The 72,089-nt window shown below is 31.3% G+C and overlaps 3 protein-coding genes across 3 annotated transcripts in view; 1 reads left to right on the forward strand and 2 right to left on the reverse strand.

Moving 5' to 3' along the window:
- LOC139519787 (uncharacterized) overlaps nucleotides 1-14,649 on the forward strand; it is a 23,949-nt gene extending 9,300 nt beyond the window's left edge. The window contains exons 5-7 of the mRNA XM_071312051.1: nucleotides 2,396-2,628; nucleotides 11,852-11,968; nucleotides 13,715-14,649. Coding sequence (XP_071168152.1) covers nucleotides 2,396-2,628; nucleotides 11,852-11,968; nucleotides 13,715-14,048 — 684 coding nt within the window. The 3' untranslated portion in view covers nucleotides 14,049-14,649. The remainder of the gene's footprint in view (nucleotides 1-2,395; nucleotides 2,629-11,851; nucleotides 11,969-13,714) is intronic.
- A 13,418-nt stretch (nucleotides 14,650-28,067) lies between these two features.
- Nucleotides 28,068-33,944, reverse strand: LOC139519764 (metalloproteinase inhibitor 3-like). Its single transcript, XM_071312016.1, has 5 exons — nucleotides 33,765-33,944; nucleotides 32,352-32,472; nucleotides 30,192-30,319; nucleotides 29,595-29,706; nucleotides 28,068-28,191 (listed from the first exon to the last, which is right to left on the reverse strand). The coding sequence occupies exons 2-5, from the start codon at nucleotides 32,461-32,463 to the stop codon at nucleotides 28,082-28,084; spliced, it is 462 nt and encodes a 153-aa protein (XP_071168117.1). The 5' UTR covers nucleotides 32,464-32,472; nucleotides 33,765-33,944; the 3' UTR covers nucleotides 28,068-28,081.
- Nucleotides 33,945-45,283: 11,339 nt separating this feature from the next.
- LOC139519765 (metalloproteinase inhibitor 3-like) lies at nucleotides 45,284-51,626 on the reverse strand. Its single transcript, XM_071312017.1, has 6 exons — nucleotides 51,524-51,626; nucleotides 50,567-50,687; nucleotides 49,676-49,803; nucleotides 48,910-49,021; nucleotides 46,851-46,973; nucleotides 45,284-45,486 (listed from the first exon to the last, which is right to left on the reverse strand). Exons 2-5 carry the CDS (start codon nucleotides 50,676-50,678, stop codon nucleotides 46,864-46,866), a joined length of 462 nt encoding a protein of 153 aa, XP_071168118.1. The 5' UTR covers nucleotides 50,679-50,687; nucleotides 51,524-51,626; the 3' UTR covers nucleotides 45,284-45,486; nucleotides 46,851-46,863.
- Between the last annotated feature and the right edge of the window lie 20,463 nt (nucleotides 51,627-72,089).

Raw genomic sequence — 72,089 nt, forward strand, 5'->3', positions numbered from 1 at the left:
GATTGTTTGCGTAGTTTGATTTGAAATAAGGTTGTACTTGTCAACCTTCTATTGCCGAAAGTATAAAATACTTTTAAAGGTTGTTTTAATAAAATATTCATATAATTATATTATTTCTTAAAAAAAAAAAAAAAAGATTTCCAGAAAACCTCTTTTATGTTATCGTATCGGTAGAAGGATGACTAAGTAGATCGATGGTTGACGGGACTTCCCCGTAGGTCGAAGGTTGACTTTTGCAAAACAAACAATAGCAATGTGCTAGAAGGTTTAATTTTTTCTTAAACAATTAAAACCTGCGTACCAGACTCGTGGTTGACTGTGGTTCAGACATTTTACCACTATCAGTTTTCGAAATATTATGGCTAAGTTAAGTTTGTGTCTCTCTTGAAGACGATGAGAATAATTCTGAAACTCTACTACTAAATAGAGTTTAATGGTGACTACCCTGAAGCTCGTTCTGCCAACCTTCTATTTATAATTTTCCGGTCAATTGATCAACCAATCAAAACGTTTGTTATGTTCACAGGCAATCTCGTGTAATAGACCGCCAATAAACAAATAAATATGGCCCCTCTAGCAAATAAACTATGGCACTGCTGAGATTTAGATGATTACGACTAAAACACAAGTTATTACATTAAGAAAATAAGTAAGCTAATAAGGTAAACACATTACCAAATCATTTATTATAAAAAACCTGCCGTAAATATTCTGTACCAGGTGAAATTCCATCGTAAAAATAACGATGCTTAAACGTAAACAAAACACCTGACTCGTTAATTACTACTATAGATTATGGACACCACGAGTACCATTAATTCAATAATACGATCACTCAATCGTAACAATATAAATGAATGATTCTTGTTATAAAGAACTGTAGTTCTGTATAACACTCGCGTCATGAAATTTTAAATAATCAAGTGAATGGTGAATTCACGTACCGACTTGTTTTTTTTAATAATTACTTTTACTGCTTAATCCTCTTTTGGTAATATCCATTAGACGTGGCTCGGTACTTATACATTCTAACATTGTGTTATGTTCTTTGTCTTAATGCCATATTGTTTTTTCTGTCAAATTTGTTTGTTTTATAGTGATTAAGATTATAAGACAATATTTTGATATTTGTGATTGCTGTACCCCTATTATTATCATTTTTACTTATAATGTCTGTTAGTTTTGTACATACATTGTTTTCAATATAATTATACATAAATAATAATATTTGCCAATTTGTCATGCAATTAATATTATCTAGAAAAATATCATGAATAGAGCTAAACATTTAAATGCAAAATATGTCAGTAAGACACAATTTACAAACAAGATAACATGATCAAAATTGTCAGCCGACTCCTTTACACATTTATGCCCTATAATGACGATTGTCACACATTGGTTTAGTTGATGTTTGTTATCATTTAAACCGTAATAAACTGAAAGATGTACATGTCAATAATGAATAGGATATGAACTTCAAATAGTTACAAGAATTGTCGGAATGACCAGTGGACTCCGTATTAGTTTTGGTGGTTTTTAACGTTGCCTTTTACGATCCGATTTGCGATTAGCCTATACATCATCTTGAAACTACAAAAGAAACACTTTAGATGAATAAGATTAACTGGTAGGTCAAAAATTAATATTTTACTAAGCAGACTCATTGAGGCAATTTCTGTCCTTAAAGAAACTTGTCGGCTCACCTGGTCCGCATGCCCATTTGAGCTTTTGTCATTGCCTGAAGAATATTGGCGTCTTCTTTCGTCCCCTTTGAAACTACTGGGCTCAATCAAACCAAAACGTGTCCATACTGCCTACTGACAACATGTCCAAAATGGCTAAAAAGAGAACAAAGGGGTAAAATTCATTTTTGTCTGTTAATTTAAAACTGGCCTTAGAAAGCCTGACATTACAAGAATGTTCAGAATGATCAGATATATGCAATATATATTATAATATAATAATACCATTGGACAGAAACTCATTACAAAATTGATTAGCAGGACAAGATTTGCAATTCAATCAATATGACCGAATTCGGTTGGCGATTCCTATTTGTTTTTAAGCTACAGGCTGTGATTATAGTCAGAAAAAAGGCCTAGAAAAAACATGATGTTTTGTTTTGGTTTTCTTTCTTCTATCAATAACATTTGATTTGAGCTCCAAAATTGTAACCAGGAACAAAATAAGATTATATTTTTTTATTAGATAACAATTTACTTTTTTTAACAGAAAATTTCCTAGCCGTGTAAATGTCAATTTGTTAATACATGTTGTACACGTCTTTTTGAAACAATAATGCAAATTAATGACAAAAAAGTTTAGCAAATTTTGTTAGATTAAATTTTATAGAACAAATGATTAAATAATGACATTGCTTGCTATTTTGTAGGAACTGCCTTCCCTAGTTTCATTGTTTATGAGGAGACACTTTGATGAAGTTAGAACAATGTGGGCACGGATTATTGGACATACTTCCAGAAGGCATTTTAATGGCTCGGATGCATATCTGATAAATCATCCTTTCAGCAGTTTTATCATTTTCTGTTACAGAATTTATTGTAACAATATGCAATGTCCATTAATAGAGGGAAGATTTAATATGCCTGGAGTGCTTTTTCCGCGGTAATTGTTATGCATTTTAATTTTATAAGTTTGTGTAAAGATTTGTATTAATCTAGCATAAGTGTTTCTCGTTTCTCGTTTTTATATAGATTAGACCGTTGGTTTCCCGTTTAAATGATTTTACACCTAACAATTTGTGGGGTCCTTTATAGCTTGCTGTTCGGAATGAGCAAAGGCTTTATGTTACAGGCCATACCGGTACCGCGACCTATAATGGTTTACTTTAATAAATTGTTACTTGGATGGAAAGTTGTCTCATTGGCACTCATACCACACCTTCCTAAATCTATTTATCTCCCTCATATAAATAAATTAAACAAACAATGACTACCACACCTTTATGTGTCATAACACCAAATCATAGTACATCACACACAGTTGAATACGAAGAAGGGTATAACACATAATTACACCTTATATCTAAATGCCGGATATTGATTGGTTGGTAGCCAGTGTATTTATCACATATTCTAACATGTTTTTACTGCAGGTGAATACGCCTAAAATTCCTCTCTATGCCGTTGTATGAACCATTGTGGGTATTCCTTTTTTTATCCTCCCGAGCGTCCGCCTAATTTATTCGGAACAATTCTCACCTTATCTTGAGTATTAAATAAACTCATCATAGATACCAGGACTAAATTTTATATATACGCCAAACGCGCGTTTCGTCTACAAAAGACTCATCAGTGACGCTCGAATCCAAAAAGTTTAAAAAGCCAAATAAAATACTAAGTTGAAGAGCATCGAGATCCAAAATAGGCAACATGATTTGTTGATAGCGGTAATTCGAAGACTGTTAACAAGAATGTCAGGCAAAGCAACTGCGTGGTACTAATCTCGTGTTCGTATATTAAAGAATACAATGTGTATATAAAGTGGTAAGACGTCTTTTCAAATGACGTTTCCGTCATAGATACCATGACGTTGCATAAAGATATCGCTATAGTGTACACGTACATGTATAATACCCTCGAAACTATGACAGTTTCTACTTATCCGCAAAAGTATGCATACCCATGATGGTATAATACTTAACCCCTAACAGAAGGGAATGTGCCTTGTATTCATATGATGAAGACATAACCTTTCAATCAGTTTAATTGAGGTCTGGAGCTGGCATGTCAGTTACTGCTAGTAGTCTGTTGTTATTTATGTATTATTGTCATTTTGTTTATTTTCTTTTGTGTCATATTATGACATGACATATTATGTCCGGACTCGGACTTCTCTAAAACTGAGTTTAACTGTGCGTATCTTTTTGCGTTTTTTTTTTCTACATTGGCTAGAGGTATAGGGGGAGGGTTGAGATCTTAAAAACATGTTTAACCCCGCCGCAATTTTGCGCCTGTCTCAAGTCAGGAGCCTCTAGCCTTTGTTAGTCTGGTATCATTTTTAATTTTGGTTTCTTGTGTTTTAATCGGGGTTTAGTATGACGTCCATTATAACTGAACTAGTATGCATATTTGTTTAGGGGCCAGCTGAAGGACGTCTCCAGGAGCTGGAGTTTCTCGCTACATTGAGGACCCATTGGTGGCCTTCGGCTGTTGTCTGCTCTATGGTCGGGTTGTTGTCGCTTTGACACATTCCCCATTTCCATTTTCAATTTTACATGTTTGTGGATTACAGCTTAATATAAGCCTTACAAGTAAAAAATGCCATTCCAATCCATTATGTTTATTTGTTTTGTTCAAGCAACGTTGTCATTATAATGAAATTTGATGCAACTGTCATACAATTTAGAGGTTCTAGCTAGGTATAGAAGCAGGTTTAAATCACCATTTTCTACATAAGAAAATGCCTGTACCAAGTAAGGATTATGACAGTTTTTATCCATTCGTTTGATGTGTTTGAGCTTTTGATTTTTTTATTTGATTATGAATTTTCCGTTTTCAATTTTCATCGAAGTTCAGAATTTTCGTAATTTATCTTTCCATTCACATCTACAGAGAGTTTCCATTAAAATCTAAACGGTGTAATTGCAAACAGGGTTAGATGTACAACATATATATATTGTAAGTAATGATTGCATAGAAAACTGATTTCTCCAAACACAGGAAAATTCCGTTAATTGCAAATTGTTGATAGACGATAACATTTATAACCTTTATAAATATAGATGAATAAATCCTTTTGCATGAAATTCAAGTTTCGACAAATAATTATTAACTTCAATTTACCAATATTAAATCAATCAATCAATCAATCAATCAATCAATCCATACATACATACGCAGTACATAAATAGTAAAATGTAATGATCTAATAATTTAAATTGAATTATTGCATTAAAAATACACTTAGTTGTTTATTGTGTTTCAAACGTACGTCAGTCCATTATTTACGTTTTGCCATTTACATAATTACAACCATATATTTAAACATACGAAAGAATATGCTTTGAAGCGCCTCGTGGACTTTGGTCATATATAAGCACGTGCTCCCGCTAAATTTTCATTCAACGAGTATTTTTCAAGATTGCACAAGGATAGGACCAGAGCGTTAATAAGATAAGTTGATTTAGTTTATTCATTATACTTTAAATGCGTTTCATTTTATGCATTTAAATTCACTTTAAAATTTGATTACATTTAAAGAGCAAACTTTTAACCTGTAACGATAAAGTAAAACAGGTAACTTTAAATTTAACACGTGTTTGCACGGAGTCGTAATTTTGTTAACCCTTTTCACTATTAAATACATGAATTGTTTTATGTCAATTCAATATTACAGTTATATGTATGCTTATTTATTACCGTTTAATTTCATTGACTTCTGGTTTTGCATTTAATTCAGTTCTTAAACATGATATTTTTAACGGTAAATTTTTTGTTTTCTATTTTACGATTGTAGCATTACATATTCTCATTTAATTAGCTATGAAATGCATGTATAGGATTGCTTACGTTTATACGCTTAGTCATTTTAATTCGCGGACTTTACCTACCTGTATTGATTTAAATTGACACTAACATTATACCGGTTATTCAAGTTACGGAAGGCCCGAGTATTACAAATGTAACGGCATTTATTTAATTATAAAATCAACTGCTGTTCAGTTTGCTCGATGTTATTGTACATACATGTATATAGCGGTCTTTAAATTTGATATTATAAATTGACACTTATATTATACCTGTTATAAAATTATGGAACACCCAATTATTACAAATATATTGCATTTACAACTGCTGCCCAAATTACTACAGGTTATTATACACTTCTAGCTGTCTTAGGATGCGTACTTGAATACACATTTATAATTGTATATATATTTCAAGTACGGAACAGTTGTTAAATTAACGATTTTATCTATATGCAGCCGAAGCATCAATGTAATCTGTTTTATGAATTAGAAGATCTTTATATATTTACAAACTTTATACTAATATTGATTTCATTTATAAAATACCTAAAAGGAATGAATATCGTCGGAGATTATGGCCCAGGGTCAACGACGTTAGGGTTCAACAACCTGCTCCTCATGAGAACCTGCACCCGAAGATGAACCCGTCCCTGAGGAAGTTGTTCAAGTGGTCAACAGAGGTAGACGTGGAAATAGAAGGCGTGCTGCTCCATAGAATCAGCAAGCAGATCAACCTGTGAGCCATTAATCAGCATCCACATCAGAAACAGCTGAAAACTACGGCTTTCAGGCTGGACCGGGTAATACTTTAATAATACTGGTCCCTTGTTAATGTCATGTGCTAATGAAGTTGATATAATTGTTTCTCAACAAAAAAAAAATATGGAACTTTGTATATGCTGATTTTGTAATCTACTCAAACAAATAGTCAATATTATAGCAATGTGGACCAGAAACAAAGTGTTACTGTTGAAAATGGAATGCTTTTCCTTTCCAATAAACCTTCAAAGGTCAATACTATAAATAACATTGAATAATGGACTGAAGCTTTTGCAATTTTTTCTAAAATACTTCTTCAAAAGCATGCTAGCTTAGCACACTACTTGTTTACGTGCATGTCAATCATAAGATATACTATATCAGATGCTCCTTTTGACAGAGTTTACCAGTATGTTAGACAATTGCCATTTTTATCTATTTTTATCTTGAACTTTATTCAGATAGTGCTGGTGGATTAAGTAAAGGGTGTGCAGATTATCTTAATGGTAAATGGATTTTTCTCGAGTGGCCTAAAGATTGAAATAGTTTGGAAATATTTAATGATATAACATACTTTGAAATCATTTTAATAGCACTTGCAATATTTTTGTGGTTTGATCAATTTTACAAGAAAACATACTTTTTCACATTGATAATCTGGCAGTAGTGAATATTTTAAACAAAAAGTCAAGCAAATCTGAACGAGTTATGTCCATTTTGAGACTAATTGTTTACTGTTCACTTATTGGTAATTTTCAGTTTAAAGCTGTTCACATTTTGTCAAAGGACAATGCAATTTCTGATGCATTATCTCGTGCAAATTTTCAGAAATGTCGACGTCTAGTACCACTAGCCAACGATCGTCCACATCCAATTCCAGTGGAGTTCTGGAACCTTTTGAAGACGAAGTGAATAAACTTTTACAGCACTCTCTTTCTTCAAATACAACGAATGTGTATGAAAATGCTATCTGTTCATTTAATAAATTTCGGACCAGTTTTCAAATAGAGAAAAGTTGGCCACCACCTGTTGATCACATAATTAACTACGCTGCATATCTTTCAAAAAATTGTTATTCCTACACCACTGCAAAAATATATCTATCAGGAATTAATAATAAGTTGAAAATTAATATTGGAATGATTATAGAAAATCATTCATTTTGGAAAAAATGTTAAAAGGTATGCAGCATTTGGGTAAAAGAATTGATTCAAGAAAACCTAGTACTGTTGATGTATTGAAACGGATTATATTAATTCTTCATCATGTTTGTAAGTCAATTTATGAGACAACACTGTTTAGGGCAGCATTTGCTTCAGCCTTTTTGGATTTACGAGAATTGGAGAAATCAAATATACTGACAAAAATGCTGATAATCATGTTTTAAAAATATCTGATATTAAATTTAATGATATTGATTCTGAAGTTTTTGTTACAATAATGTCTTCAAAGACGGATCAAATTGGTTGTTCACAACTTTAATATTGTCTTCAAATGTAATGACAACGAACTGTGTGTTGTCAAAACGATAAAAGATTACTTACAGTTACGTCCAGATTTTCAAGGCCAACTTTTTTGTCATCTTAATCATAATAAATTGACTCGTTTTCAGTTTTTAGCTGTTTTAAGGTCTTCTTTAAATTTTATTAGTTTGAATCCTGTCCGGTATGTCAGTATATAATGATGTACTAATAGTAGAGAATTTGATACATTGTTGCGGTTTACCAGATGCTGTTTTTCTTCACTGTGGTGGCAATGATATTGGACTTGTTAACTGTGAAAACTTCTATTTGATATTAAATTTATGCTAGATATAGTTGTACGTATGGTGAATGGAGGTAACTAATTTTTTCAAGCATTTTACCAAGGTTGAAATGGAGATATTCAAATGATTTCAAAGCAATGGATGCAACCAGGAAACGTATACATGGGGGAGTTAAATCACATTTAAATAAAACTGGGGGTTACACTTTAACTCATTCTGATTTTGAACACAAACATCAATCTTTATTTAATCATGATGGCGTCCATTTGTCGTTTATTGGCAATGATATATTTTTGAATTCATTTCAAACTGCCTTGGAACAATTTTACTATATACCAAATAATTCTGTTTATCCGATGCATGAATGATGTTGTTTGTTTATTTTGTTGTATGTTGAAATGAATAACAACTAGTTGATTATATTTTCATTGAATTTATGCTGCTTTAATTGTCATGGCAGATTAGCATTTGATTGAGAGTTCACTAAAATGCCAATTTTGGCAGTGATTTATTCAAATATCGTTCATTAAGCTGTTATGGATGTGCCCAGCAGCTAAAAATTGTTATGCATTTACTGTTGGTTTTCCTTCAATGACCAATTGTCATCAAGTTTTAACTTGTTTGCCAGTTTGTTGATGTTGGTTGTTTGTTGGTTTATTTTGTTGAATAAATGCCATGACAAATAATCAGCCAAATTTCAAATTTAATTGTTTGTTTGTTGTTTATATTGTTCTTGCGAAAGAATGGAACATAAAACATCTGCAGTTGTATATTCATTGCGCACATTGAATATGCAATAATAAAATTTAATGATCTAATAATTAAATTGATTTATTGCATTAAAAATACACTTAGTTGTTTATTGTGTTTCAAACGTACGTCAGTCCATTATTTACGTTTTGCCATTTACATAATTACAACCATAAATTTAAACATACGAAAGAATATGCCTTGAAGCGCCTCGACTTTGGTCATATATAAACACGTGCTCTGTAAATTTTCATTCCACGAGTATTTTTCAAGATTGCACAACCCACCCTCCCTCCCTTTGATAAACAAAATTGCTGCTGTTTTTAGTTTATTTTTCAGATTACATGGTGAACAGATCCAAATGTATTGAATGTTCCAATTAGATTGTCATGTATCATCAAAAGTGTCAGACGTTTTGATATTCATCGGCAGATCAATGAAACCTGAATATTCAAGGAATTTGCAGGAATAATAATAAAGAGTGTCTATCGTCATGGCATTCCGTTCAATATGGAAAGTGCGTTGGATGTCATCATCAACATGATTCAACTGGCAGTGATTTATTCAAATATCGTTCATTAAGCTTTTATGGATCTGCCCAGCAGCTAGAAATTGTTATGCATTTACTGGTTTCCTTCAGTGACCAATTGTCATCAAGTTTTAACTTGTTGGCCAGTTTATTGATGTTGGTTGTTTGTTGGTATATTTAGTTGAATATTGTTGAATAAATGCCATGACAAATAATCAGCCAAATTTCAAATTTAATTGTTTGTTTCTTGTTTATATTGTTCTTGCGAAAGAAAGGAACATAACACATCTGCAGTTGTATATTCATTGCGCACATTGAATATGCAATAAACTATCATTAATTAGAAACAAAATCAGAAACATAAATAGACAAATAATTTATCAAATCTTAACTAGTTATCTAGCTAGAAAGTTTGAACAGGGCGCAGAGCCTGACCTTATTTTTATTGACGTCATGCCTTTTTTCTGTCGTTTCTCGGGCATACCAAAAATCTTGGTATTTCTGCCTTTGAAATACCGGCAAATTCGTAATTCTTTCGTGAACAGAAAGTTCAGCTAGCTTTGCCTGTTTTTTTCAACCTATAATGATAAAGTCCCAAACTATGGGAACATATGTTCATTTAAACATACTTAACATATACACACTGTGTAAATTGTAAATAAAAGTGAAATTGTTATGTGGTGGCCAAACCGGTGCTTGAGGTGAACAATAAATTTTAGAAAAAATATGGAAGCCTGCTAGATGACTCAATTTGTTTAAAATTAGCGTGGACGAATAGTTTTACATGTAATGCAGAACGAGGTATTGTTGTTTTGTCTCATAAATATGTTTCGATGGCATATTTGTCCAATTTCTGTATTAATTTTGTACCTCAGATATTTGATCACTAATGAAATTAATTGAAACTTGTAAATCAATACTTTGTCTAAAAAATCAACATTAGCTTGTACTGCATTACATGTAACATTATTACATTTTTAATTTAGTTATAGCATATATTCTTTTGATTTAAATGTATCAATAAGCAGAAAGGGCGTATCCCATGTTGTCATATTATCATAGCGAACGAATTCAAATACGGTCAAACAATTTGAAGGTTATTTATCATTTTTGGTCAGATTTGGTCTGAAACCGTCCTAACAGATCTTATTTGCTCGCTACAAAATTCTCTCTTGCTTATTTGACATGCATCGACGGGCTGAATTATCTGTTGGGACTATTTTTGACGTTATTTTTGTCTCGTGGTTAGCAGGACACAATCAATCTAGATTTTGTATCAAAAGTGCAAATGCTATTAAGGTTTTCAATTAAATGAAAGATAAAATGTATTTATTTACTGTTTTTGTTTACTATCAAAAAACATAATTTGTAGACAAACTTTGCCAAATAAAGAGAGATAACTCATCTTTGTAAGCCGTTATAAAGGAATGTGTTATAAATTTTACTTATTTTGTTGTGTTGCTTGAAAATGAGACCCGCTATTTTATTTTTTAATTTTTATTGCCAATTGAAAAAGCAGATCTGCTTACACTTTATCTTAATCATCAAATTGTTTTTTTCTTTTTTTTCACAAAATTGTTTTTCCATATATAATCAAAACAAACTATTACCACACTGCACAATCTGTTCCTTCATAAAAAGCCCTGTCACCAATACTTTTTATTACATTTATTTTGTAAATTGTCCTAGAATGATGGCGCTAAACCATTGTAACGACCTTGGCATTGATTTGTTCGTTGACGACAATGTCATTATTTGTGTACGAACATAAGTTTGTTGATTAGTTATGTACGATCTGTGATAGCTTTAGATATAGATATATCTGAGATAAAAACTAGCTTTATAACAATGGTACAAATAATCATGATAAAATAAAAAAAAACGACTTTTAGATTTTGCAATGATGTCAGGACCATGCGTGTTAACGAACAGAAAGTCCATGCATCACCAATATATATACCGCCATCAAAATTAATTCGGACAAGGGCAAAATATCAATAGAAAAATGACCATTTTTTCTGAGAAAACTTGTAGATGTTGAATTTGCAATGAAGATAATTACTGACTATCTTGAAACGGGATGATGTGTTGATTTTATTTCTTTATTGAAGGTATCAGATAATTTCTTTTAGCGTTAAATTATTATCAGTTTTAGTTTGTTACCCCGATTTTGTTTTTTGTCCATGTATTTATGAGCTTAACCAGCGGTATACTACTGTTGCCTTTATTGCTCCTCTTGAACGTATGTTTTAGATTGGCAAAATCGGATGATACAATGATGAAAATGTAAGGAAAAGATGTCAGAATGTTAATAATTACAAATGGAACAAATTGAACAAAAATTAGCGACTTACCTTATATTAGCAAACCAATGGAGGAAACTTATGACTTAAAAAATATACAGTAAATATAAAAACGCCCGTTAAAGAATCTTTCTGACTTACAAAGCATACAATTTATGACTCAGACAGGAAACATACACATATAAATGATAAGACAATATGGTGGTACTTGGTAAAGTAAAACTGAAAATGTTTTCATTGTTTATTTTCAGTCTTCCAATAGGTGAATATTTGAATATAACGACCTGTCAAAATTTAATCAACAATTTTGACTTCCACCTGGAATATACTTGCACTCAGACTATTTTAGGATCAAGAGAGTATAATATGTGAGTAACGTTATCGTTTTTAATCATTCATTGATTAATTTCATTCTTTTTTTTTTGCGTATTTAGTAATTATTATAATATAAAGTAAAGTAATTTGATATATATTTCATTTCTAAGTTGTTTTATTTATTTCTTTAATTGTACGGAGTATTTTTGAAATAAAGCATATTGTATTGTATTGTATTGTATATTGATTAAACATGTATATTGTATTTATAAAAAAAAGTTACTTCAAGCTTATACAATTATCAATAATGCAAATTGGTTTCAATAAAATTCAGCATACCTCCATGCACTGTTGTTATAGTAAACAGTTGAGACTTTCATAATGATTTTTGAGAGCCATCTTTCAGATAGATATTACATATATAAACAAACAACATAGGTGGTCGAGCGGTCTAGCGCGTCGAATATAGTGCAGGCGATTTGGTGTCACGATATCTCAGTAGCATGAGTTCGAAACCCGGCGAGGGAAGAACACAAAATTTGCGAAAGCAAACTTTTTCAGATCTAACATTGTTGGGCTGATGTTAAGACGAGATGTATATATATAATGTTAAGAAAATTATTAAAAGAAAACAAAGGTTTCAAGTAATACTGACGTGGAAAGGTAACACCAGGCCATCGACATCTTCATTTTTATGAAGCCAAGGTGGTCGTGTGGTCTAGCGCGCCGGTTACAGTGCAAACGATTTGTTTGTCACAATATCTCAGTAGCATGGGTTCGAATCTCGGCGAGGGAAGAACAAAAAATTTGCAAAAGCAAATTTACAGATCTAACATTTTTGGGTTGATGTTTAGACGAGTTGTATACACAGAATGTACACAGCCATGTATTACCATCACTGCTGGAGATCCGATGGATAAATCTGTTGTAGAGTTGTCACTGGTTCAGACGTACTTATAAATATAATTATTTATGTGACTGTATCTTACATTAATTTGTAGGATCCTTTACTATAGATAATTTAGCTGATCTGGAAAAAACCCATCTTCATGCCTTATATATCATGGTCGTGTGGTCTAGCACACCGGTTACAGTGCAGGTGATTTGGTGTCACGATCTCTCAGTAGCATGAGTTCGAATCCCGGCGAGGGAAGAACAAACAATTTGCGAAAGTGAATGTACAGGTCTAACATTGTTGGGTTGATGTTTAGACGAGTTATATATATATATATATATATATATATACATTAGATTAATCGTTGACTATTTATTCAGTCATTTTATGTACATATATATATATAAATATTAGGCAGAACAGCAGACTAATCCAGCATCTCATAACTTACCTGAAACACAAGTACATGTAGTGTTCTTGTGTTTAATATTCATATCTCATCAAATTCTTGTTTTTTTTAACCCCTTGATAGTTTAAACATAAAGATTTGATTGGGTCACATGCAGTTGCCAATATTTAACCGTCATTCAGAATTAACAGTGGGGTAGTAATGGAAATTTGGCTTTTATTTACTATTTTATTACAACGATACTTGTTGAACTTCTCTGGCACAATTTCGCAGAAAACTGTCATACATGGTAAATTTGTTTTTTCTCCATTATCGAAAATTGATCATTATATTATATTATTTCGATTAAACCATTTTTGCAGATTTATGGGACTTTCACTAATACTTTGTCCAATGTACCAAAATGACACCGTGTGGTTCCATTCAATCATTATGTACTAATCGATGGGAGCCAATTTTATACGGACTAACGGTCTTGATTATTTTTCGTTCTAGGCTTTGTGGAGGTCAACTTACAATAACCAGAGCAGCAAGTAATGCCTTACAGCAGCCACCTATGATCATAATCAATATAGGAGAGTCAGGACTAAGAGGACGCAATATAGGAGATCTAAATGGAACAATTGAAGTTTGTGATTATCATTATTTCATTGGTGGTCTGACATTTGCTGCCGAAAATCACTTTACGGGTAGAATTTTACTATCCAACCAAGGGAGGACATTGTTTTATTGTAATGCTCAGGGAATTCGAGTTTTAGGTGAAAATGAGGAAGATCTAGATTACTTGAATTCTTTCTTGTCACTTGTTTTTCTATTTCGGATAATGTGATTGACATCTATCAAAGCATGACAGCATTATTTCAATCAAAAACTACACTTTCATGTTGCTTTCAATAAAAGAAATAAAAATACAATGATTAAATTATATAAAAATTAAAGATATATATGTATGAAATACAATAAGATCAAACAAAGATAATACGATTTAAAGGTAAAAAGATATAAAAACAAATCCAAATTCCTGTACACACTTTATGACATGATAAATAATTCAAAGTATTGATGCAGTATGTCTAGATCTTGCCTTAAATTTTAGACGGGTTTGAAATAAAATGTAGCCTTCTCTGAAAATGTAACCATTAAAAAGCTATGTTGTTTGTATGTTTATGATGCTGGTAGTAGATATTAGACAAACAGGTACAAAATATAATTTTCTAAGTTCAAAATGTACTGTAAGGGAGTAAATATCTTATAAATTAATACTCTTTTGTTCAACATTAAAAAATATCAATTTGCTCATATGTACCAAATTGTGAGATATTTGCATACAGCTTGTTTTTCAACCCTCAACTTTCAGTTCTTAGAATTGAGAGTTTTTATTTGTAACAAGGTACTTATATATACCTTTTTATGCAGTTATTTTGAAAGGTCAGTAACTATAAAGATTTTTTTTATATCCATTGTTTATGTTTTGAAATATTCTTTAAAGTATTGTTTATGGTAGCTCAGAGGTAAATTTTGAAATACCATGTTGACTTGCGATGTTATATTACATTTCTATAGTAACCATATCTTATCTGTTTTCAGTTAAAGATTTTCTTTATTAAATATTATTTCAAGTTAATTGTAAGATTTCTATTTTGTTTATAACTGATCGTTTAGTAATTTAATACTCGAGAAATAAATATAACGTTCAAATGTTCATAATATATTGGTTATGAAAAATGTTTTAGGATTATAAATACCTATCTTCCCGGCGAAAAAGGCAATTTTGTTTGCTTTTAGCTTTGAGACTTCAATTTCTACAAGGTGTCATTTGAGGCTGATTGTAGAAAGGTAGATAGGTACTAACCTATATTTATTGTTAAAAGTCATAACTGTCCAGAATGTTTTATGAGTAAGACTAAATGTCACAAGGTTATTGATACATTTCATAATGTTTGAACTATCTTATTACTTACAGACTCTAGATTAATATATTGGTTGGCTAATAGATACAGTTTAGATAAACGTTAGTTAATATCTATTATGTACAACACAGTCCTTTGTCTTTTATTATTTTTATTACTTGTGATGAGAAAAGCAAAAGGGCAGATTTTGTAACAGAAATCAACACGTATGATTTTGACATCAAAAGGGCTGATGATAATATCAAAATAGCTGATTTAAATATGGTTGTTTCTAAAAATCAAAAATGGCTGATTCTCAAATCAAATAGCTTATTTTACAATTAAAATGGCTAATTATACAATTAAATGGCTGCTTCTACAATTAAAATGGCTGTTTCTACAAATAAAATGGCTGCTTCTACAATTAAAATAGCTGATTATGAAATACAAACAGCTGATTCTCATATCGAAATGACTGATTTTTCAAATAAAAAAGGATGATTCTCAAATCACAAAGAGGCTTTGAAATAACATATTGAGTAACAATTGCATTCACACGATCAAACCCTTAGGTGGCTGGCTGCATAGGATTTTTTTAATTAGTCACATACTTAGGTTTTTTTTTTTACCTCAGGAATAGATTAATTTCGCAGTATTTGGCAAAACAGTTAGGAATTTTTGGAATGCTCTACAACTGCGTACTTTATTTGTCCCTTTTTACTGTTTTAGATTCGTGTTTTACTAATATGTTTTTGGTAGCAGAAACACGAGTCTTGCGCAAATACAAAATTTCAATCCTGGTATCTATGATAAGTTTAATGATACTTATTACATTTCCAGACTAAATTACGAGTTTTCACAAAATATAAGATAACATTCAATACATCCTATTGGTGATTTTAAGAAATTAATCAAAGAAATATATACTCAGATATTCTATTTATAAAATAACGTGTATGAGATAAGATAAGATAAATTTCATTAACCAATTTACCAACTTGTATGTGTACAACTATATTTGTCAAGAAAAAATACATGTAAATATGCATGGTGCTTGAATCGAGTACCGCATCTGTTTTCAAAATATCAATAATGCCATTGTTTAAAGTAATAATTATAATTGGGACTTTCTTTTTTGTACATAATTTTAGTTCAACTAAAGTATAGAATGGTCTTTCAATTCTTAAAACAATGCTTTTTTTAATGTTAAGTTACCACTGAAAAATGAATGCAATCTTTACTCTTTCGTGCGTTCAAGCACTTTGATCAATTTATTAGCATTGACTTTCATTCCATGTTCTTTTTTTAAATGTGACACCAATATAGACTCTAATGGAACGTATTGATGAATGCATATCATTTTGGTCATATTGACCTAATTTATTTTTGGAAACATATATTACTAATTACTAATGACCTATGAGTTTTGAACCCCTCATTTTCACCTTTAGATGTGGAAAAGCATATCAGAAATACCTAGTAGTAGATAATGTTATCTGATTGGGTTAATATTCTAACAGAAGTCATCTAAGAAACAAGTGTTTAATTCATCATACTGCTAACCAATATAAAGATTGGCCCTTGCTGCTAAAATATTGCTAAATTACTAGGAAATCCCGCTGTCATGGTTCATCACTGTAGGTATCTATCTTCTTGTTTGGAGTTTATGATTTAATAGTTTTTTTCTGTAAATTTGTGAAAAAGTTTCCTTGTCCCAGTCATATTTTATGTTTGTATAAATGTTTTAGTTGGCAATTTTATTTTGATATTTATTGATTTTTAATCACGATTTTTGTATGTGCCATATATATACGAGCTTATGTTATTGTAATGCATGTAAATGCAATATACCGTTTTAAACAGTGTTGTTATTTGTTGCAGACAAAATTAAAACAGATTATGTTTTATGCATGTGTACGAACCCATGTTTAATAAACTGTATTTCTCGATTTACTTGCTTTGCCATTAAGATAACAGCAATCGATAAAGTTTACTCATTAGTCTTTGTTTATTCAAGCTTTATTTAAAAACCAAATCATTTCCTAGTCCAATATTTACACTGCAAGTCAAATACTCTTATTATGTAGGGACCATGACAATTGTGTTTGAAATGTATATATGATTCTGAGGAAATCAACAGTTTGAATTGTACATGTACAAATGATGATTTGATGACAAAACAAAAGTAAATGTTAGTATATGGTATAAAAAAATATATATTGATTTAATGAGATGGTTCATGCGACTTTTACAATCATTTTTTTTTACCAATAAGCATTTCATAAAAACTAGTCCCAAGATCAAAAAAGTTTGTTATATATCCAAATATGGTTAAGTTTTATCAAATATATTTTTTAAGCATTATACGTTTCAATAAATTGTTTTACCTTTGAAAAAACTCAAAGAGCAAAATATATGAAATGTCTTCATCTCATATTGTTTAAAGATATTACGAATTATAGCATATATATTTGTTTAGTTTATGGAAATGAAGAAACAATGATGTTTTAAAGGACCTTTTTTAAGATATGTAGCACAGAGTTAGAATATAAATCAACAGATAGACAATACACTACAACGAGTATACACAACATGTTTTACGTGCTTATTCTAGCGTTTTGTTAATATATGCTAACTGGGAGAACTGTAGAACTGTTTGTTTATCAAGATGAGATTAAAACATAATTGTTATTTTAATTTTCAAATGAATACTCTTGATATTAACTTTGTTTTTCACAACGAAACAATTTTTGTATCTTTATTATAAAACAATTTTGCAGTGAAGATTTTTCAGGTTTCTGTAAAATAAATTGAACTGTATGTAAATTAAGTATGCATAAGAAATTCACGGCGTTTCCGGATAGGAATGAAACCTTTGTGTTCCAAACATACTGATTTGATAACTAGTTAATGTTAATATCTTATCCCTAACTAGTCATATGGTATTGAAATGAAAACATATATAGCGTATATTTTATTTTATATATTACACTTGTTGATTCTAGTCACAAAAACTAATGTGTGCCATAATCATTTTTATTATTATTGATCAATATTCAGCAGGACACATTCTATCCTAGTTTGAAAGGAAAATGAACACATTTTGATTTGTGAAATAAAATTAGTGCATCTAATAATTAATCAGTCGTATATAAGAATTCTACAAAAGTTGGTGTAAGCAATGTTCGTATTAGTAAAGCATACATTAAGACTTGTAGAATATGTCTCTTACTTTTTAAAAAGAAGGTATTAATTGAATTATTGGATATATTACTCTATACTTTGAGAATGAATTTGATTATAAAATTGATCAAAAGAAAAAAATTCATTAATTGTTTTATATTAAGGAAGAGTAAAACATTTTTTATACTTAGTCAGGGTGCAATTCATGACATTGAGGTGTAATATGAATGTGCAATTGTGTTGCAATCATTTTGATATGTATTGAGTTGTGAGAGTGTTAAATTATGTGAAAGGCATGTGATCTTATACCGACTGTGATCTCAGAGCTGTGTGAAATGTTTGAATTCCATTATTATTCTGTTTTGTTTTTGTTATAAATATACATTTGTACTTTTTTATATCTTTGTTACTAGATTGCTTTTATTGGTTTAAAAGGTCCATTGCAGTTTTCAGTTCTCAACTTCAACTAAAAATGTCACAGTTATGCTATCAGCATTTTAAGAAAATAAATGATGCAGAAACCAAAATATATTTGGTTTTGCATCCTCTAGCAAATAACGTAGTAAAACTATTACAAATAGAAAATCTAAAGAAGTTATTTTGACTTTTAGTCTTGATTCATTTCATTTCAATTGTTAACATTGAATTAACATGTTTGCATTCATAATCTTGATTCCAGACATTCCAATAAATAAGTTGTTGTTTATATAGCTTTTACAGTTAATACTTGTCTTCCATGATTAAAATGAATGTTGTTCAGAACATTCGATGATAAGGTGCTGATTATTTTAATTGTTTTTGACATATATGTTTTGTGAATGGTTTTGTATCAATAACAATCATTTTTGTCTCGTTCCTTGTCTGTTACACGAAATGCAATTATTATTTAGTATCCAGGAATAATTTGGATATTAATTATTACCTTTTTTATTGTAAAATACGTTCAGCTGTTATGGAGTTGAAAACTGCATTGACGATTAAAGATAAGTAAATAAAAATATGGAAAACATCCTAAATTTTGTTACTTCTTTTTAATTTACAGTAATATTAAAGCAGAATGGAATATTAACAGTCATTACCACCTGTTCTTAGCTTTTTGTAGCTGTCATTATGGCCTTATTAGCAATATAACGCACACAAATCATGCCTTATATATATGAATTGTGTGTCAACTTTTAATGTTAGTGTACGGATCACATCAAATAAGGCGATAAAGTGGAGTATGCGGTTAAACTATATAAGTATCTTTATTCATCAAAACTACTTATAATTTTGGCTTTATATACTGTTAGTATCGTAACAAACGGTTCTCTACAATAAAATATATATACACATTAACATAAATCGTAAGGAAAAATATAAATCAAAACACCAAAACATAATATTTAACAAACAATAGGAATCACTTTCATTCACGCTTCATGAATAACTTGTTAAATTAAAAAGTTAATTGAAATGAATATTAATTTATAAGTTCTTTTACATTTCTAAATATTTCTTCTTTACATAAATTTTGTTCTTAGAAATGTACAAATTAAACTATCTTTTTTCGATTATAATCTCTCTATACAAAATACTAATGTGTTTCCGAATAATAAATAACTTGCAATGAATAAAAACTCTAGACAATGCAACGTACTTAAAAGGCGAAATAAAACGGAAATATTACAATCTATATGAGTGCAACGCTACATATGCACAAATACTCAAAAATAGTATCTACAAGTATATTAAATAAATAAATAAACTCAGTAATAATAAATGGTAGAAACCCAACAAGATGGAATACATTTCAAATCTAACAATTAGCAATATTTAAGATTAAGTCGAATACCAGAAACGATCAATTATTATACCCCGCTTATAAAAGTTGTGGTATATAACAATCATCATGTCAACCCGTATGTCTCTTATCCTTTCGGCAATGTCTGTGGTAGATAACGTTTATACCAATGCACTTAGTTATCCAAACTTTGTATGCAGATGCATCATGGCTGTGGGTTTCATTACAAGAGTCATGTCACTTTGACCTTGACATAGACCACTTTTTCAAGTTAATCACAAACTCTTGTCGGGTTTCTGATTTTTATTCATATTCCCGAAGGAAACTATTATTTTTTGGTCATATTCAGCGCGTAGTCGAGTGATCTAGCGGGCTGCTGACAAACATTGTCCGTGCATTAACTTGAAAATGCTTTGACGAAACTTTTCAAATTCAAATCTATATATTACCATGGCTAAATGAAGTTCAAGTTCGATTTCAATATTTTAGGTTTATCTTTGAGTTGTAGACCATTCAGTATTGTAAAGTGATACTTGTATTAATATTGTTATCCGTTTAAATACTTGAAAACGCTTTGATAAAAACTTTTACAAATGTATGTTGTTTCCTGTGACTAAATGAAATTACGTTTTAATTTTTTAAGATTTTAGCTTTTATCATTGTTGAGTTGTACACCTTTTATAAGGGTTTTTTTTTTTTTTTTTTTTTATTAATCAAGTTTTATTGCACCTTTGCTGTTAACATACATACGTGGTGTAGTGGTTAGTGCATCGGACTACTAACACAAAGGTTCCTGGTTCGATTCCCGTTCCGAGATGAAAATTTCAGTCCGCTCTCCCTTGACACCATTTGAGAGTATGGTCTTAAGAAAATGATGATAGTCCGTCGGAAGGGGACGATAAATGGCTGTCCCGTGTTAAGAGAGAGCCATATATCTTGCACGTAAAAGACACCCTTGTAGATTTCGAAAAATAGCAGGGAAATGCCGCCACAAGGCTGCACTCGCACCTGCAAAGTGGAAAGGGATGAATATAAGTTTCAAAAATCGTTTCCCAATCCACAATAAATAAATAGGTTTAAACTAAACTTAAACTAAACAATTTACTAAATCTACAGCTTCAATTAATATGAAAAGAAGATGTGGCATGATTGCCAATGAGACAACTCTCAACAAGAGACCAACATGACACAGAAATTAACAACTTTAGGTCACCGTTCGGCCTTCAACAATAAGCAAAGCCCAAACCGCATAGTAAGCTATAAAAGGCCCCGTAAGGACAATGTAAAACCATTCAAACGAGAAAACTAACGGCTTTATTCATATAACAAAAATGAACGAAAACAAGTATGTAACACATAAACAAACGACAACCACTGAATTACAGGCTCCTGACTAGGGACAGGCACATACATACATAATGCGGCGAGGTTGAACATGTTAGCGAGATCCCTAACCTGGGACAGTGGTTTAACAGTACTACATAAGAACGAACTATGAGTTGAAAAAGGCTTAACTCATCAGATGGACAAAAATACAAGTGGACGTGGTCGGGTACTTGTACATCCCAACAAAACTAAATCAAAAGACTCTAGGAACAGATCTGAGAGAACTCGCAGTTAACTGACAGCTAGTTCAAAGCCACTAACAACTAAAAAAAATCATGCATCTAAGACTTAATTATCAATCCGCACACATCCAACATCCAATGGATTTAGTGTAAAGACGCCATAAGCAGTCAGAGAAAACATGACCTTGTGCAATGCAAAGATACAGGTATCGACAGATTGTTGATCCATGAATGTGTATATGTATATAACATACTAGTGATAATAAGTTTACTTTTAATTTACTTATAATAAAATCAATATAAGTATCCCTTAAATTAGTTATTGAATATCTAGGGAAACATATTCAATAAAGTATATCTATAAAGTTAGTTATATTTATTAAATAGAATAGAACAGTTCTACAGCGTACAATTTCATACCGGAATACGGTACGTTTCTTAACCTAAACTGTATTTGATTTTTTATAAAAGCTTCACTGAACCGTGAAATTGATGATGATCTAACACTAAGGATTTTAATTTCCCAGGCTTATATTACCTTAGTCGTATTTGGCAAAACTTTTTGAAATTCTCGATCCTCAATGCTCTTCAACTTTGTACTTGTTTGGCTTTATACATATTTTGATATGAGCGTCACTGATGAGTCTTATGTAGACGAAACGTGCGTACTGAATTGTAACCCTGGTACCTTTGATAACTACTTTGATACTTTGATTTTTCAGCCAGCAATAGCATTTCGAAATTTTTGTTAGTTTACCTCGTTTAATTTTTATAAAAGTCTTAAATGATGAGGTAAGAAAGGTTTTTTACACATTATATGTACCACATAATTTTTTAACAGTAAATGTTATTTTTTGGTGATCCAACCAAAGATCGAATAATAATCGAAAGTTACGTGATCAAATCATACACGCATGCAGTATCGAAGCATGGTGTTGTGTAAACTAATAACAATACTAAGTCCGTGTAATTATAATAGACATGATAAATTGTATGAACATGACAAAAGTTAGTTGATAAATGGTACTTGTTAATATGGTTTATTTGAAAATATGAAAAACCTGGAAAATTGCCATACGATATTCAGAAACTGAAGCCATAAATCCGTTCTCTCTGAGTCGAACATTTGTGTATTCAATGATTTATACTTTCTAGGAGCAATATCATAATTTTATATGTGGACCATGATATGCCCGACCTTTTGAAGAAAATGAGATCCCCCTAAATTTATTTAGAGTTCGTTTTGATCGGTTTCGATTTGTTTTACGTTTTGTCGTTTTTCGTTTTTTTGCAAAGGTACCTAACCTTCTACGTTATTTGTTGAAGTTGTCCAATTTGCACTTTTACCACGTTTTCGTATATCTTTGTTAGATTTTCGTCGATTTATGATTTCTGAATATTTATTCAAAAATAGCATAAAAGTACAAACACAAATAAAGGGATTATCAGTAAAGTTAGTTATGTTATGGTAATGTTTTTTTTCCTTGTCTTTCGTTTTTGCTAAAGTGCTTTGTCTATGCGCCTTTTGTGTATCTTTGTTGGCTTATTGACATATAGAGATTAAGGTTATAAGACAACGTTGGCTGCTGTTTGCCTATTTTGTACATTTGTACCTATTATGTCTCTTTGTTTTGTTCACACATAAATGTCAATATTATCAAATTTTATGCGACTATCATACATGTCAGAAGTTAAGCCATCTAAAAAAAGGGTAAAACCCACCTTTTTCTACATAAGAAATTGCCTGTTCCACTGGTTTTTGAATAAATGTGTTCAGTTCCGATGCACAGACCCTATAAGTAAATCAATATGAACGCCAAAATATGCAATCTTTAATGACCTGACAACAGTATCGTAACTATATCCCTTCTTAATAAGTCTATTCAAAGGTGTTGTTAGTTTTTGAGGTGAATACTGACACCTTTGTGCTTTATAAAGAATATTTCCATAAAAAATTGGATGTGAAATACCTGAACGTATAAGAAGTCTGTATGTTGAGCTATATTTACGAATGATGTCCTTATACCGATGATAAAATTTAGTAAATGTTTTGACTAGTTTGTGATATCGAAAACCCTGGTGTAATAATTTTTCAGTAATACATAAATTTCTCTCGTTAAAATCTAAAACATTGTTACATACACGAGCGAATCGTACAAGTTGAGATATATGAACACCGTAAGATGGTGACAAGGGAACTTCACCATCTAAAAATGGATAATTAACGATAGGAAATGAAAAATCATCTCTTTTATCATAAATTTTAGTATTCAGCTTTCCGTTAGTGATATAGATATCTAGATCGAGGAAAGGGCAGTGGTCATTGTTAGTATTAGCTTTATTCAAAGTAGGTTCAACAGGATACATTTCTTTAATATACATACTGAAGTCGTCATTATTGAGAGCCAAAATATCATCCAAATATCTAAAAGTATTATTAAATTTGTTTATCAGATGTTGTTTCGATGGGTCTTTGCTTATTTTTGTCATAAATTGTAACTCATAGCAATACAAAAACAGGTCCGCAATAAGTGGTGCACAATTAGTCCCCATTGGAATTCCGATAATCTGACGATATACGGAATCCCCAAAGCGAACAAAAATGTTATCTAGTAAAAATTCAAGGGCATATATAGTATCAAAGTATAATCTATTTCTATAATTATTTTTAGACGATATGCAGATAATTGTAATCCTTCCTTTCGAACAACCTGCAAAAAGGTGTGTTCTTTCTACATGACGCCATCAGTCATGGTCGCCTTTTTAATGACGTGATTAAAAGGAATTTCAGAGGAAAAGAAGAAAATTTGACGTCATAATCCAATTTTGACCAATAAAGAACTGAGATTTAACGATCCACACGTTGATTAAATAAAAACAATCAACAAGTCTGGAAAATGATAAATCGAGTAACACTTAAAGAAAAGGAATATATATATAGTTTAAAAATAAAAAAAACACAAAACAATCACATTATAAATCGAACATTGTTTCTGTTAGCTCTTTCGCCGCATCTATGGTTCATCAGACAGAATTGTTATGTTTAATAGTAACGACTCGTGACCGCGATTTAGTGGGAATCTTCTAGTAGTGTTAATGTTGATATCGTAAATAAAATAAAATACTTTGCCAAATTTACTTCTGCAAAAGACCTAACAAGCAAACCATCCGTTCTCCGTTAGAGACAATATAAACAAGAGAAACAAACCATATCGTCTGTGTCTGAAAACAATTAGATGAATAGAATGACTTGGTTACACATGCAGTTGTATAGATTACATGTTTTAGCAAATTTGCAAATTTGGCAAGTTTGAATATAAACTGAAGTCATCAAAACAAAACGTTTCACAATACTTGATAGTGTTAGCATTTTTATAAACATTACAGGACCAATGCATTTTCTTTCACTTGAGAAAAAGTACTATTAAGAGATACTAAGTAGTAGAATTCAGCACCATTTGACGCCCCAAAAACTACATTTTTCTATTGGCAATTTATGATTCATACATTCAAAATTTCTAAATGCCTGAGATGATAGATCAAAATATATCTTTCAAAATTATGAACGGTTTTGAAAATTGTATAGTTAAAACACGTACCAGAATCATGAACAGTAGTAACCCAAGTTTGCTTAAACTGATCACAGAGACATTGTTTGACTAAATTTGATACAATTACATTTGGTGGTACACATTCAAAAAGCCAGCACTCAGAAAGACCATAATTGGTGAGAAATATTCTAATGATAACGGGTAAACTAGGGATAAATCTGTCCCGGATAAATGGATCCGACAAATGATGTCAGTAGTAGACACAATAAAGCCATTTTAACTTTTGCTTAAAGTTTATTGAAAAAAAAATCAGCATATTCTACCACTATTGATCCACATATTTTGACAGACAAAAAACCCTAAAATTACCATTTGTTATGATGTAAATTAGAAGAAAATTGCAAATAATAACGAAAAAAACATAAATACCACAGCAACAAAATCAATAAATAATTCAAAATAAATTTTATTAAAGTACTTACTGTGATTAGTTCGGCTAAAAACGAACAGCTTACTCTGCTTTTGGACATTTTGCTTATATAGAGTTACAAGTTTTCTCGTTCATTGCCAATAGATATTTCCTTTTTGTGAGTTAGATTGTCGACGTTAATTATTATATGCCAACGAAGACAAAATTATAAAACATTTTCATATGTTTGATTTTGTTTGAATGCAAGCTGTTCCATATGTGTATAGATACTATATTAATCGCCTCAATTTTATATTTTCACTCTATATTTATCATCTTAATTTTAAATTGGACATTACACATTCCGTGTCGGGAGGCATTGTAACCGTTATAATGTCAACAATAATGTTTATCAGAAATAGGTACTATGCATAACCTTTTGGCTCTTTATGCCACTACTGTTGGTTCTCTAAAGGAGTAGGTCCGGTAAGGACCGACTTTGGCCTCAATTTTCAAGTTCATCTAACGAAAGATTTTAGACACTTTTTAAACACTTAAATGTTTATTTTAATTGATTCGATAAGTTTTTGTGATAGATTTTAACTGATTTAGTCATTAAAAACGCTCCGATTCAAGCTTAAATCTAAAAAATCTATCAAATATGCCAAAAAACCTCACTTTTTAGATGGTTTTGGTCAAAAATGAAAGTGGCCGCATCCGTGTTCATCCTCAACCTTTATATATATTATGTATTATCAACAAATACAACTTACATTTCAATATTATGAATGAACACGAATGCGGCCACTTCCATTTAAGACGGAAACCGTCTAAAATATAACTAAAATGCTAACATTTTGAAGATTTCAGTAATTTAGCCTGACTTGATGGTGCTACTACCCGATATATGTGTATTGTATTGTCAAAAACAGCCCATATCCATGTAGCAGAGACATTCTTCTTTCCAATAAATAGCTTAAATATTACATTTTCACAATTTTGTAAAACTGCTATATTTTGGGGCCAAAAAGGGGTCTTACTAAACCTACTCCTTTTCCGGAGATATCACAAACCTGTTATCTAGCCCTTTTCTAATGACGCAATAAATAACTTAAATGATTAATTTATATGGAACAGTATGAATTTCAGAAAGATACATTTAAGTTAGCCACAAGAAATAAAATATTGACCAACAGTTATCTTCTTTTACGTAATTATGTATTGTATTTGCTAAACGCATAAATCCACCAAGTTCCGAAAAGGTCACTAAAATGACAAATATCATCGCCGCCACCACATTCTTCATGCATTTGTTGCAAGTCATGGGGGCCTGGTGTTATAATTTGGCCTTAAGTTTTGTCAATTGAATTGTATCATAAATGTTATGTCGGGGCCTTTTATAGTCGACTATACGGTATAGGGTTTGAATGCAATATTGCCTATAATTGCTTACATTACACGTTATTTGAACTTTGGTGAATTATTGTCTCATTGGCAATCAACATGCATCTCCTTGTTCTTATATTAAAATGAAAAATATGCACCACTTGAGTGATTAGAGAACTAAAATTCAAATCGCAAACAAAAATGAAAGCAACTCAAAAAATCAATTGAGTTGTAAGACATAAAATTTATTTCTGATTTAGTTCTAACAAAATTTATTTATATTTAAAATATAAATTAACAATTATATATAACTTCGGGTATGTAGACAAATTGAACTTTTCGTCTCTCATTCACATATCTGATTTCCTGATTCTTTACAGCTTTTGTATGTCAGTTGACAACCAGTATTGTATCCAAAAAATGTACATAGATGACAGGTCAGTTCTTCTTAACTGGGATGTATTTTCTGTAAATATCATGAGCAATATTATATTTTAGATTAGTTTATTCAAAGAATATATCTAATCTTATAGTACAACAAATACTATACACATATACACATGATATATAAACATTGAGAATACTGGAAGATAAAAAAAATCCCATAAATCGCCCGATGATGTAAGTGATAACATATTTTAACCTTTTTTTTGGAAACAGAGAATATTCTCACTGAAAAAAATAACTTCATTTCTGCGTCCTGTTTTGCTACTTGGAATATAAATTACGGTCATTGAAATAAGTTCTACACGTTTGTCAAGAACGGATATATTTTGAATTTAATTGGACTGTTATAAGTATCAGAGATCAGTTTTACAGTCAGTTATAATGTCAGTTATATCAAGTTTATTTGTTTAAGGAAGATTTTGGATTTAATCAAGTTTAGACTCTGTCAATTCATAATTTGTATGTTTTCATATAGTTAAAATTGTTCATTTTGAATTTGAAATCAATATTAAAAATACACATGTATACTTTTTTTCAATTCGAAAACCTCTTAGAAGTAACTGTTTTTAAAATTGTCAATTGTTATATCTTACAACAATATTTGTCGAATTTGTGTATTTCTTACGACTTACTAAACACTAATTTATTAGCAAGAATATTCTCCTCTCAATCCTTCTAACTGTAAGGGTGTAAGCCCATTTCGTTCCTTGTGGCTACATAAACCAAACGCTAACTGACCATCCCCATTAACTCCGCCTGAAACATAAAAAACAATTGTACCTACAAAAACAGTTTTAAAAAACATATTTGAACCATAAAAGTTGTTCTGAAAAAAATAGGTTTGGAAAAAATTTATCTGCATAATATTTAATATTAAACTGGATAGCGTATAAAATAAGTGAAGTTGTGGTTGTGGTTTCGCCCGGTGTAAATATTTTAACGATTTAAAAAAATGCATATTCATATAAAGAACGCCAGATTACACTAAACTAGTCAACAAGACATGTCTGATACTTTAATACGACATCAGCCCACTTATAAAATTTAGTTTACAAATGGCTTATAAGTTACACCAGATTCAAAATAATTTAGATATAATATAATTGTAAATTGAACAGTTTGAGAGCAATGTTGACAAACCAAAAGTTCTAAAGAAGTAATGCCCGAATGCCCGGAGCCATCTGTGCTCAAGGGTAGTGTTTCAAATGAAATTAATGTCTTATTTGAGGAAAAGTAAATGTATTGAAATTAACAGCATGAATGATTTGGAATGTCCGGACAGAAATGATAACTACTGGGGTTGTGACACCTTGATGGGCAAATATTCCACAAGCTGTAACATTCACCTAGTCGTTGTTACTCCTGACCAAATTTTCAGACCTATAGTAATATTCAAGACAAGTGTTTTGTTTACATAAGACGCCTCTGTATTGCTCGAACCAAACCAGTAAGAAAGCCAAATCGATGGCGAGGTTGAGTATAGTTTAGCACCTAATGTGTCAGATACAGAAAAGTACACCATTTATTTTGTGTGTCTAATGCACTTCTCTCGATATCTTAATCAGGAAAGCTTAAACTCAAAAATTTAAAAGCAAATGATTTACAAGACATAAATAGGCAGAGAGCTACATTTTGTACATTGTACACGACATAAACAGGCAAAGAGCTACATTGTACAAGACATATACAGGCAAAGAGCTACATTGTACACGACATAAACAGACAAAGAGCTACATTGTACAAGACATAAACATGCAAAGAGCTACATTGTACACGACAAAAAGGGATATAAAGAATTGTTAAATTCATCTAATGCAAACTTTGCCCGAGGGAGTTGACACCCTAGTGTCTTTAATAATAAATTATTGTTTGCTAAGTTGTGTCCACTAAAGACATGAACGGATTTGAAGCGATTTAATTTTCTTACAGGTTGATGTTAATACAAAAATATAAACGTTTGCTATATAATCTACAAACCAGATAAAATTAAAATAAATAATTGTAAATAACATGCAGAGTCAAATTGTCCCTTTTCATTCGAATTTACATTGTATATACGCAAATTGCTTCTGGATAGTAGTTAGTACGTAGATGTATAACCATTATAACTTTGCAAATTATATAATTGATATCAAAACCAGCACATATAAATATACAACCTATAATTAATTGTTCTGTATCTAATTCTAAACTTCCACCACACAATGACCCACTAGCACGAGTAACAGCTTGGATAACATCTCCTGGTTTTACTGGAACGTTTTCGGGTGCCTTTTGCAAAAAAAAAAAAAAAAAAAAAAAAAAAAAAAAATGATGTAAAAATAGTTTACAACAAATCTATATATTTTTTCATTTCGTTTAAGCACAGGTGTTTTATTATTCATTTCTTCAAAAAAAAAAAAAAAATCGGAAATGCTAAATTTTGGAAGATTAAGAAATAAGTTTGTAGTACAATTGCATTTGTGTTTCTTTGCTTAAAGCACATGGTACAATTCTTAATTCATTTCGAATGTAAATAATGAATTCATAATTTAACTAACACACGACAAACAAACAATAAATGATATACATGTATATATAACTGTGTAACCATAAACCGAATGATATCAGTCGTAGTTTTCTGTCGATTGTCATCTAATCTCCGATTGCTACATTAACACCCGAATGACAGCAAGAGGCCTAAAAAGGGTGCCGAATTGTTCGAATTATGTATCATCATGAAGGCACTTTCTGAAATGACCTGTTTGTGAACTCACCTTAAACACTTCTATAACGTTAACGTCATATATTCTCTTGACATCCCAATACCTGAAGTCGCTGCTGTACAAATCGCCTTCATCAATAGGGGGATTGAGTTCCTCCTTCACAGCTTTCCCCTTTATAACTAAATTAAGAAGGAAAAAATAAGCAACAAAAAGATTAGCTTGGCAAAAATCAAACGAGAAGAACATCCGATAAAAAATATTTTCTTTTGTTATCATCATTGTCTCATTTAATTTACATACATTAACTACATACAAGCACCTGTTGATTTTTAATGTAATATTTTGAAAATATCAAATATGAACTTGATTTTATATAGAGCAAAATATAATATTTAATGAGAAAATAAGGCACCCAAATATAATTAAATTATAATTACAAATAATGGTTTGTACGGAAGCCGGTTAGTGTCAGGGTAGAGTTTTATTTTTAAGTCGTTATAACGACTTAGCTAACTTGTTTAAACGACTAAGCTAAGTTGTTATAACAACTTACCTAAGTTGTTATAACGACTTATCTAAGTTGTTATAACGACTTAGAATATTTATCGTGTTATAACAACTTAGCTAAGTTTTTATAACGACTTAGCTAAGTTGTTATAACGACTTAGCATATTTATCTTGTTATAACAACTTAGCTAACTTGTTTTAAGGACTTAGCTTATTTGTTTAAACAACTTAGCTAAGTTGTTATAACGACTTAGCATGTTTATCTTGTTTTAACGACTTAGCTAACTTTTTTTAACGACTTAGCTTACTTGTTTTAACAATTTAGCTAAGTTGTTATACTGACTAAGCACATTTATCTTGTTATAACAACTTAGCTAACTTGTTTTAACGACTTAGCTAACTTGTTTAAACAACTCAGCTAACTTGTTATAACGACTTGGCTAACTTAACTCGTTATAACAACTTAGCTTACTCGTTATAACGACTTAGCTTAGTCGTTTAAACAACTTACCTATCTCATTTCAACAACTTAGCTACTTACAGTTTATTAAGTGTGTTTCAAGTCAGCGATCAGTTTTGTTTGGTGTCACATTGAAATAAGGATATATATTGCAAATGACAGTGAGTTTGTACTGGACCTTTGTGCCATTTGGATAAATATAAGACTGCATAAAATTATATTTATCCAAATATTTCTGCTATCTCGTTTCTATTTATTTAAGGTAAGGAAAATGTAAATAGAAAAACGACTGAGTTGAGCATACAGTTGAGTACTGACACGCCAAAACGTACTCTCCATATTCTTTGTGCAACTATGATAAACCTTACCTTAATTTATCTATCGAGAGTCAAATCAAATTATCTAAATATGAAGGTCACGGCTCAGCAGTCAACTAAGGCTTGAAGACATACACTTATATGTTATTTAACAGATATGTCATGTACCTTTATTTTGTCATAAATTCATGGGAATTATTTTTAATTCTAAAGATAAATACTTTATCCATAATAGTTGTCATTTTCGAATTTACCATAACAACATGGTAGATAAACTCATCATAGATACCAGGATTAAAATCTATCTTACGCCAGACGCGCGTTTCGTCTACAAAAGACTCATCAGTGACGCTCGAATAAAAAAATGTTTAAAAGGCCAAATAAAGTACGAAGTTGAAGAGCATTTGCCGACCAAAAATTCCTAAAATTTTTGCCAAATACAGCTAAGGTAATCTATTCCTTAGGTAGAAAAGCCTTAATTAGTTTTTCAAAAATTCTAATTTTTGTTAAAAGTTCATTGATAATTATGAAAATATAAATGATAACTCAGGTCAACACAGAAGTGCTGACTACTGGGCTGGTGATACCCTCGGGGAAATAAATCTCCACCAGCAGTGGCATCGACCCAGTGGTTGCAAATAAACTCATCATAGCTACCAGGATTGAAATTTTATATTACGCCAGACGCGCGTTTCGTCTACTAAAGACTCATCAGTGACGCTCGAACAAAAAATGTTTAAAAGGCCAAATAAAGTACGAAGTTGAAGAGCATTGAGAACCGTATTTATTTGTATTGCAAATCTTTTATATTATATTACGGATACCCAGTCATTTCTAGTATGCTAAAATCACAATCAACCGTTTTATCAGTTCACACTTTCTATACAGTGTTACTGTTTATACCGTGAATCAAATGAAATTCTTTACCAAAACTGCTTCTACAAAAGGCCACTTGTAGAGGCCCTTTGGGAGCACATGAACATCCAAAACATCCGTTCTCCGTTAGAAACAACATCAACAAAAGAGTAATAAACCACATCGTCAGTGTCTGAAAAAATTATAAAATATCTTCTTATTTCAGGTCAGGAATCTATAATGGCAATATTCCATTAGAACTTTAAAAAAAACATCAGTCCCTGTTTAAGCACCTGAGATCATTCTCAGTTCTTGATGGGATTCTTGTTGCTCAGTCTTAGTTTTTTATGTTGTGTTTTGTGTACTGTCGTTTGTTTGTCTGTTTGTTTTACTTTTTTAGCCATGACGTTTCAGTTTATTTTCGACTTATAAGTTTGAATGTCCCTTAGGTTTATTTCGCCCCTCTTTTAAGGTATAGCTATAAACAATTTGAATACTGAATACACTAATGTTCCTACTTTGATCTATATGTGTATATACAGCGTGGTTAAACTTGTTAGTTTTGTTTTAATATTAACCCTCACAATGTAATGACGATCAATGTGGATACAAATGTTCGTGGATTAAAAGAACATTGTATTATCGTGGATATTTGACTTTGTGGTTTTGTCAAAGTCTGCATACAATCTAAGCCTTTTGAAAATGTGCATTTCGTTGATCATAAACGGGACCAGTACATTCCATATGGAATTTACTGGCCCGGTTTATATCGTATTAGGTAACCTGCACATGGGACCAATGCATTTATCTATTAGCCCCAACTAGAGCACTGTGTAACTAATAGTATCATAGAGAAAAACGCTTATCTAGATAATGGTATAAGAGAAAACAATAGTACAAATACAAGCATAGCAATAACGTACATTATCATATTGGTTGCAATGAATTAGCGTGATTTTCCAGTGAAAGAAAAAACAATTATTTCACATGTGAAAAAAATCTGATAATTTCATTCTACTAACGACATTACAATGTGTGTTGTAAGAACAATGAGAAATAAAAAAAAAAAAATAGAATTATATAAAACACTTACTTTTATTTAATTGACTAAAAGCGAACAGCTTACACTGCTTTTGTATGTTTATATAGAGTTACCCAAGTTGACCCGACGATTGCCAGTAGACATTTCCTTTGTGTTAAACTATGGACATGCGTCATTTGTAAAATATCATATGCAAACGGCGGCAAGCTGTTCCTTATGTTGATAGATATTATATTAATCATTTTCATTTTATATAAACTAAACATTCCGTGTCGGGAGGCATGATGATAACTGTTATAATGTCAACCATTTTATATATTAGAAATTTAGACAAAGACCACTACTTAACAATTAAGATTTGAAGAGAATAGAATGGTACGTTATTATAATATCGACAAACTTCAACCGAACCCCGAATATATTATTACAAACATTTTACTCACCTCTGTTTATGGAAAATCCTGTTTTGGTATGAAATAATTGTTGACGAAGACACGTCAAATATAATGTGTTGTTCAACAGCTGGGTAAACGTTTGTACATGTATGTATAATATTTCAGTTCGATAAAATTACAGGATATAACCAATTTCCAGTTAATTTTCTTAATTCTAGTTTTGTTCGCCTGCCAAATAATATTAAAATGATAAAATTCTCGCTATAAATGCGCAATTGAAATGTAGCAAATGAAGAGAATCATCTATATACTTACCATCAAATCATAAAATTATTTTGATTCAAAAATAAAAATCAAAGCTTCGAAAGATTAAAATTAAAAGGTGAATAGGATTACATTGAAATTTCATAAAATTTTGTCAGCCGATTCCTTTGTTTTAGCGGATGCAACATTAAAATGGTCAGTTTAAAGTCAGAGAAGCCGGGTTCCCCCCCCCCCCCCCCACCCCCAGACCGGATATGCAATGGATGCTCTTGCAATAACATAGTATGACAGAAGTATATCCATAACATTTTGGACATATGCATTATTTATGTTGGTAATAATACCGCTTCATTTACCTTTAACTTGTTTGTCATCGGCTATCGATTACGATTATTTCACGCTCACTCAGTCTGTCAGAGGCCTGCCAATGGGATTTAAATAGAATAAAAGATTAAAGTTCATATATGTGCATGCTGTCCATACTGTTATGAAAACGAGTCTAACTTTAGTAATAACATTAAATACGATTTTCTGAGTTGAAGCAGATTTAGTTATAAAACCACACACACACACACACACACACACACACACACACATACACACACACACACACACAAACACCATCAAAATTGAAATCAATAAGATCCACGTTATTAAAGATATTGCTATCTTGGCATCTATGCTATAGATATAGGCAACAGAAGTATACCGCTGTTCGAAATTCATAAATCGATTGAGAAAAAACAAATCCGTGTTACAATATAAAACTGAGGGAAAACATCAAACATAAGAGGAGAACTACGACACAACAGAAACACAGTACTAATTAAAATGTAACACATACAGAAACGAACCATAATATAACTTGGTACAGGACATAATAGGAAAATAAAATTGGTTGGTTGAACCTGGTTTTGCGGCAAGCTAAACCGCGGGCTTTTATGGCAATGTTAAAATATATGTCATATATTGTATTGTTTGCAAAAGCAGCTACAAATGCACAATCTTGTCCTGAATGTAAATGCATGTAATTTGTTGTAAAACAAAGGCGAAGGAAGTTATTGTATACATGTATCTAATTTATATTTTCTATATCTAGTGAACAAGGAATTCAAGACAAGCAAACCAATGTGCGTACAGAAAAACAAACAGCATTCAGGCAAGACACATATAACACAATTATCTAGGGAAACTTGGCTAAATGTTTTGATACGGACTTTGATACGTAATTTATGATTAAAGTAAGAACACGTGTAGGGGCATACAACTCATTTGAAATGAACGATAGAAAAAAAACACCATTTAACAAAGATACCCAGGTTTATCATTTAGTACATCAGTAGGCTAAGCATGTTTCGCGTCTAAATACGGTTCATCAATGTAGGTCGAATCGAAACAGATCGTATATAATAATTATGAATACATAAATTATTTATATTTACTGTGTATAACATTTTTTTATGTATTCTATAGATAGATATAGGAAGATGTGGTTTGAGTGCCAATGAGACAACTCTCCATCCAAAGAACAATTTATAAAAGTAAACCATTATAGGTCAATGTACGGCCTTCAACAAGGAGCCTTGGCTCACACCGAACAAAAAGCTATAGAGGGCCCCAAAATTATTAGTGTAAACCCATCCAAACGGGAAAACCAACGGTCTAATCTATATAAAAAACGAGAAACGAGAAACACGTATAAATTACATAAACAAACTACTGTAAATCAGATTCCTGACTTAGGACAGGTGCATTTGTGTAAAAAAAAAATTAATCCGTTAGGGTTTCACGTTTTACGATTAAGTTATATATACAATTTAAAATTTAAAAAAAAGTTCAAATTGGATTGTCTGCCGTTTGCCAGGTAACATTTCGAAAATCGCTTGAAAGTATATATCTTATGCTTCAGTAGAATAATAGTAATGTCAGGTGTCAATGTCATTCTGCGTGTTGCAGGTTATTCAATGATTAAAAGTAAAATAACAAAAATACTGAACTCAAAATTCAAAACGAAAAATCTATAATCAAATGGCAAAAAAAAAGCTCAAACTCATCAAACAAATGGATACAACTGTCCTATTCCTGACTTGAGACAGAAACTTTCTTATGTATAAAATGGTGGATTAAAACTGGTTTTAAAGCTAGCTGAACCTCTCACTTGTATGACAGTTGTATTAAGTTCCATTATATTGACATCGTGAACAAAAGAAACCCAGCCACAATAGGTAAAATGTTACAAATAGGGGTAGAACAGCAACACGAACCCTCCAAAACACTGGGGATGATCTCGGGCGCTCCAGAAGGATAAGCAGATCTAGACCTTTCTCCACATTTGGCACCCGTCGAGTTGCTCATGTTATTACAAATCCGGTAAATAATCTAATTTGGTAAGTTATATTCGTGAAAAAGGAACGGGATTTTAGTTACGACATAAGGAACATACCCGATGTCATCTGTGAAACGGATATTCCTGAACGGTCAACCAACTCGTGATGGCGTCCGTAAAATTCACGAAGTGATGATTTTAATTTCAATATTTGAAACTCTTCGTTTAAGAATGAATAGGTCATAATTGGGAGGCAGTAATCATTTCTTTTGTCGTACTTTTTAAAAATTTTCAACAGACTCTCAGAGTCAAGTACTAGATATAAGTCAAACGGCAAAATTAAAAGCTCAAATTCATCAAACGAATGATTAACAACTACTGGGGGGGGGGGGGGCAGCTGATCTTAACGTTTCGTACTGCCTAAATGGCAGATGACAGTGCCGAAAGAGAATGATATTTCTTTAATTCTTTTGATCGAAAGCATTGATAGTAGTGAAGATTGGTAAGTATCAGAATAATATGTAGGACAACACGATTCCCCAGCGTTCTGGAGATAAAATTTCGAAATAAAATTTTATAAGACGTTAAAAAAAATCAAGAAGTCGTACGACACTTTGAAGGAAGTCGTTCGTAACTTAAAGTTTGTAGATAGACCGGCTGTTCGTAAACAATAAAAGAACAAAATTAGGCACAATGTGTATATCACTGGATCGATGCCACTGCTGGTGGACGTTTCGTCCCCGAGGGTATCACCAGCCTAGTAGTCAACACTTCGGTGTTGACATTAATATGAATAATGTTGTCATTTTTATTAATTTCCTATTTACAAAACTTTAAATTTTTCGAAAAACTAAGGATTTTCTTATCCCAGGCATATTACCTTAGCCGTATTTGGCACAACTTTTTGGAATTTTGGATCCTCATTGCTCTTTAACTTTTTACTTGTTTGGCTTTATAAATATTTTGATATGAGCGTCACTGATGAGTCTTATGTACACGAAACGCGCTACTAAATTATAATTCTGGTACCTGATATCTGATAAGGTAAGTATTCACTATATGAGTTTATGACATGTATTTTGGAACAAATATTTTCTGAAATTTTACTTCAGCTACATAAACAAATTGTACGCATCGAAATGTCCTTTTGTAATTTTATATGACTAGTAACAAAAAGACATTTTACTGAATTACATTCAGTAGATCACTGTATAAAAGATCAGACAGATACATGAAATGACAAACATACATATCTAACAAAACATTGCTGTCTAAATAGTCGTCTTGAAAATTCAAATAAATAAATTATACAAAAGTTTTAAAACTTTTTTTTACGCTTTATATTTCATGTAAATTTTTTACTTTTTGAAGTAGTATGCAGTCAGATAATGAATTAAGTTAATTACAAATAAAATTAAAAAGATAAAGAATCACAATTTAATCATTTGTTTTTTTTTTCTTCTCATTAAGTAATAAATTATGGATAATTGTGCATCTGCCGTTCTTTTATTCCAGAAAACTCCGACAAGACACAACCCAAATATGCTCATGCATTGGACAAAAGAAACGTTACATAGAAGAAGAATGGAATATTTATATAATAACTTATCGACGAATTCAAATATCGAAAAATATTCAATGAGTGACACTACAAACTCCTCAGAGTCTGAATTGACCAGTTTTTGTGCTCGACCAGTAAAATCGAGCACACATTTTACTCGACTAGTCTCGACATTGTCTCGACTGTACTTAACTGTACTTAAGTGTACTCGACTAGGTCTCGACTTAACTTAATTAGTCTGATTCAGTACTTGATGATCTTTGTGTAGTCTGAAATGGTCTTGACCAAGGCTCGACCTGTCTCGACCTGTCTTGACTAGTCTCGACCTGTCTCGACTAGTCTCGACTCAGTCTCAACCCGTGAGTCTCGACCTGTCTCGACTAGTCTTGACCTTCAAATTTAGTTTTGACTGGTGTAAATCAGCCCATCTAACTAAATTAAATATTGATCTTACAAAATTCAAGCTTATTAGGTAGTTTGATTTATTGCTGTGAAATGAAAGAATTTAATTTTACAATATGTAAAAAAAACATTATTATAGAAAAATTCAGATAGGCATCTTTAATTTTTTTTATAACTTTTTCAAATCAACTTGGATTTTCATCAAACTATGCAGATATCTTAGATATATATCAAGCTTACTGAATCCCATCTCATTTAGTTTTTTGTTGTATTGCTGTAAAATGTAAGAATTAAAGTAATTTTGGTAAAAAAAAGCTAGGATTTGCAATTCGGACAAAATAGAGATAGTACACTTTAATTGTTTTAATAACTTTTTCAAATCAACTTGGATTTTCATCAAACTATGCAGCTATCTTACATATATATCAAGCTTACTGAATCCCATTTCATTTAGTTTTTTGTTGTATTGCTGTAAAATTTAAGAATTAAAGTAATCTTGGTATAAAAAGCTAGAATTTGCAATTCGGACAAAATAGAGATAGTACACTTTAATTTTTTTAATAACTTTTTCAAATCAACTTGGATTTTCATCAAACTATGCAGCTATCTTAAATATATATCAAGCTTACTGAATCCCATTTCATTTAGTTTTTTGTTGTATTGCTGTAAAATTTAAGAATTAAAGTAATCTTGGTATAAAAAGCTAGGATTTGCAATTCGGACAAAATAGAGATAGTACACTTTAATTTTTTTAATAACTTTTTCAAATCAACTTGGATTTGCATCAAACTATGCAGCTATCTTACATATATATCAAGCTTACTGAATCCCATTTCATTTAGTTTTTTGTTGTATTGCTGTAAAATTTAAGAATTAAAGTAATCTTGGTAAAAAAAAGCTAGGATTTGCAATTCGGACAAAATAGAGATAGTACACTTTAATTTGTTTTTATAACTTTTTCAAATCAACTTGGATTTTCATCAAACTATGCAGCTATCTTAAATGTATACTAAGCTTACTAAATCCCAGGTCATTTTGTTTTTTGTTGTATTGCTGTCAAATTTAAGAATTAAATTAATCTAGGTAAAAAAAGCTAGAATTTGCAGTTCGAACAAAATAGAGATAGTACACTTTAATTTTTTTTTATAACTTTTTCAAATCAACTTGGATTTTATTAAAACTATATAGCTACCTTGGTGATCTTACTAAATCCCGGGTTGTTAAAAAGTTTTAAAATATTTTTTTGTCAAATTTAATGACATGACACTATACATGATTTAATTACATCAGTACACGCGAGTTTTACAGGTAAAAAGAAAGCCCTAACTTTTCTTAAACTCGTGTATTACTTATCTAGTGAATTAAAAGCCCTGCGATTTAGATTTAACAGGATGTTGCAACTTTGAATAAATGTTATTTAGAATTTAAAACTCTCTGGTAGATGTGATCTTTTTAATAAGTTTTGCCCCAAGCAGAAGGTATTGCTTTATAAATCACCACAAATCAGAAGAACTATTTTAATAATTTCTAATGTTTCATCCCTTTTTGATATATTTATATATTGTATATCAAAAGGAATAAAACATTAAAGGAATTATATTAATATTTTATATATACTTTTTCCCAAATTATGAGAAAAGATATATTTCTAATATCGTAGCTTTTTGACCTAGGTTAATTAAATTCTTAAATTTGACAGAAATATACCAAACAAAATAACAACCTATCATGATTCAGTAAGATCAATATATTGCAAAGATATTTGTAGAGTTTGATGAAAATCTAAGTTGATTTGAAAAAGTTATGAAAAAAATTAAAGTGTACCATCTCTATTTTGTCAAAACTGCAAATCGTAGCTTTTTTTTTTACCTAGATTAAATTAATTCTTAAATTTGACAGCAATACAACAAACTTTATAACAACCTGGGATTCAGTAAGAAGAATACATCACCAAAGTAGCTATATAGTTTCAATAAAATCCAAGTTGAATTTAAAAAGTTATAAAAAAAATGAAAGTGTACTATCTCTATTTTGTTCGGACTGCAAATTCTAGCTTTTTTGACCTAGATTAATTTAATTCTTAAATTTGACAGCAATACAACAAAAAACAAAATGACCTGGGATTTAGTAAGCTTAGTATACATTTAAGATAGCTGCATAGTTTGATGCAAATCCAAGTTGATTTGAAAAAGTTATTAAAGTGTACTATCTCTATTTTGTCCGAATTGCAAATCCTAGCTTTTTATACCAGGATTACTTTAATTCTTAAATTTTACAGCAATACAACAAAAAACTAAATGAAATGGGATTCAGTAAGCTTGATATATATGTAAGATAGCTGCATAGTTTGATGAAAATCCAAGTTGATTTGAAAAAGTTATTAAAAAAAATTAAAGTGTACTATCTCTATTTTGTCCGAATTGCAAATTCTAACTTTTTTTACCAAAATTACTTTAATTCTTAAATTTTACAGCAATACAACAAAAAACTAAATGAGATGGGATTCAGTAAGCTTGATATATATCTAAGATATCTGCATAGTTTGATGAAAATCCAAGTTGATTTGAAAAAGTTATAAAAAAAATTAAAGATGCCTATCTGAATTTTTCTATAATAATTTTTTTTTTACATATTGTAAAATTTAATTTTTTCATTTCACAGCTATAAATCAAACTACCTAATAAGCTTGAATTTTGTAAGATCAATATTTAATTTAGTTAGATGGGCTGATTTACACCAGTCAAAACTAAATTTGAAGGTCAAGACTAGTCGAGACAGGTCGAGACTGGCTGAGACTGAGTCGAGACAGGTCGAGACTAGTCAAGACAGGTCGAGCCTTGGTCAAGACCATTTCAGACTACACAAAGATCATCAAGTACTGAATCAGACTAATTAAGTAAAGTCGAGACCTAGTCGAGTACACTTAAGTACAGTTAAGTACAGTCGAGACAATGTCGAGACTAGTCGAGTAAAATGTGTGCTCGATTTTACTGGTCGAGCACAAAAACTGGTCAATTCAGACTCTGAGGAGTTTGTAGTGTGACCGAATAACACATTAACTTACGAATGCGCGTAGTGCGTGCGTTAATTATCAGTTTTGATCGGTGATGAGAAACCATGCCATATTTTGATCATACAATTGAGAATGGAAATGGGGAATGTGTCAAAGAGACAACAACCCGACCATAGAACAGACAACAGCAGAAGGTCACCAATAAGTCTTCAATGCAGCGAAAAATTCCCGCACCAGGAGGCGTCCTTCAGCTGGCCCCTAAACAAAATATATACTATGTATGTGATGTCCGTGAATGACAAGATAACAGGGTAAATTATCAGCATACATTCAGTTAAAATAGTGCGTTAAAATGGCATATTTTAATTTCACTTGTTACCAAAAAAATTAGAGTATATTGGAAAACGACAGAAATATTGCCTTCCAACATGCCACTGACAGACATCACAAGTATTGTTGAAAAGGTTCTTAACTTGCAGAGAAAGGGGCACCCTCCCTGAAGCAGTTATTGAATTTTTAATTTTCACATTCTGACAGGACGTTGCTACGTACTTTCACATCCGGAACAGCCAAACGGACTGTCATTTGGATTAAAGACCTAAATTGCGCTAAATTTTTTATTGAGTGACGATATTTTAATGGATACGAATTTGAGTTCAAGAAAACGGCACTCTTTAACAACTAGACATGTTTTCCAGTACATGTTCATTTATTTGTCTTGTAAAAAAATTATCTTTATATTTAAGTGTATTCCATTATTGGTAGTATCCATTTGTGCGTGGCATTGTACTTATGCATCCCTCTAATGTAGTGTTTTGCTGTGGTCATTTTTTTTTATTCGTCTCTTTCTTTTGGTATTTGTGCCTCTGTGTATGACATTTATTCGACTGTCATACAAGTGAGAGGTTTAGCTAGCTATAAACCTAGGTTTAATCCTCAATTTTCTACATCAGGAAGTGCCTGTACTAATGCCGGCGTCACACATTTGCGTATAGAATGTGTGCACCAAACGTACGGAGAAAATTGACAAAGAAGGTATACGTTAGTTGCACGCCAGAGGAACGCTAAGCAATCGTTAAACGCGCGCTACATTAGTTTGAAGTACGTCGAAATACAAAGGTATTCGCTTGGTGAACGCTACGACTCGTAGAAATTTTTATGCTGCTTAACAAAATTTATCCACCTCAAGCGTGTGTCTAGCGTATACCTGTACTCTACACGCACGTTATACATACGCTTCAAGCGCGTTTAACACGCTACAGATAAGTTTGAGACACGTTTAAGGCACGTTGTATACGCTTCAAAATCGTTCAACTTTAACTAAAACGTATGCGGGTGTGTTTGTAACAAACAACCATTAATAGAACGTCTAAGAAACGACCGGGACGCGTCTCAAATACGTTCAAGAAACTCTTTTCCTTCGTAGCGTGCATTCCATCTACGTTAGACAAACGCAAGGCATACGCAAACATACGTTTCTTGAACGCCCGATAAACGCTTATGTACGCTTCTCGTACGCCAAAAACACGCTTAAAGCTCGTTCTGCACACATTACAGATATGATTGACAGGTTGAATGCATCCAAAATTACTAGCGTATTGGCAGCGTACATGATTTTTTAACACGCCCGGCGTACGTAGGAGCTATACGCTGATATGTGACGCCGGTCTAAGATAGGAATATGACAGTTGTCACTGGGGGAAAGCGGCTGTTCGTCACTGCCGTTACGTACGGCCCAATATTGCAGATGTTATTCCATTCGTTTGAGGTGTTTGAGCTTTTGATTTTGCCATCTGATAAGGGACTGCCCGTAATGAATTTTCCTTTTCTTGTTATTTGATATTTTTATAAGTGATGCATATGGATTGACACGTTTCTGCGTGTTACATAAATATGCTTAATTTCGCATAAATATTACATACAGTTTTTTTCATTTAAGAAACATTGTGTAAAATGAAAAAAAGGTATATGCTCGTAAATGTGTGTATACCAGACACATACATAGACTAATTGTATTATATGTCTTTGTGCATACATAGGATATACGTGTAAATTACCGAGAATTAAAAATCTGCCTCAGCTTTGTTTCTTGTAATGACATTTTTTTCACATGTAAATAGGGTCGATCCCTTTTCAGAAGTTTTCTTGTTCGGAACTAAACACATTTATTTAAAAAAAACCGTTGTTGGCATGACACGGGTTATGTTATTCTCATATATTTTATGAAAGTATGATACTAAACCCCTAACGGGAGGGATTGTGCCTGATATTCATATGATGAAGACATAATCTTTTAATCAGTTTAATTGAGGTCTGCAGCTGGTATGTCACTTAACTGCTAGTAGTCTGTTGTTATTTTTGTATTATTGTCATTTTATTTATTTTCTTTTGTTACATCTACTGACATCGGACTCAGACTTCTCTTGAACTGAGTTTTAATGTGCGTATTGTTATGCTATTACTTTTCTACATTGGCTAGAAGTATAGGGGGAGGGTTGAGATCTCATAAATATGTTTAACCCCGCCGCAATGTTGCGCCTGTCCCAAGTCAGGAGCCTCTGGCCTTTGTTAGTCTTGTATGATTTTTAATTTTAGTTTCTTGTGTATAATTCGGAGTTTAGTATGACGTCCAATCACTGTACTAGTATACATATTTTTCAAGGTGCCAGCTGAAGGACGCCTACGGGTGCGGGAGTTTCTCGCTCCATTGAAGACCCATTGGTGGCCTTCGGCTGTTGTCTGCTCTATGGTTGGGTTGTTGTCGCTTTGACACATTCCCCATTTCCTTTCTCAATTTGTGTTTGTTTGTAGAAAAATTGATCTGATTGATTAGTTTTTATTTAGTTGAAGTCTAGTTGTAAATATACGATGCACATTCAGAAAGATTAAATCTAATACATAAGATGCACTAGTAGGGTCAATCACAGTCTCGTGAAAAGACAGAAAGAAGATGGAAAGTATCAAAAATTACAGCTTGCAAGAATAAAGTTGATCAAAGACCAATTATGTAAAGTGAACGTAAGAGCTCCTCTCTCGCTCCCGGTATAAAAATGGTAAAATCGAGAATGAATACCCACTTTGAGTCACATATGTATCAATTCAACACTGTAATTAGATCTTTTGAATATTGTTTTTATTGGTATAAATATTGATTTCGTTATCAGTATATAATAACCATACTGAATATTATTGTTATACAAATATGCACTTTCACGGTACTACAATCTGTCGATACCTAAATTTTTACATTTCACAAGGTCATGTATTTCTCTACATTTTAATGGCGTCTATACGCTACATCGATTTTACATTTTAGTCTTCGATACATGATTTTCTTTATTAGTTGTTAATGACTTTGAATAAGCGGTCAGTAACTGCGAGTACATTCAGATATGGACTTTGTGTCTTTTTTGTTGTAAGGGATGTATAAATGCCCGTCCAAGACTACTTTGTGTTTTTGTGAGCTTAAATCTGATGAGTTAAGCCCTTTACCGCTGATTTTTTGATAGATTGTTCTTATGTTGTACTGTTAAAACAATGTCACTGTTTATGGGGCGCCTTTTAACATGTTTAAACCTGCCACCACATTCTGTATGCGTCTGTCCGACGCCAGGGTAGCGTGTAGTTCAGTGGTCCATGTCTGTCATATTTTGGGGGTAAATTGTTTTGGTATAATTTGGCCGTTATTTTTCTCAATTGACCTCTACCATATCTTTAATGTCGTGGCCTTTTAAAGTCGACTGTACCATGTGTACGGAATAGGATTTTCTCATTTTTGAAAGTCAATCGGTTGCCTTCAATTGCTTACATCCACGTCATTTGAACTTTGGTGGATAGTTGTCTCATGGGCATCATACTACATCTCCTTATTCTTATATTGAAATAAAAAATATACACCACTGGGGTGATAAGAAAATTAAAAACAAATTGCAAACAACAACGAAGGCAACTCAAGAAATCAATTATGTTATAAGACATGTTCTTTATTTTTTCTCTAGTTCTAAAAAAATACAATATTTATTTTTAAATTCAACAATTGTATATAACTTCAAGTATATAGACAAATTTATCTTTTCGTATACGTCTCATTCACATTTACAATTTTCTTATTCTTTACTGCGTTTGCATGTCAGTTGACAACCAGTTTTGTATTCAAAAATGTACATAGATGACACGTTAATTCTTTGTTATTAGGACGTACTTTCTGTAAATATCATGAGAAATATTATATTTTAGATTAGTTTATGTAAATATAAATATAATCTTATGCTGAAATAAATATATAAGAAATGAGAATACTGTTAGATAAAAACAAAACATTAACGGATAGTGTAAGTGATAACAGAAACAAACCTTTTTTGAAACAGAAAATGATGAAATATTTACATTTTTAATCAGTATAACAATTTGTAAAGAAAATTCAAGGGTCTGAGCAGAAAATTGAGGAACCAGGGGTCTGTCAAAGAACGTCTCGTCCTTTTTATGTACAAAAGTTTATCGGAAGATACCAAGACCTTGTTGATTAATATTCTGTATCAACTGCACAAATAATACATGATGGTCTTGAAGTGTAAAACTGAGGTGTTGACGTTGTTTATCATCTATATAAAATAATGTTTTATAGTATTCTTCTTTTTGTCTTTGTGAATATTACTTTTACTGTTTATTCAATTTTTTGTAATGTCCATCTATCGTGGCTCGGTACTTGTACATTCCGTCATTGTGTTGTTTTGCTATGGTGAATTTTGTATTCCTGTCTTTCGTTTTTGCTGGCGTGCTGTGTCTGTATGCCTTTTTGTGTTTCTTTGTTGACATATTTGTTTTCATAGTGATTAAGATTATAACACATTTGTTTTTATAGTGATTAAGTTTATAAAACAATGTTGACTGCTGTACCCCTATTTTTGTCGGTCTGTTTTGTTCACACACCTTTGTCAATATAATGGAACTTTATGCGATTGTCGTAAAATTGAGAGGTTTAGCTAACTAAAAAACCAGGTTTAATCCACCATTTTCTACATAAGAAAATGCATGTATCCATTCGTTTGATGTGTTTGAGTTTTTGATTTTGCCATTTGATTAGGGACTTTCCGTTTTGAATTTTCCTTTAAATTTGGTATTTTTGTTATCCCCCTCCCCTACATCACTTGTATAAGTTTTGTTATTTATAAAATGAGCTTTATTTCTGAGTGATGATTTTCTTGTTTGAATATAAATTGCGATCAACGAAATACGTTTATTATAAAATTAAAAAATAATTGGACGATTATTTGTATTTGAGATCAGTTTTACAGTTAGTTATAAGTTCAGTTATATCAAATTTATTTGCATAATGAATGGAATTCTTTGGATTTTATCAAGTTTAGACTCTGCCAATTCATAATTTGTATGTTTGCAAAGGTAAATATTCATATTGAATTTGAGATCAATATTTTCAATACACATGTATTCTTCTTTTTAATTCGAAAACCCCTGGTAAGTAATTAAATAAATTACTGTTTTTGAAATTTTCAGTTGTTATATCCTACAGCGATATTTGACGAATAGGTTTAATTACTTGCGACTTACTAAAATAAATTTATTAGCAAGAGTAGTCTCCTCTCAAGCCTTTTAACTGCAAAGGTGTATACCCATTTCGTTCCTCGTGGGAACACGAACCAAACGTTATCTGACCATCCTTATTTACTCCGCCTGAAACATAAAAACAAAAGTACCTACAAAAACAGATTTAAACAACATGTGAAATTTGAACCATAAAAATTGTTCTGAACAAAATAGGTTTGGGTAAAAGTATCTGCATGTCATTTAAATGTTAAACCGGATAGCGTATAAAATAATTGTATTGTGGTTTCGCCCGGTGTTAACATTTTAACGATAATTGAAATTATGGCATTATTTATCTAAAGTACGCCAGATTACACTAATCTAGTCGAAAATACATGTCTTATAATGTAATACGACATCAGCCCGTTTAGTTTACATATGGCTTATCTGTGACACCAGAATTTAAACAATTTAAATATAGTATAAATTGAACAAGTGGAGAGAACTCAAAACGTTCTGCACGAACGTTCCAGGGCCATCTGTTCTGTAGGGTAGCGTTTCAAATGTAATAAATATCTTATTTGAGGAAATTTTTTTTATTGAAATAACAGCTTGAATGATTTTGCGTGTCCGCACAGAAATGATAACTACCAAGGTTGTGAGACCTTGATGGGCAAAAATTTCACCAACTGTAAAAGAAAAGAGGGACGAAAGATACCAAAGGGACAGTCAAACTCATAAATCTAAAACAAACTGACAACGCCATGGCTAAAAATGAAAAAGACAAACAGAAAAACAATAGTACACATGACACAACATAGAAAACTAAAGAATAAACAACACGAACCCCACCAAAAAATAGGGGTGATCTCAGGTGCTCCGGAAGGGTAAGCAGATCCTGCTCCACATGCGGCACCCGTCGTGTTGCTTATGTGATTACAAATCCGGTAAATAGTCTAATTCGGTAGGTCAAATTCATGAAAGGGAAGGGGATTGTAGTTACGACGTGAGGAACATATCCGATATCATTTGTGAAATGGTTATTCCATAACGGTCAACCAACTCGTGATGGCGTCCGTAAAATTTACGAAGGGATGATTTCAACTTCACCATTTGGAACTCTTGATTTAATAGCTTCCTTGTGAGCAGTAACCCTCTATCAAGAAAATCATGATAGGAAATGCAAGCACGGGAATATCGTATCAATTGAGAGATATATACCCCGTATGCAGGTGCTGCTGGAATGTTGCTACTTAGAAATGGAAAGTTCACAATTGGAAAGCTGTAACATTCACCTAGTCGTTGTAACCCTTATCAAAAACACAAGGCCTATATAATGATATGAAGGATAAGTGTTTTGTTTACATACGACTCCTCAGTAGTGCCAGAATCAAAACAGTATGAAAGCCCAATCAATGGCGAAGTCTAGTATAGTTAATTTCAATTTTTTTAAATCCCGCCTCTCATAATTCTTTTTGGAATGGCATTAATGTTGTATATTATTATATGTATTCGTGAGGATGTTATGTTTTGTAATATTAATGGTTGGACGTAAATAAACTATTTGTATTATTGTATTGTATTGTATAGTTTCATATCTTATATGTCAGATACCGAAAATTACAACATTTATTTCGTGCGTCCAATGCGGTTTTCTGGATCTTTCGTAATCAGGAATGCTTAAACTCAAACATGTGAAGGCAAATGATTTACAAGACATTAACACGCGAAGAGCTACATTGTATATGACCAAAAATTAAGGACCCAAAGAATTGCAAAATTCAGCTTATGTCAGCTTTGCCTGAGGGAGTTCAAGCCCTAGTTTCTATAATGTAAACCTGTCAAGTTGTGTCAAAAATGTTTTAAAAAACCAGATTTTAAGCGATTTAATTTTCTTACAGTTGTATTATCGACAATCCAGATAAAATAAAAAGAAATATATATATAAACAGTAACAGGAGAAACGAATTTTCATTCGCAATTTTATTTTATTTACGCATATTGCTTCTGGATAGTGATACAAGATGTACAACAGTGCAAATTATATAATTGATATTTAAACCAGTACATATAAATATACAACCTATAATTATTTGTTCGGTATCTAATTCCAAATATCCACCACACAGTGACCCCATAGCATCAGTAACAGCTTGGATAACATCTCCTGGTTTCACTTGAACGTTGTCAGGTGCCTTTTACAAGAAAAAAAACCGGTCAATTAAATTATATCAACATAGTTTTAAAAAACTTTATTCTTTTATTATGTTTAAGCACAAGTGTTTCATTTTCATTTCTTATTTTTTTTCGGGAACACCAATTTTTTGTAGTGTATGAAACAATTCTGTAGTCAAATTGTATATGTGTGTCTTTGCTCCGAGCAGTATATATTAAGAAAAATGAAATAATTTGCATTTTGTCATTGCGATTTCGTTGCGTTTTCCTTACTACATCTAATATAAACTACGGATATGTGGTATTAATGCCAACAAGACAAATATCCAAGAGAGTCCTAAAGAAGTTGATTTAATTCTATAAAGATCTCCGTATGGCTTTTAACAATGAACAAACTGATACAGTATGATAAACTATAAGTCAAATTCAAGCAAAAAACGAACGACCTGATCAGTTGTAAATGACCTGACTAATCTGATTTGTAAAAGGCAGAAAAAAACTATTGACATAAGACATGTAAGACAAAAGAATAAATACACAAGGTGCCAATCTCAATTTATTTCAAATGTAAATTAATCTGTTACATATGCCATATGCCCCTAGAAGGTGCAGAATTGTTCGATTTATGTGTTAACATGAACGCCCTTTCTGAAATGACAGGTTTATGAACTAACCTTAAACACTTCTATTACATTGACGTCAAATATTCTCTTGACATTCCGATACCTGAAGTCGCTCCTGTACAAATCGCCTTCATCAATAGGGGGATTGAGTTCCTCCTTCACAGGTTTCCCCTTTATAACTAAATTAAGAAGGAAAATATAAGCAACAAAAAGATTAGCTTGGCAAAAATCAAATGAGAAGAACATCCGATAAAAAATATTTTCTTTGGTTATCATCATTTTCTCATTTATTTTACATAAATTAACTACAAACAAGTACCCGTTCAATCTTAAATGTAATATTTTTTTGAAAATATCAAATATGAACTTGATTTTATACAGAGAAAAATATAATATTCCATGAGAAAATGAGGCACCCAAACGAGTCAAGTCAAATGATCTAAATATGAAGATCACGGCTGGGCAGTCAACTAAGGATTGAAGACATACACTTATGTGTTATATAAAAGATATGTCATGTACCTTTATTTTGTCATAAATTCAGGGGATTTTTTTTTAATTTTAAAGATAACTTCTTTATCCATAATAGTAGTCATTTTCGAATTTACCATAATAACATTGTAGAACCGTATGACAGATTTTCTCTATTTAATAATGCTGCAGTTGTAGTTTATTCTTATATATATATTTAAAACCTTTTAAAACATAACACTTGCGTTCTCTGAAAAACTAGCTGAAAGACGACAAGAAACAATTAGATGTAATTCAAAATCGTTCTTTCACAATTTGCGTCATCATTTATTTGTATTGCAAATCTTTTTCAATTATATTTCGGATACCCAGTTATTTCTAGTATGCTTAATTCACAATTACCCGTTTTATCATTTCACACTTTCTATACAGTGTTACTGTTTATACCGTGAATCAAATGAAATACTTTACCAAAACTGCTTCTACAAAAAGCCACATGTAGAGGCCTTTGCGGGAAACATGTGCAACCAAAACATCCGTTCTCCGTTAGAAACAACACCAACAAAAGAGTAATAAACCACATCGTCAGTGTCTGAAAAAAATTCCTATTATTTCAGGTCAGGAGTCTATAATGGTAATATTCCATTAGAACTTTAAAAAAAAACATCAGTCCCTTAGTGAAAAAAACTATGAAGCACCTGAGATCATCCCCAGTTGCTGGTGGGATTCTTGTTGCTCAGTCTTAGTTTTCTATGTTGTGTTTTGTGTGCTGTCGTTTGTTTGTCTGTTTATTTTCGACTTATAAGTTTGAATGTCCCTAAGGTATATTTTGCCTCTCTTTTAAAGTATAGCTATAAACAATTTAAACGCTGAATACAATAATGTTCCCACTTTGATCTATAAGTGTATATACAGCGTGGTTAAACTTGTTAGTTTTTTTTTATATCAACCCTCACAATGTAATGCCGATCAATGTGGATACCAATTTTCATGGATTAAAAGAACATTGTTTTATCATGGATATTTGACTTTCTAGTTTTGTCAAAGTCTGCATACAATCCTTCTGAAAATGCATTTCGTTGATCATAAACGGGTTCAGTACATTCCGTATGGAATTTACTGGCCCGGATTATATCGTATTCGGTTACCTGTACATGGGACTAATGCATTTATCTATTAGTCCGAGCTAGCGCACTGTGTAACTAATAGTATCAAAAACCATAGAGTAAAAACGCTGATGTCGATATTGGTATAAGAGAAAACAATAGTACAAATACAAGCATAGCAATAACGTACATTATCATATTGGTTAACATGTGAAAAAAATCTGATAATTTAATTCTGATGACGACATGATACATACAATGTGTGTTGTCAGAAAATTTCAATAAGAAATAAAAAAAAAAAGAATTAAATACAAACACTTACTTTTTTTGATTGACTAAAAGCGAACAGCTTACACTGCGTTTGCACATTTTGTTTATATAGTGTCACAAGTTGTCCCGAACATTGCCAGTAGAGATTTCCTTTGTTTTAGACTATGTACATGCGATATATGTTAAATATCATTATGCAAACGACGGCAAGCTGTTCCTTATGTTTATAGATATTATATTAATCATTTTCATTTAACATTTACTAAAAAAATCCGTGTCGGGAGGCAAGATTATAACCGTTATAATGTCAACAATTTTATATATTAGAATTTGTCTGAGGGTTAATTTCCACTATGAAATAACCCTACGGTTCGTAATGCCACTAATGTTGCTACTCTGTTATTCCCTTGATATATCGTACAACTCTAGCATGTAACTAATCATTCCGTAATATAAATCTAAAATAACATATATATAACCGGAAGAAAAGTGACTTTAGGAACTTTTACAATAATTCGCAAAGTGTTTTATATGAACTCTCGTTTTGAATTGAATATTTATATGAACTCTCGTTTTAATTTGAATATTTATATGAACTCTCGTTTTGATTTGAATATTTATATGAACACCCATTTTATAATGAATATTTCCCTTTTTAGTTTTAAGTTGAATATTTCTTGTTTTAAATGTTTCTTAATTCTTAAATATTTTATATTCAAATAAATGAGTCTTATTTCAAATGTCCAAAGAGATTATAGATTTACTATTTTACAACTTAATCCGATGGCTTTCAAAAGTGCGAGATAATACATGTATCTAACACTCGATCTACAAAAGCAACTATCACTATTTTAAGTTAAGCCGGAGGACAATAATCCTTTTCTAATTACATACTTAGACAATAATAGTGCATTGACTTGACATATCAACGATATAAGGATGAGGCTTAGAAACGGGAAAATGCGAGGCTGTGCCGAGCATTTTCCCCGTTTCGGGCCGAATCCTTATATTGTTGATATGTCAAGTCAATGCACTATTATTGTCTTTATACTGCAATCTAAAAAACCACATTTTCAATTGTTGTTTAGTGTGTTAATGTTATTTATTTGATTTAAATATTGGGAAAAATCTCCCTTTAAAAAGGCCTCATATCACACAGGCGGAGAAATATACAACACGATGAAATGTACATCATTACCTGTTGAAAACCGCAATCAATGGTGAACGAATTCGTTTGTTTACAGACTAAAATATCAACAATAAACATAAAACACAATGATTTATAGGTTGCAAACAAAAAATATTTATAAGTGAAATATGTTTTCCCAAAAATTGTAAAAGAAACAAGTTTGAGTCGTTAAACGCATCGTTGTTTACATTGGAAACAACAGGTTGAAGAGGTCGTATGAATAATTAAATATAATTTCGACAATTTCTATTTAAATATTCATGAGGAAAAGTGATATCAGGTCAGTGACTGTATATGACATAGAAATATACGGTCAACGCATTTTGACTGCTCTATTAGAACGAGTGCAGTATAAATAAGATTAAACAATGACATTTATATTTTATGAGAACTTTTTATAATGTTTTAATACCCATTATCTTTGACTTGATATATATGTTTTGTAAACGGTTGCTGAGGCAGTCTTCCCCTAGCTTTCAAGCTGTAAACTTGTGTTAATCAATTTGTATATATTGTAAACGGTTTTGTGTTTAAAGCAGCCAAAGTGTCAATTATAGACCTAGAGACTTTAATGTAACCCGTGCCGAAGTTCACGGACTAAGACCAGAAATTCACGGGGTTATATATATATAAATGAATTAGCTTGCATTTTAACAAAACTGAAACAATAGAGCTAGCCACAAGAACAAAAATTTACCAACAATGTTTTTTTTTTTATCATCCCTGTCCATTTCTATTCCACTTCATAACATTTTAAAAACAAAACATTACAATCGGATTACTTCCCCCCTTCTATCATAAAAGTGAAAAATCTAATTGTTTTAATGAAAAAAGACAAATTTATAATATACTATTGAAAGACTATTGTGAAGAAAAGGGTTTTAACTTGACTAGATATAACATGCATTTTTCAAATATGTATAATGGGATTCATTTGAATGTATCAGGTATAAAACACTTTGTAAGATGCATGAAAGAGGTTATGAACACAATTTTAGGTATAGTGCATGTAGATAAAACAGATACAATTCAATTCAATTCAAATCTTTATTGCCAAAAAACTACATATTTTTAGTATGTGACACAACACAACAAAATGAGAATAAAAAATACCAACAAGATCATTAATATACACAATAAAAGTAAATACTTTAAGAGCCCCCTGTCCTCCGTTCAATAGACTGTTTTAAAAAGGGTCCTAGCTTATTTACCTGAATGTGTGAAATTGGGATGAGTATAATGTTATTTTATCTATATATGTCATTTAAATTTATAAAGTGGATATTCTCATTTATCAAAAAATAAAAAATAAACTTTTCTATTACTATGGTTTCTATTACAATATAAAAAGAATTGAATTTCATCTTCAATTTGTTAACAGTTTTTGCATAACCGTTCTTCTCTGCGTATTTTAAGGTATCTTCCCTTTTCTATTAATAAATTATTATCACTTAAATTTTGTTATCAGTTTTCTGAATTCAAGTTATGAGCAAGTTAAATATTTGTCTTCTGAATTATTTATTTTTACATGTTTATAAATAGTGAGTTTGCTCTTATCTTTTATATCTGATAGTTTATCATTTACTAGTTTTTCATAAACATGCTTCAGTTTTAATTTTATTTGTTCTCTTATATTTTTAGTTATCTTTTGTGAGGAATATGTTTTCAAAGTGTCAAATACCATACCAGTTTCTTCTACTATATGTTTACATATGAGAACCAAGGATAAATTCCTGCCGAGTCTAAGTTTTGAGACAAAATAAAGGATTCTTTTAAGAGAGGATTAATTTCATCAGAATATAATCTATTAATACGATACAATATAGATTAAAATTTAATATTAAGTTCCAGAGGAAGTCTTCTCAGATCAGCTCTTGCACCTAAATTTGATGAAGTTTTCCTTATACCAAGTGTACAAAACTGTAGGTGTATAACTTTTCTATAGGTGTTTTATCAATGAAATAAAATGGGTCCAATTGTATTCCAGAGTTATTTGCTCTTTTTTTGGCCCTAAAATATGTTATATAGAAGTCTAAAAATGTTACTTCTGAATTATATAAAGCTATAGGTTTAACTAATGAATCAAAGAGATTATTTGCAACTTTAACTGGTATATTATGCAATGGACAAGTATATGACTTCATCGCAAAGAGAACTTTTTTAGCTTTTTTTGTTAGATCTATAGTACTGTGCGAAAGATTTCCATTATTTTTAATCAACATTCCTAAAAATTTATACTCATTTGTTTCTGATATTGGAATATCTTTGTATGTTGCAAATGAGTCAGCTGTTTTGGAACAGTTTTGTTTTAAAATCATAGTTTTAGTTTAATTTACATTTTAATTGCTAATTATCACAAAAAACACTTAAATTGTTTAAACTATTTTGTAATCCCTCTTTAGTTTAAGATATTAAAAGAAAATCATCTGCATATATGAATGCATTTATTAATTAAAGATTTTAATACAAAAATGCTGTCAAAAGTCCGATGGGTTTTCTCGAAAACCAAACTGATTTTCACTGAGTTGCCCATCTATTATTTTATTCAATCTGTTATTTAAAATTGCATTGCATTACAATATTTTGGTCAACACAAATTTGGTTATAACGATACTAGACTATCAGAGATCAACAAAGCTCAGGATATTAGAACATTTAATATTGTTGTACATAATATTACGTTTACCAGAGCTGTACTGTGCTGTGAATTTTGCTTAATATACGAAAGCTATCTTGGACAGCTATATTGGACACGACTTGAAAAGAAAAAAACAATTTTGATAAGATTTTTTTTTATAAATTGTAATAAAAAAGAAAATGTAGAAAATGTAGATACTAGAAAAATTTATAATATATTAATTCAGAAGGAAATTAAAATACCGGTTGGTTTTTACAAATGGAAGACAATGCTTAACCTTGAATACATAAAGAGTCTTTCATGTAATATCCCACCGTAGTCTTAAATCGGTCATTTTATTTGTTCGTTCGGTATTTGTGTTTGAACTTATCACACGAGAAAACTACGCATTGACGTCACTACAAAATTAGTGCAGAATACGTTTTTTCTACTCTTTTGAGTAAAGGACAAGTGCAAACAATTGCAAACGAATAAATTAGATCGCTGATACAATTCAAATAATAATAAAAAAATAAGGAATGAATAATTAAGGTAAAAAGTTAATAAATAAATAAGTTTTTACTATGGTAAAAGTATAAAACCGCTGTGAAATGTTAATTAATTTTTAGAAAAACATCAACTACGAAAAAAAAATTACGTCATATTATACACAGGTAAATGAAATTATTTGTTGTTAAGTATACTACTTCTGTGTGTATAATCTTCCGTTTAGGAATACCAATAAATTTCTTGTATATTAATAAAACTAATCTAAAACTTGGTACATATTGGGTGAATATCAACAACAAAACTATACAATTGGTGCTCGATAAAACTTCGTGTTCTTCATGTACAGGTGACGGACGAATATTTAAGGAGAAATGAAATAATTTTGATGTTTATTATAAGTATGAAGAAGAAGTGAAAATTTGTAGTAATTCCAAACAATCAAAGCTGGTATATAGACAAGATCCATGTTAACATTAAATAACAAACAAGCATTACAAATAGTATCTACAGGTAAAATTAACAATTACGATTTGAGAGTACTCGCAGTTACTGACAGCTAGTTAAAACTTAAAATTAATTAAAAAAAAATCATGCATCAACGACTAAAATCAACTAAAACACATCCTAGTGATTAGTATTTTAACGTCATGGACAGACAAAGAAGACATGACTTGTGCAATGCCAAAAATAAATGTATCTACAGGCAGTAGGATACGTGTGTGTGTCCCTATACATCCCGTTTGATAAGACAATACAAATTTAGTTATGTTTTCATTTGCTGATGACAAAATCGATAGTAGTGCCAATGTAAACTATATTCAAAGATCTTATTACAACATTGGTAAGATAACCCTTACTAATAAGTTTGTTTAAAGGTACGATGAGTTTACAGGGATCATAAAGGTGTAATACCACCAAATTATGGTACGTCACATCCGGTTGTATACGAAAGTAGGCCTAAAAAAATATTCCCTTCAATTTGACAGTTTTAGAAAATTAACCCTGCATTTCAATGCACTTAAATTTTTCTGAGTCATAAACATGTATGTTGGGTGTCTGAAAGCATCATTCTTTTTTTATTTGATGGTCTTATAAAATATTTTGGAACGTTAAGGTTACATAGTTACCAAAGCAGGTAACCAGTAAATAACAATGTAAAATTTGGGTTGTTTACTTGCGGTGATGGTTACTTTCTTATATGCAATGAAATGTAGTGTGAAATTTTCACTGTAGCACTGGAAAGGGTTAAACTTTATACATGCAAAGTATTTTTTTGGTTGAAATAAGGGTAAATACTGTACAACTTTTTTAAAAGTGCCAATTTAACAAAGACTAATAGGGAAAAATCAATGGTGGTATTACACCTATTGTGATTTCCGCGCTTTTAGTACAATATATTTTCTTTGTAAACACTTTTATTTGTAAATATAACCGTTCCATGACTTAAACAAAAATCATCCATGTAAATTAATTAAATAAATATTAACTACCGTGTTTCATGATCTACAGGTCGTCCTTCTGTCTCTCATTTTTGTCCACATTTTCGCCGTACTTTAATCTTTTATACAGTTGAAGATCCTGCTCCTATTCCGATGATTGATTTCTGCCATTCCTCTGATTTTTACTTTTTACCCATGAACCCGATTGGCTTTCAGCAGCTTTGATTATTGAGCAACCATTTGCCAATAACGTTTGTTTCTTAAGAACAAAAACTGAAAAAGAAAAAAAAAGTATATATCTTACCATTAGGTTCAGACGTAATAAGAAAGGTTTGTATGGTTTATTTTAGTAACATCGACAACGTGCTTGACTCACTGTCCCTAAACCAAATACTCTTATCTTCCGTGTGTGTATCTTACTGTACTAAAAAACTAAAATATGTTTGCATAGTTTCTCTAACTTAAGTTTTTTTTACAAAATATTTTAATAATGCATATAGAATAGAAAAGAATATCTTTTATTTCATAAGAGGTACCCTCTTTCTCCAAATGTCAGTCACTTGATGATGTGACTGGAAGTAGTAAAATCTAAAAAAAAAATGGAAAGCTTCTCCGGATCCATTTTATTTCTAGTTTAACATGTTTCACTTGGTGGTATTGCACAACCGTATAATATACTAGGTTTCTGAGTAACAAAGTACTAGTATCTATATTCAGTCAATCCGGGTAAGTAATGTATAAGCTGTTTGAAGTTGAGTGTTATTGCCCGAACAGATAAAACTTGTCTTATAACTTCTAATATTTTTTTTCTTCAAAATCCGGTTAAAAATTATAATTTTTTTTGAGTTGGGAGGAGTGTGACGGTTGGCGTTTATTTTTGTAGCAGTTCAGTGTTTCCGTTGTTCCTCTTGTAGTTGATGTGTTTTCCTCAGTTTTGGTTTATGATGCGGATTTGTTTCAGTTAAATCGATTTAAGAGAATTGGACAGCGGTATACTACTTTATTTACGGTCAAATACGTTGCTGTAAAATGTTAAAATTATATCCTTTGAAATACCTGTTTTGGTAAGATTTGTATTTTTTTCATACACTTGTCTGTTTAGGAGTTATTTTCAGAATGTGATGATGAACAACCTTAATCTGTGAATTATGTTGACCAGGAGGAGGAGGAGAAATTTTATGAACTGATAGACAGTTGGTAGGAATTGTCCAATAATTAAACCCAGTAAGTAATACCACGTCCGACTCCGTTGAGATCCGGGTCTCCTGTACACATTGCAGAGTCCAACTGGTACATTTTGAGAACCTGCTCACATTCTTCTACTCGGTTGAATAATTTGTTTTTTGAAATGGAGGAACACATTTCAATTTCCCCAATTTATTGCAGCGTTGGCTTAAGGGATAATAAAAGGGGGGTTTTGACTGTGTTAGTTGACATCAACAATGGTGTTGAACGGCAGAATAAAACTTGAAGTATGAATACTTGAACATGACAAAGGCAAAGTTTTTGAGCCAGCTTTTGTCAACGATTCTGACGAAAAAGTTCTTCCCCTATTCTTATATCAAGTTTGTATAGTACCTCTGTAAGGACATGTAATTGGAAATTAAAGGAACTGTGTGATTATTATTTGTTTATTTGGTGTTTCAATGTCACTTTTAAGCGCAATTATTTGGTTTCAGTTGGCAATTCTGATTTTGGAGGTGAATCTGGTTGTGATTCCTCATTTTTTACTTTCTTTTTATTGATTGGTGTTTGCTTTACGTCGCATGAGCGCAAAAAGGCTATATCGCGGTGAGAGCTAATTCAAATATTTTTTACAAATTAAAGAATATTTTTAAAAAAGGTCCTTCAATAAACCTAAAATCAAGTCTAAAGCACATTGATTATTAACAAATAAAATACAACACTAAGATAATGTGATAAAAATTAAAATCACAAATTTATACAACATTTTAATATTTTATAATATATTCCAACTTTTTTTAAGAATGAAACAATATTTGTAATTGGAACACTATTAAATAAATCATACATATTATTTGACATTGAAATGCTTTCTACGAGTATCAGCAAAGTCAATACTATCAGATTTTTACATGGCATTTTTCAAATCGCATGTATTAACAGCCCTAAGTTTAATATCAGCCCAAGAGCCGCATGGCTCGAGGGCTGATATTGACCGAGGGCTGATAGTACATGTGATATGAAAAATGACATGTTACATGTATGATCTTTTTATCATATGCTTCAACAACGGAGAAAAATGCGTCGGACCCCAAAGTAGTACATTCGATATGAAATCTTTCTATTATATGCCTCAACAAAAGAAAACACAGCAGTATGATATATTTTAATATGGACGATACAAAAAATAATTCAACAATAAACATAATGTACACTGTTTAAAAAAAGTCAACATTTGTAAGAAATTTTCTAAATTATGTTTGAAAACTTCAAAAATGCATTTATTTAATCATTTATTTTTTTGTTCGCTTTTTTTTTTCATTTGACACAATATACTTACCAGTATCCGAATAATTGTTTGATGCCCTACTTTTTAATGTTTTTCACTGAAAACGTACCATTGAGTTTTTTTCCCGAAATTTGACGAGTATTACCAGAATGTCATGCGATAACGTAACGGAAAGGCATGTGATAAAGGTCAAAGCATGTGTTAAACTTTTCATATCAGGCCGCTAAGCACCAATTCGAAAAATGTGGTAATTACGTATACGTAAATTTAATGCTATTCTCATATACTTAGACTTAATAACATATGATTTTTACTGTCTGATAATAACATTAATTTAACGTAAATTCCATGTTTTTCGAATTGGTGCTTAGCGGGCTGATATGAAAAGTTTATCACATGCTTCGATTGTTATCACATGCCTTTCCGTAACGTTATCGCATGGCATTCCGGCGATAATCGGCAAATTCCGGAAAATACACCTCAATGTTACGTTTTCTATGAAAAACAATACAAAGTGGTGTACAAATAATTATTTGGATACTGGAAAGTATATTTTGTAAAATAATAATAATAATAAAAAAAAAAACCCAACAACAAACAAATTATCAAATAAATGCATTTTTAGAAGTTTCACACAAGTTTTTAAAAAAGTTGATCTTTATAAACAGTTCATTATGTATAATTTTGTCGTTTCGTACATATCAATATATGTTTCTTCTCTGTTGATGCATATGATAGAAAGATTTCATATCGAATGTACTCAATTTGGGGTCTGACGTCCGTAAACTTTTCACTCTTTGAACTTTTATTTGGGAACGACATAAAAGGATCAATATATGAATCTGTAATTTTTCTCCATTGTTGAAGCATATGATAAAAAGATCATAACATGTCATTTTTCATATCGCATGTATTATCAACCCTCGGTCAATATCAGCCCTCGAGTCATGCATGGCTCGAGGGCTGATAATACATGCGATATGAAAAATGTCATGTAATAATTTGATATTATCATACGGGAAAAATCAAATGCAGTTGCAAGGTATACATTGCGGTTCATCTTCGTTTTTTAAAAGATACCTGTGTGTTATTCTACTATGAACTTGTTTGGCTTTATAAATATTTTTATATGAGCGTCACTGATGAGTCTTATGTAGAAGAAACGCGCGTCTGGCGTACTTAATTATAATCCTGGTACCTTTGATAACTATATCAATACGGCATCTAGAAATAACACACTGATCTTGTCTGCACATAAAATTATTAAAGGTTCATTAAAATATTGAGAATTATCGGGTTTTTACTTTTCATATGTTGTTGTATAGCTTGTAAGCATGAAAGTGAATAAGAACAATATGTGCCAAGTAATTTGTGACGGATAGTATTAAGCACTCATAGACATATTATAAAAAGATCAAGACAACATTAAGACAGAGCCTGCCCTTCTCTCTGAATCAATAGAAGATGACGAAATTGAAGACTTTCTTCCATGCCCAGTTAATTTCGTTGAGGATTTTTTCCAATGGGGAATGAAACTGGAAGTGAAGCAGTCCAGAAAGAAATTGGTAAGAGAGTAATTTTTTGAAGGAATAATATAATACATGGAGAAATATTTTCTCTCATACTTCTATTGATATTTTAAATGTATTTTTGAGAAACTGGTATAATTATAATAATTCACTTTTGTACAGACAAGAATCAAACATTATATGGAGAGGAGGATTAAGAAAGAGAAGAGTGAGGCGCTTATAGAATATCATGCCCAGAAATTGACAAACAAAGTTAAAACTGATCTTTTACTACATTAAAACATTTACACTATGATTCTACTATATGTTGTATTTGAACAGTTCCTATTCCTTGATACGTGTAAATTAACACCATAAAGTTCCCAGGTTAATCCTGAGGTGAGACCGAACAGGGTAATGGAGTACTATGTATGCAGATAATGAAGTTTTATGTTGAAGGTTGCGGGTCACACATATTATCATATGTAAAAAAAAACATAGAGGGGAATGAATACATATAAAATCAAACCATGACTGATAAATGTACAAATAAATAAACGGAGAACTCGCGCTGAAAACCAACAGTACAAAGTTTAGAAAGAATACAGAATATTTATAACTAATAATACAACAAGTATATGCAAGCATAGATATTTTATAGGCCGCAGATAAAAGGTTGTACCAGTTCTCGGGTGATAAACAATCCGATATTCAAAGGATAGAAAAGAGCATATCGGGGACCCTATGATAACATAAGTGTGGACTTGATGTGTGCCTGAGGGGGACAGTTTCAAGTCCATTTATGGAATCCCTGAACCACCCCCTTAGGGATCTGCGACTTCCTAGGTTTTTGTTTTACCAAAATATGAGCTTTAAATTGAAATTCATAGATTCATAAAATATTTAGTCTCAACAACAAGAAATTATAAAGTCAATCATAAACTGCTAATGTCTTTTCAGCATTCAAGGACTAAAACTGTCTTTTCATCAATTAATCGACACTCTAAAATTAATCCTTTCTCCAAATCACCAAAATAGTCCATCGATTCCTCAACATCTTTCACACAGCGTGTAGCTGAAAAACACAACAAATTGGCACAGCAGTATCGTTCCAAAAAAAATACATTCACTATAATCACATATAACTAGTAATTGAAACAAGTCTACATCAAAGTTTCTAGAAAGTAAATGAATACAATCTTCCTCATTTCCAAGAGGTCTTGTTAGTGAATTAATATACACAATAGTTTTATCAGACATTATACCTCTTTCTAGTTCATTAATACAGTTGATCAAGTTATTGTCACTTTGTGAATTAAATGTAACCTTACTTTATGAGGAAAACATTTTTGGAACCATGGTAACTTGAATCAATGTGTACCTGTATCACCAATTAACTCATTGGCTACATGATGAAGTTGATAGAAATCTCCAGACAAGCTAAGATAACTTGTAAAGTTCTAAAAAAAATGTAGAATTTCTCACTTGGCCAAGAACTTTTGAACTAATCATAAATATTTCATCGATAATTACAGTGTCTATTGATTCAATATTGTGTTTAACATAATTGTATATTTTGTCTGATTTTATTAAATGAACAATTTCGTCGTTCAGGTACCGCCCGTTGCCTATACCTGACGACTTGTGTACCACACAACGTTCCGTAATGGGTCGATGCTATGTCAGTTGAGTGAGTAAGCAAAAGTGAAATTTTTAATACTTTGCCGGAGATCATCAACTCAGTAAAAATGTCTAACCACATCCTGCTTGACCATCGGTTTTTATGTTGTGGCCATCCTTAGCCAAAACATAAATATCAAAATATGGATATAATCTCTGGTGAGAACTGTTGTCAAATTGACATTATGATGGATGTGAGGGAACGGTTGTCCACTATTTTTATTTTAACGAAAAGGGCTTTAAATGCCTTATCATAGGCAAGTTATATACATTAAATTAAGAAAGAGTGACCTTTGCCTAACAGATATAACGAACAAATATTAGAAGGCGAAGGCATCAATTATGTCAGAAAAGAGTTGGGTCTAATGAGGACAAAGTGTGAAATGTGGTATTCAAGCAAAAACAATTCTAGTGCAGCGCTAAAATTAGAACATTTCAAAGCATCGTTGAATAATGACAAATGAATCATTGCCATAGACAAGATGGTCAACGATAGAGATGGATATGTTATAACAGGTGTGACATTAACAGTTAATAATTATTAAGTTGTTTTAACATTGTACTTGACCAGATAAATACAAAATAACCATTCCTTGTCTCAAAATATAAAATCTATTTGTACAAGGCTTAGAAACAGGACGAATCGGAGGCTTTGCAGAGCATTTCTATATTAAAGTTGTACCTCTAAAACTGCAAGTCCAACTATCTGTACTTTTCAGAATATTTGCGAAAAAAAACCCAAACAATTTCAACAATGAGTCTTCAACGCAGCGAGGAAATCCCGCACCAGGAGGTGGTCCTCAGCTGGCTCCTATAATAAAAAAATGTGTACTAGTTCAGTGAAAATGGACGTCATACTTAACTCCAAAACATATAAATGAACTAAAACATACAAGACTAACAAAGGCCAGAGGCTCCTGACTTAGCACAGGGGCAAAAATGCCTTGTTTATTTCAATATTATATGTCCATCATGTCATGGATGATATAGTGATGGCAAGATTTCTCGTTCGTCCTGCCATTTTTAGATTGTAACAGACATCACGGTAAAATAATTTGATATATTTTAGTGACTTTTGGAAGAACGAATGTCTTAGTTGAATTTTAAATTGAAATTTAATCAGAAAATATTTATTTCTACAAACAACATTCAATGTTTAAAAGTTATTTAACATGTGTAATAGCATGTAGGAAGAATCGAGAAATCAACATTAAGGAATTTATTTAAAAGCGTTTTGCATTGTAAACTAAAATACCTAAATGAATTGAGTGCGAAAAATTATTCATTATGTGTATACCTAGATGAATTCTAAAATCTGTTTAAAAATCTGACGGCAGGAGATTGAAAAAAAAAAATAATTATGACAATAGTTATTACATTTTGTCAATAACCTGTGTAAATTATACAGCCTTAGCATTTTCTATGCGATTGATGTAGATCTCATATTACAACACTGACAAATGTTTTTTGAGGACTAAAGTATATGACATTTGGTCCATTTAAAAAAAAATGACAATTTTTGGGGAAAATTTCCATTTCAATAATAAATCAAAACTGAATTCCCAAAGCAGAATCCTTTCTACTTAGTGGCTAATTGCTGAATTATTCACTAATCAGGTATTCTAACTGATTATGTTTATTTGGTTAACTTTCCATTTAGGAAACAAAGACCATATTTATTGAAAATAGATAGCGGTTATTGCAATACAAATAAAATCAAAATTAGAATAGGGATTTTGCCCAAGGCTATCTGCTTAATGTTGGCGTCGATTCATCCAGGGAGCGTAGGAACAAGAGCATGATTCTGGATCTGTAAGTTGCAAGCATTCTACAATACAAGATCTTACCTAAAATCATCATTATTTATTGATTGCACATAGATATTTAGGGAGCATAGATCATTATTTGAATTAAAACTTCAGCATTTGACGTACTGAATTAAAATAAATTTGAATCAGAATAGTGAATTTTAGTCCAGGTCTGTCTGATTGTTGTAGACATCGTTCCATCATTGTAACGTAGGTCTATCTTTATTGTATTTAAAACAACTTGCAAGCACAAGCAGGTTGCATGTTTTGTACAACACACATTTTGATTTTAGCTTATTTTTGGTTTCACATTTATTTTTGTGATGAACTAACAGTTTATATACTCATGTTGATAATATATTGGAGGAGTGTCTGAAAATTGTCAAGACAGATAAGAAACACTGAAATAGTATAGAGGTATTTTATAATTATGTCCAGATTTAATCAGGACAGTAAATTGTTAGAAGCCTGAAATATTTTCTCGTAAATTTTTCTTTACTGACAAATTGTTCTCTTACAGATGTTAAGAAACTACTAATATGTTGAGTCAGTAAAAATGGAACACCGTTCTGAAGCCTGTTGATAGCTTGTGACAACTCGTATCAGTTTTTAATTTTCATGGTCAGTTTACTACTGACAAGAAGAACAATAATATTATCAGTATGTAATGCTATGACAATTACTAATTTAAAGTGTTCAGAGCCAAAAAATAAAAATGGACTATTCAATAAAATTGATATCTAAGACAGGAAATAATAGGATTCTGTCAATGAGACACCAACCCAACAAAAATAATCAAAATATATGTAGATTAAGCCAGCACCAACAGCATATGAAGACAAATGTAAAAGAAGGTGAGGGCTAAAGATCAGTATCACAGAAGTTGTTATTTTCAAATGTAGATCCAGGCCCGAACAAGACTAATTTGGAGAGGAATAGATAAAAAAATCTGGATCAAGCACTTATGTAGCTCCATAAGGGGTGACCAAGGCACCCAACCCCCTTAATATGTCCCTGATTTTAAACATTGTTTAAATGTTTCTGAATATTTTGTAAAACGCCTGAAGGATGATATTAGAAATCATTTAAATGATTTTTTGAGAATATGAAGATTGATAAAACATTTTGTTATAAAATATTTTGTGAACATTTTCAAAACATTTTATTCTGCAGAAATGATTTTTTATAAGTTTTTTAAATTTGTCAAGGATATTTGATGAAAAAAACACATTCAAATCCTTTATAAGACATTTTACAAACATTGTTGTCCGAATTCAGAAACATTTTAATGATGTTTTAAAAGTATCATAAAAATGTTTTGAAAATATGTTAAAGGCATACGTTTTTGAGATATTTCTATAATATTTTTTCAACATTAGTTTTGTCAGGGTTATATATTTCACTTGCTATAATTAAGTGCATACCATAACTAATATTGTCTAGAAATATTCTTATTTACTTTGCAAACAAATGTAAAGTGTTGAAAAAAGTAAAGACTAGGGAAAAACTAAAAAAGTGGGAGGGAATATTTGAAGACAAAAATACATCCCTCGGTGTCATCCCCCTATTTTGAGTATCAAAACTGGCCGAATTGAGCCGTTTACTCAAGAAAATATTAAACAAAACGGTTAAATGATTTACTATTAAATATAAGAAAAAAATAAATATATAGTATCATAATCCTGTAATATCCTGGCATGACATGGTTATCAGACGGTTTCATACGGCAAACTTGTTCGAATTTTCCGCCCGTTTTTTTATTGGTGGATCAATTCTCTTGATACTTTCTCTCCATTTCAATAACATTTCATGGTCTTTTGTGAATCTATGGCCCTCCTTCAGAATAATTGCAGCCGGGGACACAATAATTTTAAAGCATAGTTTGGTGAAATTGGCGAGTGTCGATTATGGTTACTAATGTAAACATGTGCAACTAAATGCGATTCAAGCGTCCAAGTGATTAAAACGTTTCCGACAACCACTTATGGAACACCAGCGACGTCTTCAGGAAGAAATATTACGAATGATCCCTATTGGTTGTTTGTATGCATTAATGAAACAAAGATTTTTATATGTTTTTAAGTAAACATTAGGTTGTCTCTTGGGTTAAGATTTTAGGGAATGCCAATATGGTGCATTTCACAACGACTCGATTCACGGAAAATGCTTATATTTTGATTACATAAATCAGAGTGTACATTGCCAATGAATATGACTTATAATATGTACTTGTGCTATTTTGCGTTAAGTACACAAAAAGGTGATAACAAGAGACTAAAGGGTATATTTACCCTCACTATATGAGAATAACTGTCAAATAATATATGTATTGGAACGATTTCGCCCCTTAAACCGAGTGATAAGTAAAATAGAATAAGGAGGCTCGATCGAACATAATTTGCATGGATCCTTTGAGTTGGTATATGGTCGAAATAATAACTAAGTCAGGTATAAAGTTCAGATTCATTTTATATAACATATATATAATCGAATATATACAATTGACCATAAATTTAAATTTACAAAATGATTTATATACAAGTTGCCGTAATCGTCTTTTCAGGTTTCTCTCTGCTAAAAAAGAAAAGAAAACCTCTTTCATGTTATATATATAGAAAGTTGACTAAGTGGAACAACAGCTGCCGGGGCTTTCCCGTAGGTCGAAGGTCGTCTTCTTCTTCAAAACAATTGTCATGTGTAAGAAGGTATAGTTTTCTTAAAACATTCAAAACCTTCACACTAAATTACAAAAACATCTAGACAGCGAAATTCCGACTGCTCTACTGTACAAAGTTAATAATGTCCCCCATAAAAAAATGTCCACTGGACACATTTTCATAGTAAAAACTGTCCATGGACAATATTTACTTATTTAAATATGTCCTGGACACAATTTCCCATGAAAATATGTCCTCAGGCATGAAAAAAGTGGCCTTGAACATGGACATTATTCACTACCATATTATTGTCCAGGGGGACATTTTTTCAGAGGACATTGTGTCCGCCAGGGCATTTTTTTTTATATGATTAAAGTATTTTAAAAATGATATCCATTGCCTTGTTATTACTGGCCACATTTAAACTTTAATTAATTGTTACTATGACATAGATTTGTCTCATTGGCACTCATGCCATCCTTATCTTCATATGTACTTTTTTAATATATTATATACATGTATTTATAATTCAAACTGAAATAAGTAACAGATCCTGTATAGCATTATTTTCCTTGGAGGACACAATTTAAAAACATTCACTACGAAAATTTGTTCTGCAGATAAATGGACCATATTTCATCACTGTTGCTGTAAAATGCTGTCCACTTAGAAGACAATATTTCATGGCAATGGACATTATTTATTTTCAATTGCCTTCTTCTCTGACATAATAAATTTAGTAAAGTTCTTCATATTTAATATTACACTTCCTTCATATTGTTGTTCTTTGATTGTCATTACCTTTTGCTGGAAATTTCTCTATATTTACTTTTATCCATTATTTGTTTGTTTACATTTGTAAATCAATCAATTTCGCATCAATTCTTTATATTTTAATTAAAATTCAAGTTTAATAAAACTTTTTAATGACCTTTGTATTACTTCCCGTGGAGGACACAATTTGATAGCAACTACAATGAGAATTTGTCCAGTGGGTGGACACTATTTCATATCTTTTGCAGTAAAAATCTGTCCATTTTAGGGACACTATTCCATGGCAATGGACATTATTAAATACCAAAATTCTATGAAAAACTGTCCTCATGGACACTTTTTCACAGGACACTATCATGTCTGTAAACAAAACAAATGACTCGTAAAATTACTACTATAGAATATGGACAACACGAGTACCATTTATTAATGATACGATCACTAAATCGTAACAGTATCTTCCAATCATAAAAGGAAGAGATTTTTGGAAGCATTTTAAAAGATAGAAGTCTTAAGTTTTCAAAGCAATGTCAACAAGTTTTGCAAGAGTCTGCTACAAGGGATCATTGGGTCTGTTTTCAATCTTAATGTGAGATTGGTAGTTAAAACAGCGAATCAAACTGCTTCAAGTTATTTCCCTTTAGTTTACATGTATATTGAATCAGAAAGCTGAACTATAAAAAACTCAAAGATACTGATATATAAAAACTTGATTATCATTAGGATTTGTTTTTTGAGAATTTAGATTAAGAATAAATGGCATATCATATAGATTTTGCACACATTAGATATAATTAGTAAAATTTAACTAAATAAATACTGAAAATTTAAAGCATTGTTGATGCAAAATTCATTAAAAATGCTAGACTCCACGTGGCCGGGGAGACTTCAAGATTTAGCAATGAACTATCTAACACATAAAAATCTTCTTTTTAGCCAGTCTTTACAAGACACAGAAAAAGGAAGAGGTCTTTTGGTCTACATTATACCAATAAATATATATAATATTTCAATTGGTTCTCAAATTTTACCACCTGTAGAAGCAGTTAACCTAAGATCAAAATACACGTTAAGCTGTTTATTTAAAAGATTAATAGTTAGCAAATAACATTCAATAGTCTGTTAGCACATGGAAGTAAAATGCAATATGATAATTCCATGATTATAAGTGAAATTAAGCCAATACAATTGACCATAAATTTAAATTTGCAAAATGATTTATATACAAGTTGCCGTAATCGTCTTTTCAGGTTTCTCTCTGCTAAAAAAGAAAAGAAAACCTCTTTCATGTTATATATATAGAAAGTTGACTAAGTGGAACAACAGCTGCCGGGGCTTTCCCGTAGGTCGAAGGTCGTCTTCTTCTTCAAAACAATTGTCATGTGTAAGAAGGTATAGTTTTCTTAAAACATTCAAAACCTTCACACTAAATTACAAAAACATCTAGACAGCGAAATTCCGACTGCTCTACTGTACAAAGTTAATAATGTCCCCCATAAAAAAATGTCCACTGGACACATTTTCATAGTGAAAAATGTCCACTGGACACATTTTCATAGTAAAAACTGTCCATGGACAATATTTACTTATTTAAATATGTCCTGGACACAATTTCCCATGAAAATATGTCCTCAGGCATGAAAAAAGTGGCCTTGAACATGGACATTATTCACTACCATATTATTGTCCAGGGGGACATTTTTTCAGAGGACATTGTGTCCGCCAGTAGGTATTACACTTCCTTCATATTGTTGTTCTTTGATTGTCATTAGCTTTTGCTGGAAATTTCTCTATATTTACTTTTATCCATTATTTGTTTGTTTACATTTGTAAATCAATCAATTTCGCATCAATTCTTTATATTTTAATTAAAATTCAAGTTTAATAAAACTTTTTAATGACCTTTGTATTACTTCCCGTGGAGGACACAATTTGATAGCAACTACAATGAGAATTTGTCCAGTGGGTGGACACTATTTCATATCTTTTGCAGTAAAAATCTGTCCATTTTAGGGACACTATTCCATGGCAATGGACATTATTAAATACCAAAATTCTATGAAAAACTGTCCTCATGGACACTTTTTCACAGGACACTATCATGTCTGTAAACAAAACAAATGACTCGTAAAATAACTACTATAGAATATGGACAACACGAGTACCATTTATTAATGATACGATCACTAAATCGTAACAGTATCTTCCAATCATAAAAGGAAGAGATTTTTGGAAGCATTTTAAAAGATAGAAGTCTTAAGTTTTCAAAGCAATGTCAACAAGTTTTGCAAGAGTCTGCTATAAGGGATCATTGGGTCTGTTTTCAATCTTAATGTGAGATTGGTAGTTAAAACAGCGAATCAAACTGCTTCAAGTTATTTCCCTTTAGTTTACATGTATATTGAATCAGAAAGCTGAACTATAAAAAACTCAAAGATACTGATATATAAAAACTTGATTATCATTAGGATTTGTTTTTTGAGAATTTAGATTAAGAATAAATGGCATATCATATAGATTTTGCACACATTAGATATAATTAGTAAAATTTAACTAAATAAATACTGAAAATTTAAAGCATTGTTGATGCAAAATTCATTAAAAATGCTAGACTCCACGTGGCCGGGGAGACTTCAAGATTTAGCAATGAACTATCTAACACATAAAAATCTTCTTTTTAGCCAGTCTTTACAAGACACAGAAAAAGGAAGAGGTCTTTTGGTCTACATTATACCAATAAATATATATAATATTTCAATTGGTTCTCAAATTTTACCACCTGTAGAAGCAGTTAACCTAAGATCAAAATACACGTTAAGCTGTTTATTTAAAAGATTAATAGTTAGCAAATAACATTCAATAGTCTGTTAGCACATGGAAGTAAAATGCAATATGATAATTCCATGATTATAAGTGAAATTAAGCCAATACAATTGACCATAAATTTAAATTTGCAAAATGATTTATATACAAGTTGCCGTAATCGTCTTTTCAGGTTTCTCTCTGCTAAAAAAGAAAAGAAAACCTCTTTCATGTTATATATATAGAAAGTTGACTAAGTGGAACAACAGCTGCCGGGGCTTTCCCGTAGGTCGAAGGTCGTCTTCTTCTTCAAAACAATTGTCATGTGTAAGAAGGTATAGTTTTCTTAAAACATTCAAAACCTTCACACTAAATTACAAAAACATCTAGACAGCGAAATTCCGACTGCTCTACTGTACAAAGTTAATAATGTCCCCCATAAAAAAATGTCCACTGGACACATTTTCATAGTGAAAAATGTCCACTGGACACATTTTCATAGTAAAAACTGTCCATGGACAATATTTACTTATTTAAATATGTCCTGGACACAATTTCCCATGAAAATATGTCCTCAGGCATGAAAAAAGTGGCCTTGAACATGGACATTATTCACTACCATATTATTGTCCAGGGGGACATTTTTTCAGAGGACATTGTGTCCGCCAGTAGGTATTACACTTCCTTCATATTGTTGTTCTTTGATTGTCATTAGCTTTTGCTGGAAATTTCTCTATATTTACTTTTATCCATTATTTGTTTGTTTACATTTGTAAATCAATCAATTTCGCATCAATTCTTTATATTTTAATTAAAATTCAAGTTTAATAAAACTTTTTAATGACCTTTGTATTACTTCCCGTGGAGGACACAATTTGATAGCAACTACAATGAGAATTTGTCCAGTGGGTGGACACTATTTCATATCTTTTGCAGTAAAAATCTGTCCATTTTAGGGACACTATTCCATGGCAATGGACATTATTAAATACCAAAATTCTATGAAAAACTGTCCTCATGGACACTTTTTCACAGGACACTATCATGTCTGTAAACAAAACAAATGACTCGTAAAATTACTACTATAGAATATGGACAACACGAGTACCATTTATTAATGATACGATCACTAAATCGTAACAGTATCTTCCAATCAGAAAA

This window comes from Mytilus edulis, chromosome 4 (genome assembly GCF_963676685.1).
Source record: "Mytilus edulis chromosome 4, xbMytEdul2.2, whole genome shotgun sequence".
NCBI lineage: Eukaryota > Metazoa > Mollusca > Bivalvia > Mytilida > Mytilidae > Mytilus > Mytilus edulis.

Bases quoted from the DNA above. Each gene is read 5' to 3' on its own strand.
- LOC139519764 (XM_071312016.1), bottom strand. From the start codon at position 32,463: ATGTGGTTTATTACTCTTTTGTTGATGTTGTTTCTAACGGAGAACGGA. The intron at 30,320-32,351 runs GTAAAGAATTTC...TTCTTAATTTAG, and splicing joins CTTTTGTAGAAGCAGTTTTG to TTATAAAGGGGAAAGCTGTG. The intron at 29,707-30,191 runs GTGAGTTCACAA...TTTTTGCAAAAG, and splicing joins ACGTTATAGAAGTGTTTAAG to GCACCCGAAAACGTTCCAGT.
- LOC139519765 (XM_071312017.1), bottom strand. From the start codon at position 50,678: ATGTGGTTTATTACTCTTTTGTTGGTGTTGTTTCTAACGGAGAACGGA. The intron at 49,804-50,566 runs GTAAAGTATTTC...TTCTTAATTTAG, and splicing joins TTTTTGTAGAAGCAGTTTTG to TTATAAAGGGGAAACCTGTG. The intron at 46,974-48,909 runs GTTGTATATTTA...TTTATGTTTCAG, and splicing joins TACCGAACAAATAATTATAG to GCGGAGTAAATAAGGATGGT.